This window comes from Protopterus annectens, chromosome 4.part0 (assembly GCF_019279795.1).
Source record: "Protopterus annectens isolate FY-2018-M chromosome 4.part0, PAN1.0, whole genome shotgun sequence".
Classification (NCBI taxonomy): Eukaryota; Metazoa; Chordata; order Ceratodontiformes; family Protopteridae; genus Protopterus; species Protopterus annectens.
In genome coordinates, this window is record NC_056733.1 from 1,396,414,118 (window position 1) to 1,396,486,206 (window position 72,089).

A 72,089-nucleotide genomic window follows, 5' to 3' on the forward strand; every position below is an offset into this window, starting at 1 on the left:
TACATTTATTTCACCAATTTTAAAACCTAATAAAGATCCAACTAGATGTTCTTCATATCGCCCATCTCATTACTTAATGTTGATTATAAAATGTTTATGAATATCTTTGCTGATAGATTGAAGACAATCATTCCCGGCATTATAGATATAGATCAGACAGGCTTCATTGTAAATAGAAATACTTTTGATAATATAAGAAGAACTTTAACATTAATAGATTTTGCAAATAGGAAAAAGAAAGATTTAACACTTATTAGTCTTGATATAAGTTCAGCATTTGATTCAGTAAGTTGGGACTATCTGTTTACCTTAATGAAGTGCACAAATTTCTCGGATGCATTTGTAAATCTAATTGAACATTTATACAAAGGAACGTTGGCTTATATTAAGGTTGTTTCACAAAAAATACCCATTCTTAAAGGTACAAAACAAGGATGTCCACTTTCTCCACTATTATTCACTTTAGTAATGGAGCCTTGGGCTAATTTGATCAGAAACAGTACTGACATAGAGGGTTTTGAAATAGATGAAAATACAACATCCAAAATTTAACTTTTTGCAGATGATGTTCTAATTACATCAGCAGGAACTAATTCTTCTATACAGTCTCTATTTGATAACATGATTAATTTTAAAAGTATTTCTGGTTTAATATTCAATGAAGAAAAAACTAAAATACTACCTATATATACACGAAAAAATATTCTCATTAGTGATTTTACTAAATATGTACCCAATTCAGGTCAGATAACTTATTTAGGTATAATACTATCTAAAGATATTAAATCTATTATATATAATAATTATAATACCTGTTTTCTTAATATACAAAATTCTTTAATATCTGGAATAATATGTTTTTTATTATGGAGGAGAGACTTACAATTATTAAAATGATAATATTCCCCAAGATTTTATACTTAATACAATCAATAATACTTCCACCTACAAAAATAATTATCAAGAAACTGAACACACTAATGTTAAATTTCTTATGGGCACCTAATAGACCTAGGATTGCATTAAAGAAACATACTAATAGCTGGTCTCAAGGGGTATTTCTTTTCCAGACTTTAATTTATATACTATCTCTTCTACTGTAAAAGTTATTACTTTATTAATAGATCAGTCATATGTCACAAAATGGAAAGATTATTGGGAGCTAATTAGTATACACTTCATGAAAATCTCCTTAACACATAAAAATATGATTGTAAATAACTCCATGTTATGGTTACTAAAGGAATTTTGTACTTCACCTATTACACCTAAACATATGGTTTGTTACCCATTAAATATTATTATTAGTTATCGTAACTTTATATTCATGCACCCTAAGTATAGGGAATGGAATTTTATTGTATTTCCTATAATGTATACTCAGGGTATGCTTTTGTCATCTACTTCTGAAGGAACTCATTTAGCTATAGATAATGATCTAAAGTACTGGTATCAGTTGATATCTGATAATAAAGTTAAAAATCTAGATTTCTTAAAACAAGAATTTGATCTAAGAGAAACTTGCTGGTGGTTCAGACCTTTAGACAACATCTCATTAATAAAATAAATTTAATGTCTATAACTGTTAAAGAATCTATTCCAACACGGATTGATTACTTGATATTAAATTTACAACATAAAGTTTCTTATAAAGGTAAACTTTCATACATACATAAAGTTATCAGACAAGAAACTTTTTACAGTGTAGATTCATACTGGAATTATTTCACTTCTATTAATGGGGACCCACCAAATCAACAAGATAAACAATATATATTGGAATCTGCTTATAGAACTACGTCTTCCATTGTCTGGAGACTTTATACATGGAAATTTTTATATAGATCTTTTTATACACCTTTGATGATGAATAAAATAAATAATAAAGATAATCTATGTAAGAGATGTAATGTAGAAATTAATGCTGACTGGGCTCATATGTTTTATGACTGTATAAAATTGAAAGAATACTGGAAGTCAATTAATGAATTTTTGCAGGCTCATTTTACAGATAATTTCATTATTTCTAAATCTCTTATATTATTCAACACACCTGTACCTCAAAGTGTTAAAAAGGTTAAGCTTCCCTTGTCATGGTCTATTCTAGCAGTGGCTAGGAAAATAATAACTAGAAATTGGATTTCAGATACACCTCCTTCGTTCAATGAATTTAAAAATGTTATGAATATAGTGTGCCATATGGAAATAAACACAATTAGGACTAGAACAAATAGAAAAACATCTTATTTTATTGTATGGGATAATTTACAAAATTTGTTAAAAAAATTTTAATTTCAATAGCATGGTATTTTAGTTTAATTAATTGATCTGATTGTAGTGGATGTCTTTGTAAATACTTTAGTTGTTTTGTTGAATATTATAATAATACCTATTTTTAATTACTCGTATAAAATTGTTATGATATTTCTCTTATATGTTAAAACAATAAACCTGTTTTGAAAAAAAAAAGAAAGTATTGACCTGGGAAAGGAATGCAATATAAAATAACCTGAACAAGAAAGTCTATAAATATCTGTGACTAGATGAAGGGTGAGGAATGAAGTATGAACAAATGAAAATAATATTTTGGAAAACTAAACTAATACTGAAAACTGTCTTGGCATTTATGAATAAATTCAAGCTATAAATCAGCTTGCTGTTCTTGTTCTGACTTACTGCTTTGGCATCGACTGTCCTCCGAAAGCAGTGGATTATTTCATATGATATTAGATTCATAGCTACTTACTAGGCTATTGATATGTGAAGATCTATGAGGCTATTGATCTTAATAAGTCTTGCCTTACATTCCCATGGTAGTTTTTAATTCCCTATATTTACATACTATTAACCCAGAAATGATTCAAACAAGGATATTTTGGGACGAAAAAATTGAACAAAAAAGCAAGAAAACTGTTTCACGCTTATGAAATGATGTATAAAACCGTGTGCTTGGCTCAGTTATACATCTCTCTCTGTCTGATGGAGGTGCTGGCCTCCTTGAAAATGACTATATCTGTAAGTCAACAATTGTGAGATTGCATGCATATTTGCTGACATCATCAGATTCAAACATAATGTTTTAAACCATTAAGGAAACAAGTCTAAAATGACATTTTCACTCAGATTAGCAGAAACATTTTTGAAAAGACCAGGCTTGGAAATCAAACCAGAAACAGTTGGCAACATGAAGTACCAAAAACAGAAGAAAGAATATAAAGAACATGATCAGAATAAAAGGAAAGCCAATTGGAAAGCTCATAATTTATAGTGCTATGTATAGAGAACTGCTGTAAATACATGGTGATTAAGATATGACACATGAATGGCTAAGGAAAGATTTATTTAAAAAGATGAAATGTTAATAATGGCAGCTTGAAATAGCGGACTATGTACATGCTGATTTACAAAGTCTGTAGAAAATACAGAAGTAGAAATAGTTGCATATGTTGTTGCTGGTTGTCGTATACTTATGGCTGAGGATCTTGTATACTGAAAGTCTCAATAAATTGGCAGATCTGTAACACTGAGGATTATGCTACAGCGTGCAGGTATCTGGAAACATGAACTACAAGGAATTATTAAAAATGAAGAAGTTCTGATCACATGGAATCATCCATTACCAACAGTCAAGAAAGCAGAAGAAAAACAAATATTGTAGTTGAAGAAAAAAGGTTAAAGCACCATTAATCACTGAAGTTGTTACACCTAGAGATTACTGTGCCCTGCATAATGCAAGACATGATGTTATTAAATGCCAGGATATGCAAGCTGTAATCAGAGCAAATGAAATAAGCACATGTAGATAGTTCTCACAGTAGTAGGAGCAACAGGACTAACAAAAAAATAATTTACAATTTTACTTTAATATGGTACCAATATATGTCGCTCCATATCAAGTACAGAAGAAGGACATTCTGGGTATACTCTGGGTACTGAGAAAAGCACTATTGGCGGACATCAAAGACTGAGGCAGTACTTATTTCAAGAACTTTAATCATACACTATGAATTTGGTCCATTCCTGTTAACAGTATCAGAAAACCAAAAGATTTGAAGAAATTAAAAATAAATTAAAAAGAAGGCAGCTATATCAGTGGCAGCCAGTGAAAGACCGTACAGGGATGCAGATATATAAGGATAAGCTTTATATGATAGTTATATCATTCATAGAGACTTATTCAACTGGAGCAAAATTGGATAAGCTGAATGAGCAAAAAAGGCCTGTTACTGTTATTGAACAATGTGTTCTCTCTCGGGCGATTGCTACTGGTTCTTTACATTTGTGACAGTATTCAATTTAGTTTTGTAAGAAGGGGTATATTGGGAGCATAAACATTTCAGCTTCCCACTGAAAAAAGTGTTTTTTTACAATGCTGTGACTTCAGTAGTCCAAAAAGGAATAGCAGTTCTGGGGTATTAGGTTCAATGCAGTACGACTCAGTGAGTTATACCTGGAGCATTCATTCTGTATGAATGCTAATGGAACACTGCTGGATGCAACGGCTGAGAATTTAAGAGAACACTTTGATGGAATTTTCAATGACAGATTGACTGTTAGGAACCATGTGTTGCCTATTCTCTAAATGTCATGCTTCCATCTTCATAACCTCTGTTTCATCAGGTACTTTCTTCCTTCTGTGGACCTATCAGTGGTAAAGTATATCCTGATGACATCCTATCCTGATTACTGTAATTCCCTTTACCAAGGGTTTCTTAAAACAGTGAGCTTTTTCATTTGAATTTGGACCAAAATTTTGCAGCACAGTTACGAACTGGTACTTCAGATTACCATTAGATTAGCTCTGTTATGTGTAATCTGTACTGGCTGCCTACCCAATCTCATGTAATCAAAAAGCTTTACTGTTTGGTTATTTAACCATATGCAGTTGGGTCCCCTTACCCTTAGGAACATTTGTTATTTTACTGCTTGATTTAGCTGCTATGCTTATTTTGATACTTACGTATTATCGCAATCAGATTGTTCAGTACAAAGGTGGCCGCTGTATGCTCGTTTCTCAGGTCAAGGAATGTGGTCAGACTGTCTACTGAAGAGTGCGTATGTGACAGAAGTGTGTGCTTTTACTTGTAGGTCACAACCGGGTTAATTTGGACCGGAGCAGATGCATCTGTGAGATTTCCCCTGCTCCGCAAAACATGCATTCTCCCAGGATCCCGCACTCTCATTTCCTATGTTTTCATATGCAGACTCAGGCAATGGTTAAGTTGGTAACACTTCCAAATTCCTTTACCTTTCCATTGAAACTTTTGTTTTGGTTCTTGTGTTTACCCCCCCGTTACAACCAAATATCTGTTTTTGGCTGAAACCCTCTGGATCTAACAGATTTTGTGTATATTCAAGCCCCACACTGACTTTCTTAAGTACATATTATTCTGTTACGTGACGCCAAGTAATATGACAACACTGATCTGCAAATTATAGATGGAATTGCTGTAAATATTTTAAAATGTAGGCAGACACAGTAAGAATACAACGATTTTGGAAATCAGTGTCACTGTCAACAGGTAGCGAAGCCTTAACAGAAAGTGTTGCCCGCATTTCAGAATGTTTCAAACTCTTTAGTGTGACTTGCCCTCACCAAGAATGATACCACAATACAAAGACAAGATGATCAGCGTTAACAATTGGCTCAAGTACTGGTGTCATTCTAAGGGGATCCAATGTCTGTCTGCCTGGGATGATATGTTGGACAAGCCATGCTGCTTCGCAAGGGATGGCTTACACCTGTCACCGGTGGGCTTCCGGATATTGGCTAAGGCTCTTGCCACCCCCATAGTGCCTTTTTTAGGCAAGGCTCAAAAGACAAACCCACCTCCTTAGAAAACAAAAATGGAAAAAAACTAAGGGTAATGCTGCTCAATGCCAGAAGTCTAAATCTCAAAATGCAGACACTTGATGCACTCCCCAGCATGGAGAACATCGACGTCTGTGCAGTAACTGAAACCTGGTTCAAGGCTCCTTAGAGCACCCCAGCGCTACCAGGCTATACCTCGTATCATGCTTTTCGGCCCCAAAACCTGGGCCGAACCACAAAGGGAGGGGGAGTGTCCATATTCATAAAGGACCCCCACACCTCCAGGTTAGTAGCAACACATGAAGCATCAGAGACCATACAGGTGCAACCAACCATAGGCAAAACTGCTATACAACTGGTAGCATGTTACAGACCACCCTCCCAATCTCAAGAACCCCACTCAGCCTTCCTGAAGACATTGGAGGATATGAATGTATCATAAAATACCATCATACTGGGAGACTTCAACTACCCAAACATAGATTGGGTACATTATTCTAGCCCTAATACCCTAGCCCAAAGGTTCCTGGAATTCATAAATTCAAATGCACTGGAACAACTAGTCACCTCTCCCACTAGGGGAGATAATATACTAGACCTGATCATCACAAACATGGGGACAAAATGCTCCACACCGGAAGTATACCCCTCACTAGTGAGATCTGGCCACAAACTAATCACCCTGGATATACATATCCCACCTCCACCCCCAGCACAAAAGACCACAGTGAAAAACCTCTCAAAAGCAGACTTCACTCTTCTTAAGACTGAGATGGTATCCTTTAAGCCCACTGTGCCAGTAGATACCACATCCCACAATGCCGAATCCTTCACAAATGCTTTCTATGGACATCTCCAAGAATGCATGGATCATGCAATCCCAAACAAATCCAAGTCCCTCTCCACCAAATGTAAGCGTCCTGTCTGGTGGACCTCAGCCATAAACAAATTGTATAACAAAAGAAGGAAGCTACTGCATGTCAGAGCGAAATCCCATGAAGGGAAGACATCTCTGATAAACATTAGCAGAAAACTACGTTCTCTCATAAAAACATCCAAGGCAAACTTTGAAAGAAAAATCGCTAAGGACACTAAAGATAACCACAAAGCCTTCTTCAGCTATGTTAGAAACCTGGGAAACCCTCAGATATGCTCAGAGTTGGTTCACAACAACAAAAATACACTGAACCCACAGATATTGCTAACATTCTGGCTGACAGGTTCAGTGCAAATTTCTCCCTCCTTCACCCCCAAAAGAAGAAATACTTATCCCAGCTGAATGTAATCTCCCTGTCATCTCAGATGTCCAAGTGAGAACCGCCCTAAACAAAGCAAAAACACAGCATCAATGGGACCTGACGGTATCCCGGGTGCGTGTTACGTGAACTCAAGAGGAACTAAACCCACACATAAAAAAGCTATTTAACCTTAGCCTTACTGGGATATGTACCTGAACACTGGCGTACAGCAACAGTGGTCCCACTCCACAAGGGGTGCCTCTACAGACCCTGAAAACTACCGCCCATAAGCTTAACTAGCCTGGTCTGCAAAGCTATGGAAAGAATCATTATGGAACTCATAAACAGAGACATAGGGGACCTACAGACACTTGACCCCACCCAGTTCGGCTTTGTAAAGGGCAGATCCTGCCTTTTAAACCTGGTTGACTTTCGAAACAGTCACTAGAGCCATTGATGAGGGCAAAGCAGTCCATACAGCATACCTGGACTTGGCTAAGGCCTTTGACACAATACCCCACTCAGGCATCATAGATAAGCTAAACAGCTTAAAAGTAAACCCTTATATCACTAGATGGGTTGCAAACTGGCTAAAGGACAGAACCCATAAAGTTAAAATCGCTGGAGCAATGTCAGACTCAAAGCCAGTCACAAGTGGTGTCCCACAGGGATCTGTCCTGGGACCCCTCTTGTTCGGCATTTATTTCTCAGATGTTAAAGCAAACAAGGGAGGGCTGTGGCTGACAAAGTTCACAGATGACTGCAAACTAGGCGCCATAGTCGATACACCAGCAGACACACACACATCCTACAAAAAGGCCTCACTGAAACGGACAACTGGTGCAGTAGTCACGGCCTTAAACTAAATGCCAAAAAATGTATAGTCATCCCTTTTGGAAAAAACAAAGTACCCACAAATTATCACATAGACAGCAACCCACTGAGTACGGAAAAAGTAATCAGAGACCTAGGGACCCAAGTAGACAGCGACCTCTCATTTGACACCCACGTTGCCAAAGTGGTTAGAAAAACATTCTACCTTGCACACCTCATCATGAAGGGATTCACATCCAGATCCAAGGATGTCATTGTACCCCTATATTCCTCCATTTGCAACAGCTGGAGAGACCACAAAAGTACCTCCCCTAAAGGATCAAGGGTCTCCAACATATGTCTTATTCTGCCAGACTAAAGAAACTTCAGCTCTATTCAGTAGCATACCGCCTGCTCAGAGGTGATCTCTGCCTGACGTACAAGGCCATGTCCAGTCAGGATCTGATGGACATGCTCCACCTCAAAAAATCCAAATCCATCAGGACCACGAGAGCTAAAGACTTAAACCTCGGCACAAGTATGAATAGGACATGCTGGAGGGATAGATTCATAACCCAGAGGCTTCCCATGCTTTGGAACAGGATCCCAGTTCGTATTAGGCAGAGACCCTCACTGACTGTCTTCAAGAGAAATCTTGATGAGTGGATGGGAGATCGTAAGTTTACCCCAGGGGTCACATCTGTGTCACTGCTAGACAGGGGCACAGTAAACTAATTCTATTATATAAGGGGACCTTCATTGTGTCACTACTAGACAGAGGCACAGTATTCTAGATTTATTCTGTACATTTTTGTACCATTTCATGGGGTGGCAAAAGCCACATCACTATGGCTAGGCTTACAAATGCCCCAGGGCAGATAGCCTAGTACTATACTATGAAACTATGAAACTATGAAACTATGTTGAAGTTGTTAAATGGACAGGAGTTGAGCCTAAACAGGAAGAGGAATTTGGAGGTTATTCCCATCCCTGCTGTTTAACCAGGGTGATCTGAAAGTAGTCCGGACTTGGAGCACTCATTTTCAGTATGACCTGCATTCGTACAATGAGAAGTGTGACAATCACGACTCCACCAAAATCTGGTTGCGATAATAAGTAAATACCCTTATTTTTCCCAGGTGCACATTTAGAGATATTAGGCATCATGTGCTTTGCTTTCACACTTCTCACTTCTGGAACTTCCTTCTCCAATGGCTTAGGACCTCCTTCATGCAATCTCTTTTAAAAAGTCCCTCAAAACACATCTGTTTTTAATTTTGATGATTTATTGTTTTCATTATTCATTTTACTTCCTTTGTTTTATAGGTGTTTTAGGTATCTGTCCCATCCATCCATCCATCCATCCATCCATCCATCCATCCATCCATCCATCCATCTTCAACCCCTTTTCCCATTTTTGCACAATGGGCCAGGGTATCACTTCAACAGTGGCAATCATCTCAAGCCAAGGTTTACACCGCTGGGTGGCTAGACCTGCCATGGTAGTTGATCCATATCACTCACTCGCATACACACTTGCTCCTAGGGCCAATTTAGATTGTCCAATCCACCTGCTGCATGTCTTTGGAGTGTGGGAGGAAACCGGAGCACCCAGAAGAAACCCATGTGACCACAGGAAGGACATGCAAATTCCACACAGAAGGCATCCCAGCCGAGAATCGAACCAGAGAACCTCTTGCTGTGAGGAGACAATGCTAGCTGCTGCACCTGTATCTGTCCCAGAAGAGCACTTATTAGTCTGTTATTTTATCAGGCATGTAATTTCATTTTAATGTCTTTTTTAGTGTTTTTGCTTATATTAATTTATTTTATGGAGCTTTTTATAGTGGTACATGGCAACAAGCACCTTAATAAACTTCAACTTGAATTTTATAACTACTTTGTGTAAATGCACTAATGACATATTGTTTTGTGCATGTGCCAACACATGAGATATGCACTGGATAGCTGTCCTGAATTAGTCAATACACTTCTCAATGCTACTTTCTTTATAAGGCAGCCTTGCATCATCTGCAGTTTAAGAATGTACTGGATCTTCCTGAGTTAAGTTTCAGACATGGCACACTGATATATTCACAGGTAAATTCTAGGCTAGCTGCCGTTGTGGGCCATTTTAAGCCTAACCAATTTCCCTTTTTGTGCTCAAAATAACCTACCCTACTTGGTTACAGACTGGTCTTATCCATCTCATGGTCAATAATTATATATTATCCCTAATGAGAAAAAATGGGATAATACCATACATAATTTGAGGGAGATCATGCATTGGATAAAGCTTTTAGGAGCTGCCTCTAACCACTAGTAGTACAGGGGGCAATCCTGGGGTAAATTTTCTGTTTCACATCCACAGATCTTATTTGCACTTGAAAATGGACAGGGATGAACTTTGTTTTATATGGATGGGGAGTCTGTTCCATAGCAGCTGTATCTTCTGCAAAATATACCTGCACAATTAAAACCATTTTATTGATGTTGCAGAAGAGGTTTAGATCCCTAGACTGAGTATTTCTGATACCATTTGGCTTGTTGATGTGCAGTAAATCCATCAGTAATGGGTCAGAGGATGCCTCGTATGGTAGACACAGGTCACCTCTTAGTAGTCTGTAGGATACAGAGTATAGTGACAGGGCTTTGAGTCATTCCATGCAGGACATATTGTTTAGGCTTTGTATCCTTTTAGTAAGGTAACTCTGTGGGCATTCCAGTTGCTGCATGTGTCTGGATAGATACATGACAAAGGAGGCATTATATTCAATGACTGGCCTAATGAGGGCTGACTAAAGGGGGGCAAAGATATCCCTAGATCTAGACACAATTCCTGTGAGAAACATAGTAAACTCAACAAACAAAACTGCCAGGCCTAACCCACTCAGGAATCATAGAAAAACTCACTAAGCTAGGCATCAACCCCAATATCATTAGGTGGGTTGCAAACTGGCTCACAGATAGAACCCACAGTGTGAAAGCAGCTGACTCCAAGTCAGACTGTCAGCTAGTCATGAGTGGAGTCTCACAGAGTTTGGTCCTGGGTCCTCTCCTGTATGGTATCTACTTTTCTGAAGTCCAGGCCAACATGAAGAGACTCTGGCTGACAAAGTTCACAGACGATTGCAAGTTGGGAGCTATTATTAACTCCTCAAGTGATGCTGACATCCTACAGAATGGCCTCTATGTGGCACATCTCATTACTAAGGGTTTTGCATTCAGGAAGAAAGAGGACATTTTCTCCCTCTACTCTTCTTTCATTAAGCCAATCATTGAGTACAATGCCCCATTTGGCAAGTACCTCACTAGACACCTGCAACAGCTGGAGAGGCCACAGAAGTACCTCATGAAGAGGATCCTAGGCCTTAAACACTTGTCCTATATGGACAGACTCAAGACTCTAATTATTCAATGTCTCATATTGCCTTCTTAGAAGTGATCTCTGCTTGACTTACAAAGCCACATCTGACCCAGCTCTGTTAGAAATGCTACATCTAAAGAAATCTCTGCTTGATTTACAAAGCCATATCTGACCCAGCTCTGTTAGAAATGCTACATCTAAAGAAATCCCAATCCCTCCACACCACACGCTCCAGAGACCTCATCCTCATTACCACAATCAACAAAACGTACTGGAGGGACAGGTTCATAACCCAGAGACTGCCCATGCTATGGAATAGCCTTCCCATACATGTCAAGCAGAGCACCTCGCTGACCCTCTTCAAGTGAAATCTTGATGAGTGGATAGGAAATAGAAAATTCACCCCGGGGATAACTCCAGTGGCTCTACTCGACAGAGGCCCTGGGAACTAAGGTCAGGTGGCATGATGCCAGGGTAATCCTATGGCTAGGCTTGTAAAAGTCCCAGGGTCATTAGCCTAGTACACAACTATGAAACTATGAACCTATAGGTTGTGCAATATAAAAGAACCTTCTTACAACAATAGATATATGTTGATCAAAAGTTAGGTCCCTGTCCACATAAGCTCCCAAATCCTAAACAAATGGGTCAACACGTAGGGAAGTATTGTCAATGTGGTAGTTCTCTGGGATTGATGACTTCCCAAAGGATACAGTACTTCATTTTCTGGCATTTAGTTTCAATCCATGATTTTGCTACCAGTTACTTATTTGCGACAAACCTTCCTGCAGGATGGCTAAGTAATTTGTGGATTCAGTGACTCCTCCTAGCTTACAGTCTTTTGCAAACTTATTCAGCCAGAGTCCTTTGGTACTGGCTTTTACTTCAGAAAAGCTGATGCCAAATTGGAGATGTCCCAGCACAGAACCCTGGAGGACTCCACTGGTGACTGGTCTCTTTGTGGAGGGGACGTCCCCTGTTTTGATTATCTGTGTCCTATTTGTGAGCCAGTTGGCAATCTAGTGGGTGATACAGGGGTTTATTCCCATTTTCGTTAGCTTTTCTACTATGCCTGTGCGGGGAATTGTGTCAAATGTTTTGGCCAGTTTGAGGTATGCAGTGTATACTGTTTTGCCTTCATCCATTGCTTTGGTGACCTTTTCAAAAAAAATCTACCAGGCTGAGTAGGCATGATCTGCCCTTGATGAATCCAGACTGAGATTGGTTTAGTGTTTGGAGATTCCCTATGTCCTGATTGATTAGTTCCATGATAAGTCTTTCCATGCTTTGCATATGATGCTGGTCAGACGTATTGGTCTGTAATTGCTGGGATATGTGGAAGGTTCAAACTTATACAGGGGAATGACTGTAGCACTTCTCCATTTACTTGTTACAAAACCTCTAGGGAAGCTGAGATTGAACAGTGTTGTTAAGGGTCTGTCTAAATCGTGCTTCATGCTAATTACGATGCATCCAGGGATATTGTCAGGCTACATCGATAAAGTATTTTTAGCTTTTGATAGCATTTTTAGGGCTTGGTCTTGTGTGATAGCTGGAGATGAGCCAGTTTCAGGTGTATCTTGAGGGACACATGGAGGGGAGAAAGGGGTAAAGTTAGAGCTAAATTTATCAGCCAGTAGGTTCGCTGTATCTTCAGCCTCAGTGTAGGTAACACCATTCACAATCAGCTCAGAGCATTGCTGCATTGTGTTTTTGAGATTATGAAAATTAACTAAAAATGCCTTGTGATTGTCTTTGGCTTGGGTAGCTGTTTTAACCTCAAGCTTGGCTTTTGTGGATTTTACTAAGCTCCTGCGTTGTTTGTTTATTTCAGTGACAAGAGCTCTAACACTGGGAATTACTCTTCTTACTTTTGCGAAACATAACTGAGTCTGCTGATTTCATTTCTGCAGACTAAAGGAGGATGCTATCATATAATACTGTTTAAAGCTAAACCAGTCAAATAATTTCATGAAGCTATCTGTACTTTGTCTTGAAAGGTATTAACTATACAGAAACCAAAGGTTTTAATAGCTCTACTAAAATGTTGCTTTCCAAGACAGATAAAGGAATAATGGTATTTTGCAAACGATGACTGCATATTTGTTGGACTATTTCTGAAAAATACAAATTAAGAGAGAGAATTTAATATTGCTTGAAGCATGGATTTTTTTTCTATCCAAATGGTTCAACAACTATGACATTAGATCTTAAATATCCTTCTCCTCTTGTACAAATAAACAGTAAATTGTGCTGCTCGTGAGAAGAGACAACGAAACAGCCAAGCCTAGAGTAAACTATGGTACAGCAGAGATGACATCACTGCTGTAAACTTAGGGCTAACCTCAGTATGTTAAAAACAGAATTAACTAATCTAAATACTGACAAAAGTTTCTGCTTTGTTACTTAGTTATAATGTCTCTACCTGACAGTCAAAAAAGTTATTTCCACCAATGCAGCAATTCAAAATGATCACGGCTGTATCATAAATAGTACTGAGTGGTTAGTCAAAAACTATTGTATATTTAAAGAGTGAACTTGGCTCTAATTACCCAGGTCTAAACTTATGAAATTATTAAATTTTAGTCTGGAAAACAAAGTATTACACTATAACAATGGAATTTTTGTAGATAGATTAAGTTACATTCAGTCTGAAATGCTAAAGCATTACTAAATGTGCTACAAACAGGGAGGGTAAAGTAAAAATTAATCCTAGCTACACAGACTGAAAGTATCAATTTAAGTCAGAAGTCAATTGTTAGTTTAAACTGTGGAAAACCAACTGCTGAAATCCTACATGGCAGTGAATATTCGAGGGGAAGTATCTGAATCTGAGGTCTACTTACGTAGTCAAAATATTAAATTCCTCTACATGTGCTCAGTAACTGTGCAGCACTAATACTCGAGATGGTAGCTGTGCAAGAGCTTATCAGGCATGTATGAGGCAGTAGATGGGGAGTGATGATGGATACAAAAAGGCAGGTATATCTGTAATAGAATCAGAAGCATTAGGATGCAGTGCAGCAAGAGGAGCACTATGTGCATAGCCAATGTGACAGGTGTCACAACTAAGATAAACTAGTGCAGTCAAATCAATGTGCACTTAGGCGTGCAATGAAGATATATACTGTTACATCTAGCATCCAGATGATGCACCAGTGAGGGTGTGCACAGCACAGTGGCAGCTATGCTCAGCATATAAATGGGGAGAAAGTGGGATAGACAAGGAAATACAAAAGAGATCAGTAAGATGAAGTAAACACAGAAGGTTAACTTTACTCTACAAAAGGTTAGATAAGAAGGAATGGTGATTTTTTATTTTTTATTTTTTTAGGGAAAGAGGCCCTTTGGCAAATTATGCAAAAGGCAGGTAGGTAGGAAAAGTAATGAGGGATGGCTGGGGATGGGACAAATGAAGAAGGCAGGTAGTGAGGGCAAGCAGACAAACATGACATGACAGACAGGGGATGTATAAACACAGAAATTTTGGAGTACAGAAGATAGACACACACACACACACACATATATATATATATATATATATATATATATATATATATATATATATATATATATATATATATATATATATATATATATATATATATATATAGACGCTGACCGGTTCGACTATCAGCTAGAGCATCTTCTGCGTGGAGACATGCGTGAATGGGTGTACCTTCGTTGAAGGTTGTGCGTTAGGGCTGGCAACTCAGCATGTAAAAAATCAACTGCCAATCATTAGCGGACCGGAGTTCCACTGTGGCGACCCCTAACCGGGAAAAGCCGAAAGACACAACAACAACAACAGGTAATGAACAAGCAGTGATGGGGAAGGTTGAACAAGGATCAAGGAATGGGGGTTTGCACATATAAGGATGGAGCACACCAGGATAGGAATGGGATAGCGTCTTGGTGTGGTTGGCTGAGAGGCTAGTCCAGAGGTTAACAACTTCAAACTTTATCACTCTCCCAGGCCTGCTAGATGCATGACTCAACCAGACACACCTGAAGGACATCAATGTTGCCTATGCAGGTGAGCAGGTGCAGACGCACCTTGGCAGTGACCAGCCTCCACACCTCAAGGGGGGGACCCTGTGTTCACTTGTGTGAGAGAAACCCCCCCTTATGAGAGGCAGACAAAATGACATCACTGACAACTCCAGATCACTTCTAGCAGGAACCCTTCATTGCTTTGTTGAGAAGTAGACCTAATGGTCAGTGGTGACGCAGTATCGAAAGCAGTGGCTGATGGAGATTGAAGTGGTCTTGGCTGCCCCTACCTCCCCCTCTATAAATGGGTGCAGGGAGAAATCAGAATGTGAAAAGATCATCAGACACATATATAAGAATAACACCAGTGTGAAGTGAATGAGAATACCAATGGTGTAGATGCAAAGTGGACTGCCAAATTATAGAAAAACACCCCACTTCTGAGGTAGCCAGACACATTTTGCTGCTGCACTTTTGCAGTGTAAGAGCTATTATTTATGTATTTCCAACAGTTGAAAATGTAGAAGGCAACAGTATTGAAAAATGGTTCCAGCGACTGCAAACCAGGAGCCATAATCGAAACTCCTAATTATGTGAACATACTACAAAAGAGCCTCACTGAGACAGATGCCTGGTGTCAAAGCCATGGCCTGAAGCTCAATGCCAAAAAGTGTATTGTCATCCCCTTTGGTAAAAATTCTGTACCCATGAACAACCACATAGCTGGTAGTCTACTTAATGCTGAAAACGTGATAAGAGACCTTGGGACACAGGTGAACAGTAGTCTCCCCTTTGATAATCACATCACCACAGTGGTCAGGAAATCCTTCTACGTGGCTCACCTCATCACAAAAGGTTTCTCATCCAGTAAAAAATAAGTCATTGTTCCCCTCTACTCTTCACTCATTAGACCCATTATAGAGTACAATGCTCCTTTTGGTATGTACCTCACAAGACATCTACAACAACTGGAAAGGCCACAGAAATACCTCACAAAGAGGATTACTGGCCTCAAACAGATGCCCTACGCAGACCGTCTAAAAAAACTCCAGCTTTACTCTGTCACATATCGCCTACTCAGAGGAGATCTCTGCCTAACATACAAAGCTATGTCAAACCCAGAGCTGCTGGACATGCTCCACTTAAAGAAATCCCAATCCCTCCAAGCTACACGCTCTAGGGACCTAAACCTAGTCACCACAATAAACAGAGCATGCTGAAGGGATAGATTCCTGTCCCAGAGACATCCAATACTCTGGAACAAACTACCTATCTATGTCAAACAGAGCTCCTCGTTAGCACTCTTCAAGAAAAATCTTGATGATTGGATGGGAGATAGGAAATTCACCCCGGGGATCACATCTGTGGCTCTGCTCGACAGGGGCACAGGAAAGGGTGGCGAAAGCCAGGGTACATTTTTGGCTTGGCTTATATAGGCCCTAGGGCCAATAGCCTAGTATCCTCCTATGAAACTATGAACCTATGAACCAGTGTGTTTCTGACAACACCTCCTGAATCTATTTCTCCCACTGGTGAAGTAGATCAGGGTGGCATCTCTTCCGGTCACTGTAGTGATGTTGGGCCTGCTCACCTAAAGGGTAATGTCAGTGTTATTGATTATTATTTGCTCCAGCTCATGCCAGTCAACCATTGTCCTCGACAGATCATCTTAATGGTGCTGGAGGCACTCCATGAAGTTCCTCTGCAAGAAAGAACAGGAAAATTCTGCTCTTCCTGGTATTCTGCTCTTCCTGCAGAGATCTAACTGTAGCTCTGCATTCCCCACTGCCTGAAGTAGCCATTGCCTCTCAATGCTTGCTCTCAAGGAACATAATGGTAGGCTTGTGTCTACAGGTGCACATTTCTGAATCATGTTCATAGGTTTATAGAAGGTTACTAGGCTAAGAGCCCTAGGGCCCTTACAAGCATAGCCATATTTATTCTAAGTTGCCCCAACTGTTGGTGGTTAAGTGAGTGAAGTTTGCAGAGGTAAGGGTCTATGGTAGTTAATACTGACTTCCTCTGCAGGAGGGACATGGGTGCCACCCCAGGAGTGAATTTGCAGTCACCCATCCATTGATCTAGGTTGTATTTGAAGAGGGTCAGGGAGGGGCTCTGTCTCACGTGAACTGGAAGCTTGTTGCAGAGAAGTAGCAGCCTCTGGGGGATGTATCTATCTCTCTAGCATGACCTGTTCATGCTAGTGGCTAGATTAATATCCTTGGAGCGAGTGACCCTTGTGCAGTTTGATTTACGAATGTGTAGCATTTCCATCAGGGCCAGGTCAGAGACTACCCTGTAAGCCAGGCACAGGTCACTTCTTAGCAACCTGTAGGAGACAGAACAAAGTTACAGGGCTTTCAGTCTTCCTGTGTAAGACTTGTTTTGTGTACCCTGTAATTTCTTGGTGAGAAACCTCTGTGGTCTCTGTGATGATATGGGAAAGTACCAGCATAGCCAGCTGGAGTTTGATAAAAAATATGTCCTTTGAATATCAAATTGATTTATACAAGATGCTTGTATTACAAATCTGTTAGAACTGTATGTCATTTGTGTATCAAACTGATTTTGTACAGATGTTTGTGCTAAAAATGTATTTGTGAGCTTTGCTTGTGTTGAAATGTATCAACAGTGCACCCTGCTGAAAGGCAGAGAAATGTACATGTATTATTGTAGCTGAATTTAATTTATGTTTTAATAGAGGATACTGGCATAGCAGAGGTTAACTTTAAGAAAACTAAGGGAAATGTAAATGAGCGGTTAAATCATTAAAAGATACCCCACAGTGCTGAATAGGACTGGAGACATTGGGTCTGGGAAAGAGCCTTTGTCCATTAGCTCAGTGAAAAGAGGGGAGGCCCCAGGCACTTCCATAAACATTTGGATGTGTGTTGTGGCCGTCCTGTCTCAGCTTCAGTGGGGAATACTGTGAGAACCTAGAGTCAGGTGACCGATGAGTTCATTCTACCAACACTCTTGGAAATTATATTTTAATATTACAAAGAGAAATCTCATAGTATTGAGTATTCTGTCTGGGAAGTGTGACTAGAAAGACCCTCACCCACAACATCTTGCCCTGCAGTAGTAAGTAACTTAACTAGGGAACAGTAATTTTCTTAGATTCAGTCAGGAATATAGTGAAGCTTAGTTTAGATATTGTTTTTCTTTATTTGTTTGAGTCTGTCCATCAATGTTCTTTTCAATATTTCCTGTGATCTGAACTCTGGTTTACTGTGAATATATATTCAGTATTTTCATGTACTTTTATTATTTATTATTAAATATATTTAAAACTTTTATTGTGTCTGGTCCTTGTAGAAAGTATCTAACCTTGAAGAGTACTTATATTTATTTGGTGATATTGTGTGGCCACTCCAGAAGGCCTAGCCATCTTGGTGAACTATTACCATTTGTATTAGTATTAATATTACACAGTATAATTGGACAACTTTTGTAAAGACCTTATAGTACTGACTGGTGGCAGTGAATCTACCCTATAGTCTGGACAAAGTTGGTAGAGTGAGTAAACTGTGCCAGCCTTTCTCAGGTGTGTGTGTGTGTGTGTGTGTGTGTGTGTGTGTGTGTGTGTGCAAATCAAGTCTTAAAGATTGTGTGTGATCTACTTGGGACAGGGACATGAATCACTGGGTTTACAGAGAAGGTGCTGGAGGACTTGGCTTGGACACTCGGCTGAAGACCTAACTCTACAGCTGTACCAGTGGGAGTCTTATTGGGGACCTGGAGGGAGACAGATAAAAAGAAATCCAGACCCTGGGCTGAGTGTGTTCCCTGTGTGCTCTAAAGGGAAATTGTGCCTGATGCATAGAGGTCTGCATTTGGAAATACTGAGTGTATCTATTTGTATTCCAAGTGCATGTCTTTCTCCAGTGTCAGTGGTGAGGATTCAGGCTCCTTGATTACTGGCCTAGCATGGGAATGTCACATACTGGTGGCCATCACATACTGGAAGCAGTGGTGGGCATTACAGTCTCTACAATTGTTGCAGGTGCCTAGTGAGGTACAAGCAAAAGGGAGCAGTGTACTCAATTATAGGTCTGATGAGGGCTGAGTATAATGGAATTATAACATCCTTAGATCTAGATGTAATGCCTTTAATTATAGGATGTGCCACATAGAAGGATTTCCTTACTACTTAGATATGTGGTGGTCAAAGTTCAGATTCCTATCAACTTGAGTACCCAGATCATGTACCACTGGGTCTACATTTAGGAGAGTGCCGTTTGTAATGTAATTAGCAGGGATGTCATCTTTCCCAAAGGGAATAATAATGCATGTTTTTTTTTGCATTTAGCTTTAATCTGTGGCTTCTTTTGCCACAGTATTCACTAGCCAACTTAATAAGGTTGTGTGCTTTAGGTTGAGCAGAACATCAGGAATTTAGTCTACGCAGCAGCTTGCATGAGGAATGATATTTCAGTGTTTAGTTTGCAATCACTAGTACTAGTAGATTTATTTATTTATTTATTTATTTAACATTTGTTAACTGGGAAAGTCCGACTTGGAATGAAGCCAATTTTCAGCATAGACCCTTGGGAGAAATGCTCCAAATGTATGTCTTTGTAATGTGAGAGGAAACCAGAGCACCCAGAGGAAACCCACACAAACACAGGTAGGACATGTAGATTCCGCAAAAAAGGCACTCCAGCCGAGAATCAAACCAGAGAACCTCTTGCTGTGAGGCAACAACGCTACCTCTGAAACACTGAATTTGATGTATGTTTTCAGTGTTGGGTTATGCTTTGCTGTGTTCACAGGTAATTCTGTATCTGGCATCACCACTGTGGAACTGTCACTGCCTGAGATTAGTGGTTATCAACCTCTCATGCTGATGGCAGAGATGAGCTGGCATGGTCAAGTAGTACAGTGTGTGTATGTTGGACACAGGGAATGTGACCACTGGATCCCTATACAGACCACAGACACAACATCTGTGCCTGTGGACACCCAGGAGACACACACTACACAAGGAAGACAAGTTACTGGTGACACTTGCAGTTAGAGAAGTGTGATAATATTTTCACAGACATGCCAGGGTCATACTACAAGACACTACTGAATGCATCCAGACAGTAAAAGCATGCTTTCATCAGCCCAAACACAATCTCCATAATGACAATTTTTTGTATCCCCGGTCTGTTTCATTATGTAAATTTCTGATAGATGTCATCAGCTAGGTCTACAGGGTATATATATATATATATATATATATATATATATATATATATATATATATATATATATATATATATATATATATATAAGCTATTATTGCCAGTACAAGCCATGGAGATGCATGCCATGCCCCTGGAGACACTCAGTTATCTAACTGTACTTACATGTCATGGCTTCCATGATGACAATATTGTGTAGATAAGACACAGCTATAGGACCCCCTCCATGAACCATGACACCCACTCAGCCTAAAGTGCCAAAAAGAGTAGAGCCAGCATACTTTGTTCCATAATTGTCTTTATTCAAATAAAACAACAAAAATCAAACCGGTTTCGGCCGGAAAATATCACAGCCTTCTTCAGTGCAAGTCAAATACAGCTTCTGTTGTAAGGTAAATATACCCATCTTAAAGCCTATTGGCCCATACTAGAATTGTTCATTCAAACCAGGTGGAAACAATCCACCCAGTTTAACAATCCACTTTTTTTCTTTATTATTTAAAATAGAGTGCCACCCAGTTTTATTGGATTTATTACCCTTGATGATGTCAATAACCATGAAAGAAAATCTAGCAGTGGGGTGTGTTAGATAGTGTTTATACAATGCATTGGTTACCTTTTTGTTTTTAATATTACTGATGTGTTCAGAAATTCTGATTCTGAATGGACGAGAAGTCTGGCCAGTGTAAACGCAACCACAAGTGCATGTAGCTTGATATATTAACCAGTCAGTACTGCAATTAGCAAAGAAATTTAAATCATAAACTATAGGGCTGTTACAGCTGGAAAAATGTTTGGATTTTGTAACCTTGTCACAATGGATGCAGTGTCCACATGGGTAGCAGCCAACTAAAGGATCCCCCGATAGTGTAGATTGTACATATGTAGAGGATTGATTCAGTGTCCCACGCTTGTAATGATTAAAACAGGAACCAAGATTTTTGCCTTTACGGAAAGAAAACTGACATCTTTCTGGTATGATGTGTGCTAGCTCCTGATCACATTGTAAAATATTCCAATGTTTATTCACACTTTGAATTAGGTTGTCAGAATTCCTGGCATAAGTTGTTAGGAATCTAATTGGTTGTGATGCCGAATTGTTATGGTCTTTGTAACTTAAAAATTCTTGTCTGTCAATGGAATTGACCAGATTACTGGCCTTCAGTACATAACCCATACCATAACCCCTAGATTTGAATCTGTTTGTGAGATCCTTCCTTTGTCTCTGAAAAGAGGAATCATCAGAGCAGATACGCTTTATTCTGATGAATTGCGATTTTGGGATGTTCTGGGCTATGTGTGGTGGATGGAAACTGGACGCATATAGGATGGTATTATATTGGGGATATTTCCTGAATACTTCAGTACTCAACATGTGATCTGGTAGTCTGTTGATAATCACATCCAAAAACGTAATGCTGTTCAGATCATAATGAACAGTAAATTGTAATCCCCATGGGTTGTTGTTCAGGTAAGATATGAATTCATCTAACATTTGTCTCACCCTTCCATACCATCCAACAGTCATCTAAAAACTGTCTCCAAATGTCAATGTATTCCAAACAGATGTTCACATGATCATAGATAAGATGTTTTTCAACAAAGGCCATAAACAGGTCGGCATATATTGGGGCAAATGAAGCACCCATCGCTGTGCCCTTTGTTAGTAAATAACAAGTATCCTGATAAAAGAATACATTGCTATTCAGAACATGTCTAGCTAACTGAACCAAAAAGGAGTTAAAGTCAGGTCTGTATAAATTGGCCACTTCCAGCCAGTATGTAAGGTCCTCTAAACCAGATTTGTGTGGAATATCCGTATATAAAGCACACACATCTAGTGTGCACATCAGCCAATCAGATTCCAATTGGCTATCTGAAATGATCTGCAGGAAATTTGTAGTGTCCTGTAACCGAGAATGTACAAGATGGAGCAAAGGCTTCAAATGTTTAGTCAAATATAGAGACAAAGGTTCTGTGATATAACCCTTTCCTGAGACAATTGGTCTGCCCGGTGGATTGGTGGGATTTTTGTGAATCTTCGGCAAAAAATAAATATATTGGTTGGCCGGATCCTGAATGGTAAGTTGATGCATGGTATCATTGGTAATGATAGCTTCATCCCTAGCCTGAATTAAAAAATCATCGATTAGTCTTTTAAAATGATGAATGGGATTGATATGCATCTCAAAATAATATCTACCATCAGACAACTGTCTTTTAGCCTCTTGATCATAATCACACCAATTCAAAAGAACCACAGCTCCCCCTTTGTCTGCAGAAATGATGACAATATTATTGTTGTTTTGAAGTTCCAGAATAGCTTGTTTTTCAGCAGCAGTTACATTATTTCGTTTGGAATATGTGTCCGACCTGGAAAAATGCAGATCTTTGAGAACGCTATTCTGGAACTGATGTACCAAAGGATGCATAGCGGGAGAAAAAGATGATTCATGATAAACAAACTTGTCATCAGTAAAATTGTTATCATTGTCACCAAAAAACATTCTCAAATTTAACATTCTACAAAAGGACATTAAATCCTGAGCAAAAATATCTTCAGACACCATGAAACCCGGAATGAAAGTTAAACCTTTATTGAGGACAGCCAAATGGGCTGGAGATAGCACAAAATCAGACAAATTTAAAACATTCCTGTTATAATCCAAATCTAATTCTGTATGACCATTTTCAACAGACTCTGAATGTTGTTTATGCCTCCTATGTTTGCGTCCCCCCCACTGATACTTGGGCCTAAAGGGACAGACAACGGTGTCCTCTTGGCTGACGGTGAACTTGATACTGACTGTAACTCATTATCTGTGCAAGAAGAGATTTCCTCAGTCGAGGAACCTGTATCATGACCTGATTTTCTCAAAATGGAGCATGGTCTCTTTCTTTTGGAAGATTTAGGTAATGAAGGTGTAAACCTCACATGCTTAGTACTATTTGAAAAAGGATTTCCATGCTGGTAATCAGCTTGATCTCTCTGGAAATTTTTTGATCTTCCTACTTCTAAGTTGTTGTTCTAAATTGTTCAGGTCCGTGGCTATTTTATTGAGATATTTATTATAAAAAGATTCACCTTCAAATGGTTTGACATTATCTACCAATTTGTTCACTGTGTCAATCTCTTTATCAATAACCCGATCATAATATTTAGATAAGGTTTCAACAAAAGAAATACTAGCCTGTTGTTGTATTGAAGACCATTGGCTGCTGAGCTCTGAGTCTATTTCCCCCACATGAGGTTGTATACATACTCTCAAACCTCGAGTGGTTATCCCTTTGGCAATGTATGCCTTGAACAATTTCGAATGCCAGATGTTAGATCATAAAGATCGAAGTTGTTTAAATAAATTATCAAAAACTATTGCACAGTTGGATTCAGAACCAAGAGAATCATTGGTGTCATTGTTATTTTGTAGTGAAAGACCCAAGCCAAATGCTCTGAGGTCTTCCCTATCAGCTGATAATCCTGTTACCAAACTTGAAAGATCCATAATGAACTTGAGGCTTGTCAGGAGATTCAAACCAAAAAATATATTGATTTATAATACTGACAATAATAGTAACAAAAACTATGTCAGTACAACATAATTTGTAGGTACAATAACAGCTCATAAACGAAGGTCCATACACCATTCAATGCTAATGCTGCGTCCCTACTTGATCCATACAAAGGACAATTGCCCAGTATCAATCACAAAAAATATTAAAAAGAAAAGAATGCAAATGACTCTGAACTGTGCAATATGGATAGAAAAGTTGACTATAGAGCATGAATTGTAGTAGCCCTTAGGTCAAATACAACAAAAAGGATCCAGAAAAATTATTAAATTGGACCAAATTGGTAGGTGAGTCAAAATACCATAAATAATACTTGCGTTAGCCTAAATGGACCTGTACAAGTAGTGAAAATATACAATCTGGACGGGATAATACTAAATAGTATCACAAATAACCCAAGATAAAGCTTGGTAAAACATGTACACATAAGCTGATCCTAAGGATGACCAATGGAACACTTATATGGAATGATACTGTAGATAATCAAATATTAAATACAGAACAAATATCAGCCTGCACCAGCAATTATGATGTCTAAATACTGAAACTGTAAAGTGAAGAACAAATAATGGTCAATATTGACCTCATATCATAAATTCAATAATACAAAAAAACATGTTGATGAGAGAAAGCAGAAAATGATATCAAACGCTCCTTGAACTATGTGAAAATATTGTACTCAACTTAAAAAACAAACCAGTTACAGAAAATGTTGTCCATTTAAGGATATGAATGTCCAAAATGAATCCCAGCCTTGATATGAGTAGCACCTAATATAATTATGTCCATCTGATGTAAACTAATGTCTCTCATAAACGAAATGCAGAATCCATTTGTGTAACAAAAAGAAACTTCTTCCTTATCAGAGTCACCCAATGGATAATAAAAGGCAGTACCTGTGTTCATCAAGCACAAAGTTTGGTCATTGATGATCTAACAAAAAAAGGCAAACCCACTGCTACAGTCTCATGTTGTTGCATTCATAAATCCACACAGTTAGGATATCCAAATTGTAATTTAAACACGAAATGCATTGAACTTGTATGGCATAACAAATCCCACAGCCTTGATATAAGCGACGTCTGGTAAAATTATATCCATCTGATGTAAAATGGTGTCTCACATAAGCAAAATACAGAATCCATTCATATAAACAAAAAGAAACTTCCTCCTTATCAAAGACGCCAAATGGATAATAAAAAACAGTACCTGTGTTGTTCGATCACAAAGTTGGCCATCAGATATTTACCAAAAAAGAAGGCAAACCCACTGCTTTGATCTCGTGTTATTGCATTCGTAAAATTTGCACAATTAGAATATCCAAATAACAGTTTAAACACAAAATGCGTTAAACTTTTCGGCAAAAAATAAATATATTGGTTGGCCGGATCCTGAATGGTAAGTTGATGCATGGTATCATTGGTAATGATAGCTTCATCCCTAGCCTGAATTAAAAAATCATCGATTAGTCTTTTAAAACGATGAATGGGATTGATATGCATCTCAAAATAATATCTACCATTAGACAACTGTCTTTTAGCCTCTTGATCATAATCACACCAATTCAAAAGAACCACAGCTCCCCCTTTGTCTGCAGAAATGATGACAATATTATTGTTGTTTTGAAGTTCCAGAATAGCTTGTTTTTCAGCAGCAGTTACATTATTCCGTTTGGAATATGTGTCCGACCTGGAAAAAAAAGTGGATTGTTAAACTGGGTGGATTGTTTCCACCTGGTTTGAATGAACAATTCTAGTATGGGCCAATAGGCTTTAAGATGGGAGTATTTAACTTACAACAGAAGCTGCATTTGATTTGCACTGAAGAAGGCTGTGATATTTTCTGGCTGAAACCGGTTTCATTTTTGTTGTTTTATTTGAATAAAGACAATTATGGAACACAGTATGCTGGCTCTACTTTTTTTGGCACTTTAGATTTGTTCCTGAGCCGTGCATTTGCCTTTCGTGCAGGAGTGCTTTTTTGACTGTTACATCCACTCAGCCTACCTTGACCTACTTGAGTCAATCAAGTTACAACCAAACACCGTAGTTTTGGGTGACTTTAATTACCCATCTATTGACTGGGTTAATTGTATGTGTATTAACACTCTCACCCAAAAGTTCCTAGACTTCATTAACTCCAGTGCCCTGGATCATCTAGCTGACCCTCCCATAAGGGGCTCAAACATTCTGGATCTGGTGCTCACTAACATGGGGGATCGTTATACCACCCCAAGTGTGCTGCCCTCCCTGGTGTGGTCTGAAAACAAATCAGTCTCAGTGGAGGCAAAAATAACACCAGTCCGCCCCCTACCAGCAACTAGACCAAAAATCTTCTCCAAGGCCAATTATGACCTCTTATGCTCATAGATTCATAGGTTCACAGGTGTGTACTCAGCTAATGGCCCTGAAGCCTTTACAAGCCTAGCCCAAAAGAATTGCCCAGGCACCGTGCCACCCGACGTTAATTCAAAGTGCCCCTATCCAGTAGGGCAACTGGAGTGATCCCTGGGGTGAACTTTCTGTTACCCATTCACTAGTCAAGCTTTCTCTTGAAGAGGGCAGAGAGGTGCTCTGCTTGACATGAATGGGAAGCTTATTCCAGAGTATGGGCCATCTTTGGAACATGAACCTGCTCCTCCAGCATGTTCTGTTAATTGTGGTAATGAGGTTGTGATCTGTAGAGCGTGTGGTGTGGGGGCATTGGGATTTCTCTAGGTGTAGCATTTCAAGTAGGGCTGGGTCGGACATGGCTTTGTAAGTCAAGCAGAGATCACCTCTAAGTAGATGATAAGGGAGTGAGAACAGCTGAAGTATCTTGAGTGTGTCCATGTAGGACATGCATTTAAGGCCTAGGATCCTTTTTGTGAGGTACTTTTGTGGCCTCTCCAGCTGTTGTAGGTATCTGGTCAGGTACATGCCAAATGGGGCATTATATTAGATGCTTGGTCTAATGAGGGATGATGACCTTTTTCTTCCTGGATGCAAAACCTTTGGTTATAAGATGTGCCACATAGAAGGACTTTCTGACCACAGTGGCAATGTGGTGGTCGAACGTGAGGTGGCTATCAACCTGGGTGCCCAGATCTCTTATGGCCCCATCAGTGTTCAGTGGGCTCCCATAAGTGTGGTAATTCATGAGAACTGAGTCTTTCCCAAAGGAGATGATAATGCATTTTTTGGCATTAAGCTTCAAGCCATGGTTCTGACACCAGTCATTGGTCTCAGAGAGACCCTTTTGTAGGATGTCTGCATCACTTGGGGAGTTGATAATGACTCCTAGCTTGCAGTCACCAGCAAACCTGGTCAGCCAGTGTCCTTTTGTGCTGGCCTGAACATCTGAGAAGTAGATGTCAAACAGGAGAGGGCACAGGACCGAGCTCTGTGGTACTCCACTTCTGACCTGTTGACATTCTGACTTGGAATCTGCAACTTTCCCTCTGTGGGTCCTGTCTGTGAGCCAATTTGCAACCCACCTAGTAAGAATTGATGCCTAGTTTGGTGAGTTTTCAATGATACCTAAGTGGGGAATGGTATCAAAGGCCTTGGCCAGGTCAAGGTAGGCTGTATGCACTGCCTTACCCTCATCCACACCCTTGGTGACTGCCTCGAAGAAGTCAACCAGGTTCAGCAGGCAGGATCTCCCCTTGACAAAGCCAAACTGTGTGGGGTCAAGAGATTGGAGATTGCCTATATCTTTGTTAAGCAGGTCTATGATGATGCGCTCCATAGCTCTGCATATCAGACTCGTCAGGATAATGGGGCGATAGTTCCCAGGGTCTGTAGTTACTCCCCTTTATGAAGCAGGATGACTGTAGCAGTGCGCCATTCGTTAGGGACATAGCCTGAGGTAAGGCTGTAATTGAACAGGGCACACAGATGTGGTGCCAGTTCATTTTGTAGCTCATGTAGGACACAGCCAGGGATATTATCAGGTCCCGTGGATGCTGTATTTGTGGCTTTGGGCAATACAGGTTATACCTGTGCCGAGGAAATGGTCGGTACCAGGCTTTCTTCTGGTATTGTGATAGGGCCCTTGTGGGGGGGAAGAGAGGGGGGTAAAGTTGGTACTGAATCTGTCAGCCAGTATGTTGGCTATATCTGTTGGCTCAGAATAGGAGGTGCCATTGTGCAATAACTCAGAGAAAATCTGGGTTTTGCCTTGGAGGTTTTTGATATAGCTATAGAAGGCTTTGTGGTTGTTTTTGGTGTCAGCTGCAATTCTGCCTTCATAGCTGGCTTTAGAGGACTTGATAAGGGATCTCAGCTTTTTGTTAAGACTGATAAGGGAGGTTTTCCAGTCTTGTGACTTCATTTTTTTCTGCAACAGTTTCTTCCTTCTGTTGTAGAGTTTATTGAAGGCTGAGGACCACCAGATTGGCTTCCTTTTTTTTGTTAGAGAGTGTCTTAGCTCTATTTGGTATGGCAAGGTCCATACATTTGTACATGCTCATACAGTGCATTGGTGTATGATTCAGCAGTCATGCAGCTATTTTCCATTGGCATGGGTGCCGAGAAGTTAGCCAGTTCTGTTTTTAGGAGCCCAAAGTTGGCTTTAGAGAAGTTTTCAGGGTGGTCACCTTAGCGGGGGTTGTAGGTAAGATAGAGATTTCTATGGTGATTAGTTTGTGGTTGGATTTAACCAGGGAGGAATTGACATGAAGGCATAAATAGCTTCATACCCCCTCCCCCCACTGATGGAGAGGTTACCTATGTTGGGATATACACTAATGCTTTATACCAGCATCTATACAACTGTATTAACTCTGCTGTACCTGATAGGATCAAAGCAAGATCCTCGAGGAAGAAAAAAAAAACACCTGGTAGAAATCAGCCATTAATAGGCTATATGATAAGAGGATGAAATTGCTGTCTGAGAGTCTCAAACCTGGAAGCAGTCCCTCCTCAATTTACATAGGCAAATAAGACATTTTGTGAAGTCCTCTAAAGCTACTTATGAATCCAAAGCATCTCTAGCTAATAAAAACCATAAGGCATTATTTTAGCAACATCCAAAACCTCAATGGAAAAGCCCAGATTTGCACAGAACTTGTAGTTAATGGTACTACATATACAGAACCAGTGGATATAGCCAACCTGCTGGTTGCCAGGTTCAGTGCAAACTTCACTCCCCTATCCCCACCACATATACCACAAAACATCCCTACTACCTGTCCCCCACCTTGTACCTCCAAGGAGCAAGTTTTAAAAGCCCTCTCCAAGGCTAAAAACATAGCTTCAATGGGACCAGACAACATCCCAGGCTGTGTTCTTAATGGATTAAAATGCGAATTAGCAACACTGCTGGGTACCCTGTTCAACCACAGCCTTAGTATGGGTTTTGTCCCTGCTGAATGGAGAACAGCTACGGTCATCCCTTTGCATAAAGGATGTGCATCTATGGACTCCAGGAACTATAGACCCATAACCCTAACCAGCCTTATCTGCAAAGCCATGGAGCATTTCATCATAGACCTTATCAACAAAGATGTAGGTAATCTACAAAAATTTGACCCTACCTAGTTTAGCTTCATCAAAGGGAAATTGTGCCTGTTAAACTTGGTGGACCTTTTTGAGACAGTCACTAAACCCCTTGACAAGGGTAAAACTGTGCAAACAGCATACCTGGACTTAGCCAAGGCCTTTGACACCACCCCCCACTCAGGCATTATTAATAAACTCACCCAGCTATCAACCCATATAGTGTCAGGTGGGTTGCAAAGTGGCTCACCAATAGAACTCATACAGTCAAAATAGGAGACGCCACCTACTCCGGCAGAACAGTAACCAGTGGTGTTCTACAGGGGTCTGTAATGGGGCCCCTACTGTTCGGAATTTACTTCTCCAAAGTACAGGCAAAAACAAAAGGTCTGTGGCTGACAAAGTTTGCCAATGACTGCAAACTAGGAGCATCATTCAGTCCCCTAATGATGTCAATATCCTGCAAGAAGAACTTAAACAGACCAATGATTGGTACCAAAGTCATAGATGTAAACTCAATGAAAAAAATGCATTCATCCCCTTTGGCATGGGTGATGTTCCTGCAAACCACTACAAAAATAGCAATACCTTAAGCACAGAATCACTGGGTGAGAGACCTGGGCACCTAGGTTGATAGCAACATTACCTGATCATCATGTCTCCACAGTAGTTAGAAGGGCATTCTATATTGCTCACCTCATAAGTAAGGGAATTGTCTCCAGTAAAAAAGATGTTATAATTCCCCTGTACTCATCCCTCACCAGACCAATAGAGTATAATGCTCCCTTTGGTATGTACCTCTCTAAGCACCTGCAGCAATTGGAGAGACCACAAAGGTTTCTTACAAAGAAAATTCAGGGTCTCCAGCACATGTCATATGTGGACAGACTGAAATCACTGTTTCTTTACTCTCTGTTGCAAAGACTGCTCAGAGGGAACCTGTGCCTTGCATATAAGGCAATCTCTAACCCTGCCTTAATGGAAATGCTACACATTTGCAAGTTAAATGTTACACGTGTCACATGCTCAAGGAACTTTAAACTGGTATGTGACATCAATAGGACTTGCTGGAGGGACAAATTTGTCTCGAAGGGCTTACCTCATCTCTGGAAAACATTTCCAATCTGTGTTAAGCAGAGTCCTTCATTGACCCTACTTAACTGTAATATGGATGATTGGATGGGAAACTGTAAATTCACCCCAGGGGTTCCAGCTGTATCCCTCTTAGGTAGGGGTAATAGGTGCTGATTCAGTGTCTACTCATAAAAGACACTCTTGGGAATAAGGGTTAACTTGGGTAGGCTTGTAAGGGCCCTACAGCCATTAGCCTAGTAACTGGCTATGATACTAAGACACCATGCAGATATGTGTTGGCATCATGTTGCAGGCACATGACAGTCATGGCTTACCTATCCCAGTGGATATGAATGTATGTGTGGCCTTATGTCAAAGACATAGCTCTCTCTCTCTCTCTCTCTCTCTGTATATATATATATATATATATATATATATATATATATGTAGAACTTTACTTTGTATGGGCATATGGAGCAATATAAAGAGCTTTTTAGCAAGAAACATTTAAGTGTTATGTTGTCAATTTTAATATGTCTCATTTGTTTAAGAGAACCAGCTTGGTAGAGATCCCCTACTCTTCACTGAGACTAACGCAAATAATTAACTTAATCTAATAGCATCTTACTGGCATTACTGGCATATGTTCATAGGTAGGTACTAGGCTATTGGTCCAAGGGCCTAAGTAAGCCTAGCCAACAAGGTTCCCTGGCTTACGCCACCCAAGAAAGTTAATTTCCTGTGCCCCTGTCGAGCAGAGCCACAGAAGTGATCCCGGGGTGTATTTCCTATTTCCCATCCACTCATCATAATTTTTCTTGAAGAGTGCTAATGAGGAACTTTGCTTGACATAGATGGGTAGCTTGTTCCAGAGTATAGGAAGTCTCTGGGACAGGAATCTATCCCTACAGCATGTCCTGTTTATTGTGGTGACAAGGTTTAGGTCCCTAGAGCATGTAGCTCGGAGGGATGGGGATTTTTTTAGGTGTAGCATGTCCAACAGCTCTGGTTTTAACATAGCTTTATATGTTAGGCAGAGATCTCCTCGGAGTAGGCGATATGCTACAGGGTAAAGCTGGAGTTTTTTGAGATGGTCAGCATAGGGCATCTGTTTGAGGCCAGTAATCCTCTTTGTAAGGTACTTCTGTGGCCTTTCCAGCTGCTGCAGATGTCTTGTGAGGTACATTCCAAAAGGGGCGTTGTACTCTATAATGGGTCTAATGAGTGCTGAGTAGAGGGGAACAATGACCTCTTTTTTCCTAGATAAGAACCCTTTTGTGATGAGGTGTGCCACATAGAAGGATTTCCTGACTACTGTGGTGATGTGATTATCAAAGGAGAGACTACTGTCCACCTGGGTCCCAAGGTCTCTTATCACACATTCGGCATTAAGTCGACTGTCGTTTATGTGGTAGTTCATGGGTACAGAGTTTTTACCAAAGGGGATGACAATGCACTTTTTGGCATTGAGCTTGAGGCCATGCCTCTGACACCAGGCATCTGTCTCAGTGAGGCCCTTCTGTAGGATGTCCACATCATTTGGGGACTCGACTATGGCTCCTAGTTTTCAGTCATCTGTGAACTTCATTAGCCAGAGGCCTTCTGTGTTAGCCTGTACTTCAGAGAAGTAGATAACAAACAGGAGAGGTCCCAGGACTGAACCCTGAGTTACTCCACTTGTCACTGGTTTGAAGTCAGATCTGGAGTCTGCAACTTTTACAGTGTGAGTTCTGTCAGTGAGCCAGTTGGTAACCCATCTTGTGACGTAGGGATTTTACCTAGTTTAGTGAGTTTAGCTGAATTCCAGAATGGGGGATGGTGTTGAAAGCCTTGGCGAGGTCAAGATAGGCTGTGTAAACCACCTTACCCTCATCTACGGCTTTGGTAACTGCCTCAAAGAAGTTGATCGGGTTCAGAAGGCATGATCTGCCTTTCACAAACCCGAACTGGGTGGGGTCCAGAGTTTGGAGGTTACCAATGTCTTTGTTTATGAGTTCCATGATGATATGTTCCATGGCCTTGCAGACCAGGCTCGTCAGGCTAATAGGGTGATAGTTCCCAGGATCAGTGGTGGCTCCCCCTTTGTGGATTGGGATAACTGTTGCTGTGCGCCATTCAGTGGGCACAAAGCCTGACGTGAGACTATGATTGAACATGGTGCTTAGGTGTGGAGCCAGTTCATTCTGAAGTTCATGTAAAACGCATCCTGGGATGCTGTCGTGTCCCATGGATGCTGTGTTTTTGGTTTTAGAGAGTGCAGCTTTTTCCTGCATAGATGTGATTACAGGGACTATGCATTCTTCCTTTATAGAGATGGGCCCTTTAGGGAGTGAGAGCGGGGTAAAGTTAGCACTGAACCTACCTGCCAGGATGTTGGCAATATCAGTTGGTTCTGTAATTTTCATGCCATTGTGCTGTAACTCAGAGCAGATCTGGGTGTTGCCATTGGGATTCTTGACATAGCTATAGAATGTTTTGTGGTTGCCCTTAGAATCAGTGGCAATTTTGTTTTTGTAGCTAGCTTTGGAGTATCTTATAAGGGATCTCAGCTTCTTACTGAGGCTCCTCCACTCATGGGATTTTACTCTCTTTTGCAACAATTTCTTCCTTCTGTTGTAGAGTTTGTTTATGGCAGGGGACCACCAGATTGGCTTCCTTTTTTTGGAGGATAGCGTCTTGGTTCTGTTAGGGATAGCATGATCCATGCACTCATGTAAGTGCTTATAGAGTGCATTTGTGTAGGATTCAGCAGTCGTAACTGTATTGTCCATCTGCATGGGTGCCATGAAGGAATTTGTATTAATCATAATTTTCTAGAGGATACTTACTTGATGAAGATGTTAGCGTATAGCAGAGATGATGTCTGATTCATGGGCTGTTAATGCCACTGACAGATAGATATTGATCTAACAGCTGAGAACTTGTGACAAATCTTTTTAATCCAACAGGAAATTATGCTAACTTGCGTCCACCATTTCCCCAACCCCATCCTGCCATCTTGCCACAGAATTTCTTAAATTTATTCGCTACCTAAATGGAAGCAGTTTACTTTTACTCCAAAAAGCAAGGATTTCCCATAACTTGAAATTATTTTTCATTTAAACTGTTTCTAACTGAATCTAGTTACTGGTTTCAAAACACTATGCATTTCTGTAAAAATGATCTGCTGATGAAAATCAGCTGGAATAAGTACCCAATCTAGGTTTCCATTTCTGCAAATGAACTGTTGTGATGATGCCTCTGCTTTACCAACCCTGACAATTTACATTGCAAAAAAACAGAAACATGAAGTTTAATGTCAGACAGGAATTGCCTGACACTCCCGATCTATCAATTTCTCATGTACTAAAAAAAGACTCTACTTAACCAAAAGTTTATTTTCTTACCCCTCATACAAATGGACTTAAAAGAAGCCTTTGAATGAAATAAAGAGGAATAAAGGGCAAAGAAGTTTCCATTCCCATCATCTTGTTCACGAATATTGTCTTTTTGAAAAAAAATTGGAAGTTGTGTACTTGCCTCTGAAGCAAACCAATCAAACTCTGTAAGATGTCACATAGATAAGAGAAGTAGGGGTATAGCCAGAAATGTTTATTTTGTATTTAAACCTTATATACCTGTCTATAACTATTACCTAAAAAATTTAAATGTACCTGTAGATCAGTGTGTGATATACCTTTAAGAAGCTTTCCATTGAGTCAGCATGTGCATATAAGTACTGAACACATGCAAGCAAGAGTGCCATTTTAAGTGAGCAACCAGAGTGTGAGAATGCAAGTGTGTAGTCAGTCAGTCAGTTAAAGTTTAATGTTCCTGCCATTCATCCTGATATATTTGTATACAGTAAACTACTTAAATGAACACCCACAATTCAACGTCTTCTTAATGCACATAAGAAGAATGACAGTGTCAGAATGGGATCCAGAGTTATAGCTGTGAGGCAACTGGTTAAAGTTGGAGGAATATATGGGAGTGAATCATCCCTACTGCTCAAATGACTCACAAAACAGGTCAGAAACAGATTCCAATTACTTCTTCTTCTTTCAGCTTTTCCCAGTTAGGGGGCATCACAGCGAATCACCTGTCCTCTCTTGATTGGCAGTAGAATTTTTACGGTGTTGAGTTGCCAGCCCGGCACTCAACCTTCCACGGAAGGCGCACACACACGCACTCACGCCAAGGGCCAATTCAGAGTGTCCAATCCACCTACAGCATGTCTTTGGGATGTGGGAGGAAACTGGAGCAAACCCACGCGATCATGGGGAGGACATGCAGACTCCGCACAGAAGGCACCCCAGCCAAGGATCGAACTGGATAACCTCTTGCTGTGAGGCGACAATGGTAACCGCTGCACCACCAACTTGCTTAAATAATTTCTTTCTCTACAAATATAAAGCAAAGCACTCAGAATGCTCAAAACTATTTTTTTATTAAATGAAATGTTGGAAACTGCAACATATTTATAAAAATATTCAAAATAATTAAGAAAATGTTTGAAACAATATCTGAATCTCATAAAATGTACAAAAACGGGACAAACGACCATATTTTTTCACAGTGTACTACTTTTTATTAACTAAAGCTATTCAAAGTGTCTGAAGTGTACAAAGTGTTTGCAAGTGTGTGCAGCATTACAGTGCAGTTATTTTGCAAAGTTAAGTTGTTTCAAAGAATATTTTGCAAAGTATAGTTATTTCAAGGCATATTTCGCAGAGTACAGTATTTCGAAGAATTTACTATGCATTTGAATATTATTACAAGTACCTGGTGTGTGTGTGCATGCTCGTACATAATTACAAGGGCCATTTTGCTTTGTGTTTTACTATAATTTGTGGGCATGGCAGAAGGGTTTCGCAGACCCACACCACTTGTATTTGATAACAATATTGCAGAAAACTGGAGAGTGTTTGAGCAGGAATATGATATGTTCATACAGGCTGCTTTTTCTGACAAAGACATATGTACAAAAGCATTTATTCTGCTTAATTTTCCTGATATAGAGGCCATTGAAAGAGAGTATTCATTTGTGTATGCACCTGCTGTGTTTGCAGGGGAGGGGGAAGACCGCCATGTATCAATAGTGGTACCTGCCAAAACAAGGGAAGATCCACAGTGCTTAAAACATAAATTTAGAGAAATGTGTGACCCCTAAATGAATATTTCAATGGAAAGGCACTTATTTTACACAAGGGATCAAAAGCCTGGTGAAACTTTTGCAGCATATATAAGTGCCTTGAGAAATAATGCTAAGACATGCAGATTTGGTGATTTGAGAGATGAGTTGATAAAGGACAGGCTTGTGTGTGGTATTAATAATGACACAGTGAGAAAGATTTTGCTTCAAGACAGTAATTTAACATTAAATAAAGCCATTGAGATTTGTCAGATATACGAGCTTACAGAAAAGATCACAAGTATGCTTACAAATAAGAATAGTTGCGGAAGGCACAGTGACAAAGCTCATGTTGATAGTATGCAGCACATGGTTAAAAGAAACAGGCCCAAGCACATAGCAGCTACTGCAGGTCCAGTAACAGTCCCTAGGAAACCCCAAGTCTTTCCAGCAAATTCCAGAGCATGCTCAGAGAAGCATAAGAGTGAGTCAACAAAGTCAAAACATGTGCCCTCACCCATCTTTATTGTCAACTGTCATAATTGTGGTGGAAATCACAAACCCAAAAGAGAAAAGTGCTTAGCTTTTGGTCAGGAGTGTCATTCTTGCAATAAGTGGAATCATTTCAAAAGGTTTTGTAAATCAAATAAGGCACATTCTTTTATTAAAATAAGGCATTCCCAGAGGCAATTTAATCAATTACAAAGTTGCAACCCCACTTTTTATGTTGCTGGTGTGTCTGTGCTTGATGAAACAGTCAATGCAGCAGATTTGTGGGCAAAGAATGATATCTTTTGTACTGTTTGGATTAATGGGAGTTCTTTAGAGCTCAAGGTAGATACTGGCTGAAAGTGCAATGTTATGTCAGCAGAAATATTTGCTAGGGTAAAATCTGCAGAAAAACTTGATTTAACAAAGTGTGTGAAGCTTGTTGCTTATGGTGGTGAAGAGATTCAAACCAAGGGCTCAGTAGTGCTTTGGGAACAGCTATGACTTGTAATTTTTCATCGTCAAGAAACACATGCAGTCATTATTAGGCCTGAAAGACAGTTTGAAAATGGGGCTGCTTTCATTTAATAAAGGAGTTCACCATGTAAGCCTGAAAGACAAAAGTTCAATTTTTGCCCAAACATTTTTTTCTAAGTATGCTGATATTTTTGCAGACAAACTAGGCAAACTACCAGTTATGTACTCCATGAAGTTAGACTCAGAGGTCAGCCCTATTATCAGACTGGCACAGAAAGTTCCAATAGCTATGCAGAACAGAGTCAAAATCAAGCTAGACAAAATGGTGCAGCTAGGAGTAATTTGTCCAGTAGAAGATGCTACTGAACTGGGTATCCTCCATGGTGATAGCTCATAAAAAAGCTCAAATTATATCAGAATATGTATTGATCCAAGAGATCTGAATAAAGCATTAAAAAGGCCTCATCATCCAATGTGCGCATTCAAAGAGGTTGATGACCTCATGCCAAATGCCACTGTTTTTTCTGTCATTGATGCAAAGAGTTCATTTTGGCAAATTTTGCTTGACCGAAAATCTTGATTACTAATCACATTCAGTACACCATTTGGAAGATACAGATTTCTGAGAATGCCATTTGGAATAAATAATGCCAGTGGAGTCTTTCAGCGTATGACAGAGAAAAAATTTCTGGCTATCCGTGTTCTATTATAATAGATGATATTCTAGTAGGAGGCAACAGTGAAGCCGAACATGGCAGAAACCTCAAGAAAGTTCTGGAAAGAGCATGTCAAGTGACTCTTAAGCTGAATCCTCAGAAGTGCAAGTTCAGGCTAGGCGAAGTTATTTATGTTGGGCACTTGTTTACCAGTTCAGGCTTACATCCAGATCCTTCTAAGCAAACAGCAATTCTCGAGATGCCAGCTCCAGACAATGTCCAAGCCCTACAACGTTTTTTGGCATGGTCAACTATCTAGGCAAGTTCATTCCACATTTAAACTAACTTACAGCACCGCTCAGAGAGCTGACATGCAAAGATGCAATTTAGTCATGGTCAGAATGGCACCAAAGAGTATTTGATGTCCTTAAACAGAAAATTGCTAACTCACCAACTCTGAGCTACTAAGATGTTCACAAATCAGTTACTCTTTCCTGTGATGCTTCTAAGTTTAGTCTAGGCACAGTCATTCTTCAAGATGGTAGACCAGTAGCTTATGCTTCAAGAACCCTTACCCAGACTGAGATGCAATATGCCCATTGAAAAAGAGCTCTTAGCAGTTGTGTTTGCAATTGAGAAATAGCTCTTAGCAATTGTGTTTGCATGTTCAAAGTTCCATGATTATATTTATGGTTGACCTATCCAGATCAAAACTGACCAGCAAACTCTAGTCACTATTTTGAGAAAGCCTATGCATACAGCTCCTGCCAAATTGCAATGTATGATGCTCAGATTGCAAAAGTACAATTTCAATCTTGTTTACACAAAAGGCAAACTTCTTTATCTTGCTGATAGTTATCCAGATTGCACAGAAAACACGCAGAACAGCATAATAATGAGCAACTTGATTTTGAGGTAATAGAAGTGAGAAATTTTTCTTCAACACATCTTGATGAGCTCAGAAATCACACAGCTTCAGATCCAATTCTCCAGAAGTTAAACTGCTTAATCAGTCAAGGATGGCCTTCAAAGCAATCTTGTTTACCAGTAGAAGTGCAACCTTATTTTCCATACAGAGATGAGATTTTGTCAAACAATGGCATCATCATGAAAGTTTCTAAAATGATTGTCCCAAAATCCTTACCACAAGAGTATATTAAGATCTTGCATCATGGCCACCTAGGAACTGATTCTACCAAAAGAAGGACAAGAGGTCCAGTATTTTGGCCTTCTATGTCAAGAGATACTTATAAAGTACTTTCATCTTGTTGAGTATGTTATAGTACAAAGCTGTATCAACAAAAAGAACCACTTCAGTTAAGCCAGATTCCTGAACTACCTTGGTCGACATTAGCCACAGATATCTTTGAGTGGAATGGTCAACATTATTTGGTGTTAGTAGACTCTTATTCAAATTGGTTTGAGATTGACCTGCTTCCCAACCTAACTTCCAGTACTGACATTAAGTTGAAGCGACATTTTTCTGTTCATGGTACTCCACACAAAGTTATTTCTGATGATGGTGTACAGTTTTCTAGTCAGCAGTTCAAGAGATTTGCAGAAGAGTGCAACTTTGTTCATATTACAAGTCCTGAATACCCCCAGTCAAACAGCTTGGCTGAACATACAGTTCAAATTACAAAATAGCTGTTAGAGAAATCCAGACATGACAATACCAATATTTTTCTCAACTTGTTAAATCTCAGAAACATTCCTTGTGATAAACATCTTGTTTCACCTGCCCAGAGACTTAAAACCAGAACCACACAACCAATCAGCAGCAATTCATTGGTTCCTCCAAGTGCTAAGAACCACAAAGCAGTAAAAGCCCAACTGTCAAAAAAAGTGTTTGTCCCAGACGTCTTACTATGATTAAGCCAGCAAACCATTCAGTTCATTGAAAGAAAGGGGAGATAGTGAGGATGTAGATGTCAAAAAGTTTTGATTGCATCGGATTTGTGAAGAGTTTGTGTCAAGAGCTGAGATCATACATTGTGTAATCACAAGGAATGGAATTCAGATGAAATCAGAAGCATTTGTTACCAGTGTCCAAATCAGTGTTACAGCATCTTGCCGGTTGCACTCTAGTCTTAAGGGTGACTTGTCAAATGTTCCTGTTCCAGAGGACATTCTGTCAGCAATCCCCGTTCCTGAGAAAATCCCTGAGACTCCTCAAGCCGAACATTCCCCAGTGACCATCCCCATTGCTAAACCCAGTCCTAACTATTACATCGCAAGAGCAGGTCACATCTCAAAACCCACTTCCAGATACACGGCAACCTGGACATGACTGTTGTTTTTTTCTTTATTAGTGTCTGTATAACAGCATGCCTATTGAAATGGCATTGTTTATATGAGCCAGCTCAGTAAATAGGAAGGATGTAGATCAGAGTGTGTGATATACCTTTAAGAAGCTTCCCAGTGACTCAGCATGTGCAAGCAAGAGTGCGTTTTGTCTGAGCAGCCAGAGTGTGAGCGTGCAAGTATGTAGTTAGTCAGTTGGTTAGATAGTCTAAGTTTATTGTTCCTGCCATCCATCCTGACGTATTTGTATACAATAAACTACTTAAACGAACACCTAAGCCTCAATGTCTTCTTAATGCACATTTCCCAAATGGTACCCCATTACACTTAAATGTACATTTTATTTTCAGATGTCATACTTAAGATCATAAAAAGGCAACATGATCATGATGGTCTCACGTGATCTGAAAATAATACAACTTTTTTATATGAAGCCTGGCATTTCCTATCATCAAGCTAGCTAACATCTAACAACTAGGATGCACTAAGTGCCACTCATCTGAAACAAGGGTATCAAACAACATATTCCTTTAACTAAAAGGAAGGTCTTTTGTTGAAATGTATCCAGAAGGGCACCAGTAAACACCATTTGTGGAGAGGGAACCAGATTTTTACTGTAAACCCAAAGGATCCAGGAACAGAGACATAACTCTTAAATGGTCCACCAAATGATGATTGAGGAAGTCTGAAGGAAACAGCCACCTAGGTAAGGATATATGTGAATACTGCTTTGCCTAAGTGTCAAAGTTGCTGAAGGAAGCAAAAGATTTGGAAAACAACATGGAAGCCATGACTAGAGTAGAATAGCAAAATAAACTGAAAACACATGCATATATCAACATTTCTACAGAGGACGCAAGAACTTGTCTACTTTATGTGTATGACTCATATAAGACATACATTAATAATTCTCAAATTTTATCAGTCCCCCCATTCCACCCCCGACATACACAAGAAAGCTCATGCAGTTCATTTTTTAATGATATACTGAGTTAACATTTCTTGGCTGAATTTGCAGACTGTTCCAAAGAGAAACTGTTCTCTCTGTAAACCATTTCAATCTTCCATCTGAAAGAGAATAAACCATACTCATATCTCACATCAAGTCATGAAGGTTAACCCAGTGCTATTTTGTTTAGACATAAAATATCAAAAACAAAGTTGTCTCAAAAAGCATTAGATACCAATGAGAATTAAGTGCTTTTTTGGACTTCCAAAATGGCTTCACAATGATCAACAGCACAACTTCAGCTGTGCCAGTGTGAAAACAGAAACAGAAAAACAAGGAGTGCCATTGAAAATGTAGTAAATACATTGTCTGAATGTTAAAAAAAAAGAAATTTGGAAAACCTGAAAGAAAATCAACCAGAAAAGGTAAAGAGAAAACACTGTCTATGAAGGATTCTGCAGTTGTTTAGCAAAAAAGCAGTTCAAGTTTCAGTTTTGGTTCCAGAGATGGCTTCCAGTAATTTAGAAGAAAAATAAATCAAATGTACTCAGAGGTCATTTAAATAAATGAAATACTAAAGGAATATATCAACTCAAACAACAAAAGGCTGGAAAAAAATAGAAGAAGCTTTAACTAGCCATTCAGATGAACTGCTAAAACTGCAAAAATCAGGGGCTGACATAGAGAAAAAGCTTGCTGAATACGACATTCCTCGAGAAGAACTGTTTTAAAAAATAGAGTTAGAATTCACAACAGAGTATGCACAGAAAACCTGCAATTTTCTGCTGTACCAGACAAACTGCGAGGAACAGACTATTCATTTTATGAAAGCACAAATAAGCAATTAAACTGGGGATAAATAGAATTTGTTAATTGAAAGGGCACGCCGAATGTATGCTCAAAACCTGGCCATGAGAAAGCAGCCAAGACCTATTTGTAAAACTGAACCATACCAGCAGAAAGAGTTGATCCTCACAAAATTCTGGCAGAAGGGCAAAGTATTAAAAACTGGAGACAACAGAGAGTTTGTAGAAAATGATAATTTACTGTACATCAGGTAGAACAGAAGCAGATTTATCCCAGCAATTGAAAAGAGGCAGGTATGAATCAGCTGTCTTCACGGTGTGTTTTTCCTGGAGGATCAAAGTAATTTTTTTGCACAGAGCAAGCTAATAAATAAAAGAATATAATAAATATAGAAATAAAAAAGTTTATCCAACAAAAAGTGAGTCAGCATGCAGAAGGGGACAATATATCTCATTCTTTTGATTGTAAAGTGCATAGAGAGACTTTGCCAGTGAAACCTTTTCCAATGCTCCAAAGGAAAATGCTTGACAGAATAAAATACAGGAGTTGACTAGAAGAATCAGCAATACCTTGGACTTGCACCAGAGTCTGGTGTTGGGAGAAGGGGATGAACAGGAATAAGACCAGCAACTCCAAAAATAGTGAATAAATGGAAGACTATAAACCATCTTATCACATTTGTGAAATATTGTTTTGCAAGAAAAAGTGATTGAAAAATACTGGACTTTTGTTGACTTTGCTAAACTTGTGGGTGGACTGTAATGCATATACCCCACTTTATATAACTGATGTTTAGAAGGACACTAAAAAGGGGAACTAACTGTAAGTAAAACAATTTTTGTTCTTAGTGTTTGTATAAAACATTTCATGATATAAACTGCATGTTATATACAGTAAAACTGTTTTGTGAAGTGTGTAGCCAGGGGTATTTTAAATGTGGGGGACTCTTGTCAATAACTGTCATATGTGTTAAAGATATTAAAGTAAACAAGTATGTTTTTAATTGTAAGAAATATAGGTTTTATAGTACAACAAGAGTAAAAATGCTGGAGAAAAGCAAGTTTAATGTTCATATGCTGTGATCTTGGGCTGCTGGGTGAGGTGTAAAAGTGAGCGGACTATATTATATGTAGAATTAGTATATTTTCTCTTTTTATTTTACATACTGTAGATGAATGTCTAAATTACTACCTTTGGCTTAATCTGTAAATAGGCATTTCTGTAAACATGTAGCCTTTAAAAATAAGGCAAAATTCTGAAAGCCATGAAAATGCTAAGCTATTAAAACAACTGCAAAGCTATTAGCTTGCTTGTTTTCCACTGGCAAATGTTTAGAAGACTCGAGATGTCTGCAGCTGAGGGCAGCTGTACATTCTTTTTCTGAGTGAAATTTACAAAGACTCACTGCTGAGTATATTCCATGGGGACAAGCTGTCTGCGGGTGCAAGCAGTTAATCTTGAGAATTCTGAGTATTCTTTGCTGAGTGAAATGCAGAATTTAAAGGTACAATGGCAAGCAATTCAATGAAAAAATTATCTTTGAAATTATGGGAAGTGGATGACAGGTAACAACCTCCCCAGCAGCCTTAATACTTTAATGCAGTGAACAGAACAGTGTACAATTTAGTTTCAGTTAAAGATAGCCAGTGCATTTTTTTCTTAGGGATAAAAGTTAATGTTTTCTGAAAGCATACAATCTGTTTTTCATATCTGGGAGGGAAAGAGCGATAAGAAAAGAACAGACAGCAATTACTATAAATGGGAGCGCAGGCTGTAGCATGTGCTTTAGCATGGGTAACATAAATTTTAGGTTAGATGATGCCTGTAGGGCAGCCATCAATTTGTTCCCTTCTGAAGGGTTCAACTTCATGTTTTGAAGATTACATAGTTTTGTGTGGTTGTTCCACGTTAATAGGGAATGGGGGTATTTTGTATTTAGTGTTTTGTTTCAGGGGTTTCATTAAAGCAAAAAGTCTTGAAAATGAGACATAGGTTCACATGGAGATGAGAAGAAACAACTGTACAAAAGATTAGCCTACCAAACATTAGTATATATACCTGTAACACAAAAGCTGGAAATACAAATTAAAAAAAAAAAACTGTCGTGCATAACAGGTAGGAAATAGCTTTTTATCAAAATGGCTATGCTGTCCATATTATCCTGGAACATGAAAGGCCTTACAGGTATAGATAAAAGTGGAAGACTATTGAGTTATAATAAAAAATCCAGAGTGCAAATAGCAATGCTGCAGGAAATACAGTTGGAAAGAAATGAAAATGGGAATTTGACATTGAGAGGATTTCAGAATGGATATTTAGTAAAATATCAGGGACAGAGAAAAGGGGGAATAATTACACTAATTGCTAGAGGAGTTCAAATAGTGATAGATAAGGACAAAAAGAGAAAATGGTAGATTGGTGGTAGCAAGGAGCTATTGGCCAGGTAGGAGGATTTCAAGACATGTATTTATATTCCACCAAAAACTGCTATTATGGACCTTAAGAACATTTTGGGAGAAATAATCAGCTTTCAGCAGGGACTATTATTGATAGGTTAGGACTGGAATTTGATTTGCAATAGTGAGGCTGTATCGGTGGGACCTAGATAGGACAATATAACAAAACAGGGTAGATTTCTGAAGATATGAATGAAAATATTTGGTATGGAAGATGTGAAATCAGTAGTAGGAACTTGAACAGCATTCCCCAAGGTACAATAACTGGACCAGATGAAATAGAAATTATATTTCACAGGAACATGTGCATTTAATTAAACCTTTGACACACATCCAATAATTATTTCTGAACATGCACCAATAAAACCTAAGATAAAAATGCAGGGTAATGAAGTAAAAATAAGACACTGGCATTTTCTCACCTAACTGTTAAAAAGAGAGGAATTTAAGGAAGTGTAGTGGAAATTATTTGAAAGTTATTAGGAAGATAGAAATATCTTCAAACATTATAGCTAGTAAGCGAGATAAAATGAAACTGGAGTTTAAAAATAGGGTTGAAATAGCAGAGAAAGTGATATGGTTAAGAAGTAATAGGAATTACTTACAGGGGCTGAAAAGGTTAAAGCATTGCAGAATAAGGGGAATCACAAAGAACAAGAGGAGGAGTAAATGCAAAGTGCTAAAGAGAAAATAAAGGAGTATCTGGATAATATGCATGAGTTCAGAAAGATTGCAGTTAAGCAATTATTTTTTGATAAGAACTCCACAGCACAAAAAAGTTTTAGCGTAATGATTTAGGCAACAGAATGTTGAAAGGGTTGTCGCCAGACTTAGGGAATCTATAACAAGAAAAATAACCAGAGGTCCTGTAGAGGTTTTAGAGATATTCCAGAAATTTTATGAAAATTTGTATAAAGCAGAAAAATGCGGAAATCAAAAAAGAATACAAATGGAAATATTTATGAAGACTTAATTTAGCCAAGCATAGATGTAGACAAGGCTCAACAACTTATAGATAAGATAGGAGGTGATGAGATAAAAACAGTGTTGCATAATCAATCATCAGGAAAGTCTTCAGGAACAGATGGTATTCCTGTGAAAGTTTGAAAATTAGGAGGGAAGAAAAGAAGGATCTGGAAGATTTTGTTTAACAGTATTTTAAAAGGAGGGAAGCACCAACATCTTAGAAGAAAGCTGTGGTGGCTGTTTTACCTAAAGATGGTAAAGACCCTTCAGACAAAGCTTCTTATAGAACCATTTCAATTTTAAACCACGATTATAAAGTGTTTATGTCTATACTAGCTAAAAGAATGGCAAATGTATTACCAAAATTGATAGATGTGGATCAGTGTAGTTTTGTAGAAGGAAGGGAAACATTTGACAACTTAATAGAACAATGATGATCGTGCACCAATAATAACTAAATTAAAAATACAGGGCAATGAAATAAAAATGAGACACTGGTGCTTTCCTACCTATATGTTGAAAAGGGAGGAATTTATGGAATGGGCAGTGGAACTTATTCAAGAGCTATTAGAGAAGATAGAAATTTTGTCTGAAAATATAGCTAGGAAGTGGGATAAAATTAAAGTGGAATTTAAAAATAGGGTGGAAATAAAAGAAAGGGAGATATGGTTAAGAAGTAACAAGAATTACTTAGAGGGAATGACAAGTGTTAACGTATTGCAAAATAGGGAGACTATCACAAAACAAGAAGAGGAGGAGCAACTGCAGAATGCTAAACAGAAAATAAGGGATTACCTCAATAATATGCATGAATTTTAAAAGACTACTGTTAAGCAACTGTTTTTGATAATAACCCTAGAGCACTAAAACTTTTAGCACAACAACTCCGGCAACAGAAAATAGAAAGGGCTGTCACCAAGCTTAGAAAGCCTATAACAAGGAAGATAACAAGGGATCCTGTAGAAGTACTGGAAATACTTCAAAAATTTTATGAAAGTCTGTATAAAGCAGAGAAATATGGCAATCAAGAAAAAGGTACAAATGGAAATATTTATGGAAGAATTAAATATGCCCAGGCTAGAGGTAGAGGAGGCTCAATTACTAACAGGATAGTAGGAAATGAGATAAAGGTGGTGATGTATAACCAATCCACAGGAAAGTCCCCAGGAATAGATGGTATTCCTGTACAGGGTTGGAAGCTAGGAGGGAAAACACATAAAGATCAATAAGGTTTTGTTTAGCAGTATTTTAAATGGAGAAGTATCAACTTCCTGGAAGAAAGTAGTAGTAGCCATAATACCTAAAGAGGGTAAAGATCCATCAGATCTAGCTTCATACAGGCCCATTTCAATACCAAATCAAGATTACAAAGCGTTTATGTCTATAATGTTAAAAAGAATGGCAAAAGTGATGCCAAAATTGAAAGATATGGATCAATGTGGTTTTGTGCAGGGAGGCAAACTTTTGACAACATTAATAGAACAGTGATGATCCAAATGGAAGCAAAATGTAGGAAAATACCACTATTAACCAAAAATGCAGAGAAACTCAAGAATTAGGCCCAATTCCAAGGATACCACAAACATGAACAGAGTCCCAAAGGCAGTTTTATTGAGCTTTTTCATCAGTTTATATCTTATGATTTCTTCAGAATAAATGAGAAAGATGTAACAAACATATTTAAAAGACAAATTACAATCATATGACATCAAAACAACCAATAAAAAATAAATTAAAACATTAATCAAGTAATTACCCTCCTAGCAACAAAGCAAAGTCCTTAAACACAATAAGAACGTAGCCTTAAATAACTAGTAATACTAAAAGTATAATTAAGTCCAGGTGGGGCCTGGGCATTCAACTTTATCTGCCAAAGGAGTTCTCTAAACTCCACCATATCTGCCCATGGTCCCCCATGAAGGTCTTTTTTAACCCTTTCTATAACAGCAAATTTAAAATTATGTGTAGGAAAAACTTCTACATGCTTGTATAGAGCATTGTTAGTGTTTTTGTTTTTCATATCTCTAACATGCTCATAAATTCTTTCGTTTAATTTACGTGTAGTTTTTCCTATGTAATATCCATAACACTGAGAAACAATTGCAGCATAAATCACCCCTACTGAATTGCAATTAAAAAGACCATTAGGCCTAATATTATGCTGATTAATCTTGACATTTCCTGTAGTTAAAATATAGCTGCATTGTGTACAAAATCCACATTTTTGGTACCCACTCTCTTAGTGCTAGATGAACTTTGATCTTTCCATTCTAGCATGTTTTTAATTGTGCATCCCCTCCTATACACTATGTCAGACTTATGTCCTAGTTTTTCTACTAGCCCATCTTGTCCTAAAAAATTTTGCCAGTTTTTATTTAATATATGCTGAATAAGATGGTGATCCACAGAAAATCTGTTAACAAAAGAACAGTGGTAATCTTTTGTAACTTCAGTAGCTGGTAATTCTAAATTATTTGGATATCTATTCCCTTTTGCTTTCAATAATGGCAGGAATACACCATTATCCCTTTTTCTTACAATCTCATTTTTCACCTTTTGTATTAAAGAACTAGGATAATCTCTAGAAAGAAACATGCTACTTAATGTATCACACTGAATGGTGAATTCAACATCACAAGTAATCATACTTGCCATCCTGTTAAACTGGCCCTTCACTATACCTCTTTTAACATGGTCAGGAACCACTGTTGTTGGTTGTTGGTAGGTCTTGATGAAGAGAAAGCATTTGGCAGAATGAGCAGGGACTTTATGAGCAGAGCAATGGAAGCATTTGCATTCCCTGAAAAAAATATAAGGTTGATTATGGTGATGTATGAGGGATTGGAGGCGAAAATTAAAGTTGGTGGACTTCTCTCTAGTAATCTCGGCTTGAGCAGAGGAACTAGGCAGGGGTGCCCTCTCTCCTTTTTGTTGTTTGCATTATATTTAGAACCATTGGCAAAGAAAATAAGGGACTCTGAAATTCAAGGATATAACTGGTATGGTAGTCAAGAAAAGCTGGCTCTATTTGCAGATGACATTATTTTATACCTGACAAAACCAGAAAGGGACATTACACTGCTGTAGAACATACTGTGACAATTTCAAACCTTTTTGGGATAGAAAATTAATGAAGCTAAAACAAAAGCAATAGTGGTAAATTATGTACCCACATATGAATTGGTTCAGCAATATCCATACTTACGGCGACATGATGATAAAATGAAGTAATTAGGAGTATGGATTAAAAATAATACCAATGTGGCAACTAAAGATATGTGGGAAGAGACCAAACAAAAGGTAATACAAAAATTGAGAAAATGGAAGCTCTGTTATATGGATATTGATAGTAAGATACAATCAGTTAAAATGTGTAATCCCTTTAGTCTTATATACAGGTCAGGCATATTTTTATCAACCAGAGGAGAAGTTGTGGATAGCAATTAATAAAGAGTTGAATGATTTTAACTGGAAGTGGAAGACAGTAAGATTCAAGTGAGATAAGTTTATTCTTCCAATAGAACAGGGTGGATTGAGATTCCCCATTTTGAAGGGGTATTTCAGAGCAACACAGATAAGGCTCCTATACATAGCACAAACAGAAACCTATGAGTTAAAATGGAAAGAGATGATGAAAAAACAGGGGGAAGTTTAAGTAACAGGGAAAGACTGGAATTTTGGATGCAAACCTTTAAGGAGAACAACAATAACCATACAGAATATTACATTTATAAAGTAGTAGAAGGTATTCTAAGAGTTAAGTCAATACAGGAATGGAGAAAGGAGATTCTGCCAATAGAGGTGACTATAATTAGGGATATAGACAATAGGCAAGAGGGGGCAGGAGTATATTGTAGAAAACTGGCAAAGGAACCAAGGTATTGGGAGCAAATAACCAGAGAGGGAAAGGTATTAGAATGGGAAGATGCCAAGAACTTGTTTGGACTGCAGGTTAGAGGTTGCCTTCCATATCAAGGATCAATATCAGAGTATAGGCAAAGAGAAAGAAATGGGGGATCCTACATGAAAGACCAGCACTGGTAGAATTCTTAGTAGAATCTAGAATATAATTGGCTATTAAGAAAGGAATAATTAGTAGAGCATATAAAACATTACATGATAATCAATCAGAAGAGGTTAGGAAGAATTGGGAAGAGAGACTGGATAAGCATTTCCAAGAAACAATGAGGGGATATATGTATGTCTCCCAATCTGCAATAAAATCTAGATGACTTAGGATCTTTACATGGCGTGTTTACAGAGATATTTTTATACCCTAAGCAGGCTCCAAACAATCTTTCCTCAGGTAGACAGCAAATGTTGGAGATGTGATAGAGAAGAAAGTGGTAACTGGGAACATATTTTCTGAGAGTGTAATGAGTTGGCTGACTTCAACGATTCACTGCAGACTGCTCTGTTGGAGATGCTGGGTGAGCAAATTGGAGTGACTAGGGAAATGATTTTTTGAGCTATGATGCAGAGTTGGAATTGCCTAGACATAGCAAGGCCTTGCTGAGTCTAATTATGATGGCTTCCAAAAAGTAATAACTCGGAAATGGAACTCAAAGTCTAAACTAACTTTACTAGAGGTAACAAAGATAGTAACAGAGATAAAACATGTGGAACTGGGATCTTTAGAAAAGGGTAGGAGTAAATTACACAGGAAAAAAATGGGAAATGTGGTATCACTACATGCAGAATAGGAACAATTTTTAAAAAGAAGGCAGGATCTGAATGAGCTATGTAATGCTTGACTGACAATGACTGGATATATTAAAAGTGGTGTATGTTTGCAGCTACAGTTGTGTTGGCACGGTGTGCAAGGTATAATGTTCGCAACTGAGATTGTGCCATAATGATTTATTTTCATTTATATAAATGTAAGATTGCCTGTGTCACACATGATAACAAAATTAGAACAATGATGATCCAGATGGAAAGAGAATGTAAGAAAATAGTTCAGTTGTTAGTGGGTCTTGATGCAGAGAAAGCATTTGACAGAGTAAGTTGAGATTTTATGAGTAGGGCGTTGGAAGCATTTGCATTCACTGATACAATAATAAGGTTAATTAGAAGGATATATGAAGGATGAGAGACAAGAATTAAAGCTGGAAGGTTCCTCTCAGATAACCTGTGTTTGAACAGGGGAACTAGGCAGTGGTGTCCTCTTTCCCCTTTTGTTATTTGCTTTATATTTAGAGCCACTGGCAAAGAAAATAAGGGACTCAGAAATACAATAATAAAATTTGTATGGTAATTGAGAAAAGAAATACAGTAACAAAATTGGTATGTTAATCAAGAAAAGTTGTCTATATTTGCAGATGATATTATTTTGTACTCAATAAAATCCAAAAAAAATGAAATCACACTTTTGTGGAATATTTTGAGACAGTTTTAAGTCTTTTCGGGATATAAAATTAATGAAAGTAAAAACAAAGGCTATAGCCATAAATTATGTACCCACAAATGAATTGGTTAAGCAATACCCATATTTATGGGGACATGATAAGATGAAGTATTTAGGATTATGGATTAAAAAAGTTTCTGTTATGGCAGCTAAGGATATGTGGGAAGAGACTAAACAAAAGATAATACAAAAAGTGAGAAACTGGAAACACTTACTTATGGATATTGATAGTAAGATACAAGCAGTAAATACGTTTTTAGTCCCTTTAGTCTTGTATATGGTTCTGGCATACTTTTATCAACTCAAGGAGAAGTTGTGGGCAATCATTCATAAAGAATTGAAAGGATCTATCTGGGAGGGAAAGAGGTCCAGAGTTAAGTAGGATAAGTTGATCCTTCCAGCAGAACAAAGTGGTTTAGGTTTACCTGATTTGAAGGGATATTTTAGAGCTACAGAGTAAATGCTCATATATACACAACATAGCAGAAGGTTATAATTTAAAGTGGAAATTGATGATGATGAAGCAAGTGAGAAGTTCAAGAAATAGTGAGAGAGAGAGAGAGCAGGATTGTGGATGCAAATCCTTAAGGAGAATAACAACAACCATACAGAATATTATATTCATAAAGTAGCAGAAAGTATTCTAAGAACTAAACTAATAAGAGAATTGAGAAAGGAGATTTTGTCAATAGGAATGACTCCAAGTAAGGATACAGAAAAAAGGCAAGAGGGGCTGGAATTTACTGGAGAAAACTGGCAAAGGAACCAAGATACTGGGAACAAGTAACTCAAGCAGGAAAGGTAGTAGAGTGGGATAAGGCCAAGAAGACATTTGGATTGCGGGCTAGAGACTGCATTCCCTACCAGGGCTTGATCTCAGAGTACAGACAATCAAAAAGGGATATGTAAATTTTAAGTGAAAGACCTGCTTTAGTAGAGTTTTTAGTTGGATCTAGAACAGAAGCTGCTATTAAAAATGTATAATTCGTAGGGCATATAAAATATTGCATGATGACTAAAAGAACCAATCAGAGGAGGTAAGAAAAGACTGGGAAGAGAGACTGGAAACGCAGTTTACAAGAAATCAATGGGAATACATATGTATGGCTCCCAGTTATGCAACCAAGTCCAGGAGGTTTAGTATCTTTGCTTGGAACTGTTTACATAGGTATTTTTATACCCTAAGCAGACTTCAAATAATTTTTCCTCTGGTAGACAGCAATGTTGGAATTGTGTTGGAGAAGAAAGAGGTAACTGGGAACATATGTTCTGGGAGTGTGATGAGTTGGCAGGTTTTTAAAATTCCCTACAGAGTACTCTATCAAAAATATTGGGTGAGTAAATGGCTGTAAGGGAATGATTCTTAGGTTTGAGATACAGGGTCTGAATTGCCTAGTGATAGTAAGGCCTTAATAAGTTTAATTCTGTTGGCTGCCAACAAAGCAATTACTAGAAAGTGGAAATCAAAGTCTACACCAACTGTATTTGAGGTATTGAATATTATAAAACAGATAAAAGAACAGGAAGAGGGATCTTTAGAAAAGGGAAGGAGCAAACTACATAGAAGTAAATGGAAATTGTGGGGACAATACATGCATAGTAATGTTCAGGAGGAGGATTGAGGTTTAAGGGACAGTAGGAATTCATTATTTTTTGTAATGTTGGACTGATTATAGTATCAAAGAAAATATATGTGATGTATATTATATTTAAATGGAAATATTTAAAAATGTTTCTTTTCAGTTAATGTATGTTTGCCTATGTCTTAAGTGATAATTTAATAAAAGTGTTTTAAAAAAGTTCAACTTTTTAACATAGATTTTTAATCAAAATGTGACAGCCCTAATATTACTGTGATTCTTTTTTTTTCTGTAATCTTTTGATCTGCTCTCTTAAGGATATCTTACATGTCAGTCAAAAGGATTCACACACTAATCTAATAACACAAGTTGTAGAATATTAAATTGCAGCAGAGACACGTGTTTTACAAAAAATATAATTTATTATACAAAAAACATGAAGATACAGGTTCTTCTCAAAATAAGTTTTATTGTTTAACAAAAGTCCATAACAAGTGCCATCAATGCTGTCACATACAGCTAGTACACAGTCTCTTTCAGTAGGTGTCTCTCTATCTCTGACTCTATTTCTGAGCCTCTCGGAAGCTCTCTTTTCTGGATTAATAAAAACAGGAACAATCTATAACTCTGTCTCCCATGATAAATTCCATGTTTTCATTCACTCTGCTGTCCCCCAGAAGGACAAACAATCCTCTCTGAATTAGCTTACTTTAGCCTTTGTTTTATACAACATCGTTATATTAAACAAACCTGCTCTAGGCAATACAGTAACATTTTTCTCTGCTCTTAAAGCAATATTTTCAAAGTGGCAGAAACATTTCTCTGATGTTCAGCTCTGCTTTTAAAGAAACATGTTTATTTACCATGTATACTTAAAGGAAACACTTATTATCTACAGTAGCAGTTATACTTGCACACTTTACACCTAAAATACTACAGTATTTACAATATTTACTTTTATTTGTACACTTTATTTGGCAAGATCTACCACACCCACCTTACAACATGGTATACAAGAGAACCAAAACAGAAATTATGGATACCTACTTGAAATCTTAGAAACCTTCTCTGGGGCATGAACAATGTAATGTGTCAATAAGTAGCTTTCAAATCAAGAGCGACTATCCTATATTCTTGTGACAGAAATGAAAGAAGGGATTGCATAGTGACTTTTCTGAACTTCCTCATCCTGAGGTACTTGTAGAAGCACACATTCTGGATTTAGTGTGCTTCAACAAACACAATAACTCTAGAATTAGCCTCTATCAGTCCTGTTTATTTGAGATGAAGGAAGTACTTGGTACAGTGACATAAGTACTTATAAGGGGAGGACTGTCACTTTAATACTTATTTCTCAACATTTGCTTCAAAAGAGCACATGCTTAGAAATGACAGACATGTATACCCTTGATGATGTTTGAGATAGATCTTTTGACAAATAGTATTTTATAACTACCATATGCAATATCTATCATAAAGATCATTTGAAATTGTTAGTCAGCTGTTGAAGCCAACTGAAATCTGCCCGGCACTGTGGTGCAAATGATAAAAGCCAGCCCTGGCTATGACCCAGATGGCCTGAAAATGAACAACAGCTCAGGCAATGGAAGAACTGTGAAAGGGGAATGAGAGTGAGAATGCAGTGATGTCTTGCCCAGGAGTAAAGAGAGGCAGCTCTGGCTGATTAGTCACCAACATGCATCCATGGAATTGCAATGTGCTGACTGCAGCCAGACTGAGAACATCATCTTGGTGTTGTCTTCAGCAGCACATGTGGTAGAACATATACATGAGGGGAAGGCGCAGCATGCTTCTAAAGTGATGTGGATACACGTCTGTCACCTGGTTTGACATTAGGGCCTGTTAGAAATTTTCAGCTGTCTGTATTCAGTGGGGATTTCCTGTGGACCCTTTGACAGATTGAGTGATTAGCAGTAGCAGAAGAGTGGTGAGACACTAGGTTAGCAACAGACCGTAGGGGAGGGTACAGTGGTGATATTGATGATACTTGCTCTCTTTTGTGGGCCCTTATGGTACTAGTCAAGATGGCCTGTGGTAAGGCACTGATGAGCCACCTGGTGGGCAGTAAGTTGCAAGGAGAGCTGGTTATCTTATTAATGGCCTTCATGCCTGTCTAAGTGATAGCCTCCTCCAGCTGAATCTCACCCAATTCACTAAGCAAATTACTGCCAATAGAGACACACTTAGCTGAGGCTCATTGGGGCAGTGTTGGTCAGCTGGAGGGGAGACAAAAACATACAGAAAAAAAGCTAAAATCTTGCAGCCCACTTTAAGGATCTCTAGAACTGCAGCCCTTAATCAAATGACACAGGAAGAAAGGAGAAGGATTTTGCAGTGGAAAGAGTTCAGTGAAATCCAGGAAGACATGTAGCAACACTGGATTTTTCAAAAGAAGACAGTATGTTTTGAAAAAGTGAAAGAGCTACTAGACCTAGTGTGACCCCCCCCCCCCCAAAAAAAAAAAAAAACATGACCAATAGCATATCCTCTACCACATGGCCTGGCTATTACTGCTTAAGGTATACATCAACATATGTCATGCAGTAATGCAGAAACTTTCCACCTCTGCTGAAAGAAAGATATCCTTGTTATCACAAAAATAAAAACAAATTTTCTTTAGTTTCCACCATGGACTCTAAATTATGAGAAAGAGTTACTGATTTAAGACCAAAAAGAATACTAGAAAACAAAAGAATATATCTGATCTTAGAATTGCATTTTCAGGATAATTCTCTCCTATCAGCCAAGCCTATTCCATAATCATTATGCCAATAACCAATGACATGGAAGAAAAATACACTTCGGTATATGTATACTTATATAAATGCTAGGCTAGGAGCAGTATTTAATAATTTCAGTGTTTTCACATAATTGGATTCTGTATTAAACTTGCATATCATAGATATAAACAAAGTAAATGCATCTTATTCATAAATTAATAAAGAACATAAACAGATTTAAAGCCTTTATAAATGCAGGCTCAGATGAATGCATTGTTACATGTAAATCGTATATGTTAGCCACTAGATATGATCATGTGAAGAAATTCACAAGTCTTGTTGTTCCTTCGGCTTTTCCCGGTTAGGGATTGCCACAGCAGAACTTCGGTCTGCTAATGATTGGCAGTAGATTTTCACGGTGCCGAGGTGCCAGCTCGACGCCCAACCTTCAACAAAGGCACACCCATTCACGCATGTCTTTCGAACACCACTCGACCGTGGGGAGGACATGCAGACTCCACACAGAAGGTGCTCCAGCCGAGAATCAAGCAGGAGAACCTTTTGCTGTGAGGCGACAATGCTACCGCTGCACCACCACAGCTGTAATGTCTAAAAAGTATTATTACCATACTTAGCGGAAACAAAAAATTATCTAGACCAGATAGAGAAAAAAGAGAGTAAAACTACTATCTAAATTTTGTTGACAAAAATCATTTATAAATGTTTAAAATCAGCAGACAACCTGTTTTTTTTTTTAAAAAAAACTTTCTCTCTCAAAGCTTCAATGTTTTAATGTAAAGGAAGTGGAGCTGACCAAGAAACACTCTCTGAAGAAGATAAGCCTGTCAACTTACAAAGCATCTGTCTTTCTTCAGACAAAGCGATAGAAGTCAACTTAAAATGCTCAGAAATAGCTGTACAAAAGTCCAAAAATGAAACTACCTGGTGGTGTAGAACCACCCTGAACAGACTGAACCTACACATATTTAAACTTGATGATGACTGGTGGAAATGGGATCTGAAAATAAAATAGGAAGGAGAGTTTTCTGACTGATGCCCAAGGTATAAAAAAACAAGAAAAAAATGGACTTTATTTTAAAACAGTCATATTGTCAAATTCAATCTAAAAGGTTTAATGTGGCTAGAAACAGCCTCAGAATCATTGTTGTCAAAAGTATTTGTTTAAAAAATATCTGGGGGCAGATTAAAAAAGATCTGCTCTTGGTGTAAGTGACTTATAACAAGAGCAAGACTTTTGGAATATGGTCCCTCAGTGTAAGCCTATTTTATAGATAGGCCTGAAGTAAACAACTGGCCTCCACTGAAAATGGGCTTTAAACAAATGTTAAACAAATAAAATAAATAAGTAAACTTAAACTTCAAACAAGTCTTTTGGAATCTGGGCAGGCTTACACTGAAGAAGTCACTTATACTGAAAGCAACTCTTTTGGAATCTGGTCCCTGGTGTAAGCCTGTTTTATAGATAAAACTTCGAACAAGTCTTGGAATCTGGGCAGGCTTACACTGGAGAAAGTTACTTACACTGACAGCAAGTCTTTTGGACTCAGGGCAGGCTTACACTGGAGAAAGTCACACCAGAAGCAAGTCTTCTGGAATCTGGTCCCTGGTGTAAGCCTGTTGTATAGGTAGGCCTAATACTGGAGTAAACAATTTAAACTTAGAGTAAGTCTTTTGGAATCTGGGCAGACTTACACCAGAGAAAGTGACTTACACTGAAATCTAGTCTTTTGGACTCTGGCTCAAAACAGGCAGACAGAATGTCAAGTTGAATGAAAAAAGAACTGCTGGTTGCCTAAGTGCATGCCTCTGAACTTTTGTATGTTCAGCAACCACCGAGAGCCATTGGTGACTGATTTTTTTTCAGTACATATTTTTTTTTTCAACTTAATTTTTTTCATGCTTGTAAGGCTTCAAATGTACTGAGAACTCATAAAACAGAAAATTACTTATTAAATCTCTCAAAAGTTAGTTAAACTATTTCAGAGAAGGCAGAAAGTTTGCACGCACTGTGACTTTACATTAAACACTTGAGAAATATGAACAAATGGTGAACACAATAAAATACATTCAAAAGGAAAGGAGTCTACACAGAAAGGAGTCTACACAGAAACAATGTTATGGGCTGCTGTTACTTTAATTCATGTGTATGTGCAACAGATTGAAGTCTATGCTGCTGCTGCTGCTGCTGCTGCTAATAGACCAAGGCCAAAAAGGAGAAGAGTTTTCAGACCCCAGGAAACTTATCACAATCTACATGAGTTGGAAACTGCACAGTTAAGTTTAAAAAGCTCCAGTATCTAAATAACAGGCTACCAACAGCTGTCTTTTGGAGAGTATGACAAAACTGACAGCTTCAAACAGAACACTGTTAACATAATTTTTACTTCATCAGGTCAACATCATAGCATACAAATTGAACATTATGATATATAACAGAAATACATGTTGTTTAAGTGCTAAAACACCCGCTGAGGCTTCACACTAAGCATCTAATGTTAAAAATATGGCAGCTCCCCCCCTTAAATTCTCTCATTAAGGAAGCATAAAACTTTTTTTTAACTACACAAACAGATAAATGCACTTATCCACTGCTTTACAAATGCTAAACAGACTTCTCTTCAAAAAAAAAAAAAAAATAGATAGGAATTCATCCAAGAATCATGCAACCTAAATGTCAGTCCAGTGAAATTGCAGTTGTTAGAGCTGACAGTCTGGCACATTCTATAACTCATTGAGTGATAGTGCTGTCATCCTGTCATCCAATCAGGATGCAGAAGATGAGAACCACCCTCTACAAAAGAATGAATACCTAAATGATAAGGATTCTACTGAAGATATAAAAAGATGAAATTCTATCCACTGGACCAGCTGGACAAACAAGGACATAACTCACATGTGTACCTCATTATGATGAGCGTTCCTCCTTCTGGGTCTTAGAAAGTTTGTGCTCCTCAAAGTTCCACATTGAAGGGATCTAGCACATATTCAATGTTAAAAACTATTTTAACTGATATCCATTATAAATAGAAATAATTATTTTAATCCATCAAAATAAAATTCTATAAGTAAAAAGTAACACATTTTTGCCATCCAGTGAGGTGTTATTCCACATTTTGTCCATTTGCTCCACATTATGAGAGGTAGTGTTCTTCATTTTGGAGGTGAAAGATTGACAGCTAAGAATAAGGAGCCTGGAAGAATGTCCGAGGAGAATGAAACTATTTTTATAAAATGAATATAATATATGCTACATGTAAAATTACTGTATTTAACTTTGCTTTATTAAATATAATTAAAACAGGTGAGTTAATAAATATTTCTTTACTTTAAAATGAACAGGATGCCTTTTCAGGAAAAAAAAAAGATTAATATTATTACAAATGCAATAGCGCTAACAGCCATGACAAGAAAACTACAAATTCTTTTAATGTACTAAAATGAGTAAATATTGGCCATCTTCACTAATTTACATCTGGTAATATATGGCCAGGTTCAATAAAGCCTACACGGCCTGTTTACACTATCTATGCATCATGGAGTGACACGCACATGGTAGCTCACAGTTCTGGATTCAATAAGCATCTCTACAAGGTGTGTAGAGCCACACACAGCTGCACAAACAAGCAATGCACCATGGCATGCAAATTACAGCATAAGCAGCTGAATTGTATGCTAATAAACTAATCCAAGATGGAGGAGCTATTCAACAAGCTGTAAAGCAACTGTGTAGACTCAGTGCTGGTTTTCCCTGCAAATTCCAAGCCTGGAATACAGCCACAGAAAGGAGTCTACACAGAAACAATGTTATGGCTGCTGTTACTTTAATTCATGTGTATGTGCAACAGATTGAAGTCTATGCTGCTGCTGCTGCTGCTGCTAATAGACCAAGGCCAAAAAGGAGAAGAGTTTTCAGACCCCAGGAAACTTATCACAATCTACATGAGGTGGAAACTGTAAAGCGCTACAGGGTGGATAGAGATGCACCACAGGAACTCTGCAACCTCTGTTGTCCTCAACTCAGAGCCAGGGCAAACCAAGGGGAACCCATCCCAGTAGAGACAAAGCTATGTGTAGCACTTAGAATTTTAGCTACAGTTACCTTTCAGAGACAAACAGGGGACATGTTGGGGTGTCACAGGCATCAGCATCCAGGGTGCTCCAACATGCTAACGACCATACATATTGTCCCCCGTACTCCTGCGATAGGGCCAGAAATGTGCAGGAGTTCTACCCTGTAGTACCCTATCCTGAAGTGCTGGGTGCCATAGATTGCACACATGTAGAAATTAAGGCACCAGCATGGAACAGGGAAGACTCTACATTAACAGAAGGGGCTTCCACTCTGTTAATTGCCAAGTTGTGTGTAATGCCAAGGGAATCATCATGAACATGTGTGCTGACAACAAAGGCAGTTACCATGACTCAAATATCTGGCACACCTCCTCACTGTATCAGATGTTCACTAGGGGGGATATCCCACAGGGTCATTTACTGGGGGATGCAGGTTATGCACTTAAACTGTGGCTGATGACACCCGTCAGAAATGCACACACAGCTGCTGAAGAGTGCCATAATGAAGCATACACTCAAACCAGAAATATCACAGAGCACGTGTCTGGGCTGCTGAAGTCAAGGTTCCAGTGCCTAGATACATCTGGAGGAGCCCTGCAGTACAAAACACATACATATACAGAAATATTCACAGTATGTGCCATGCTACACAACATCAGCCTGAGAAAACAGCTTCAGCAGGATCAACAAGGGGAAAGAGCACACGTGCCACAACCAATGGCAGGGTCACCACAGCCACATGCAGGTGAGGAGTCAAAGGGGAAAGCAGCAGCTGCTGTGGATGTAGACAGATGAAGGCATGCTCAATATGCCCTTGCATGGCTTAAGAGACAATGCATAGCACACTCACTCACCATCTGAGGGCCTAACACCTTCCTTCTACACACATAGATATAGTAACATTGATGCCAGGCAACTCTCACAACCTTTACCCACCCATGTAATGGTTGTGTACTGCTTGCATCACACAGAATTAGCCCTGAACTAAAACTGTTGCAACTGCTGTATTTACTAGGTAAGTGTTGAAACTGGAGTGTCTTGTGTAATAATATGAATGACTGACATATCCTTGCATGGTGTTACTTGCTAGTGTAAGCAAGTAAAAGGTGGGAAATTTGTACAGACATGAACTTAACATGTGACAGCAGAGACTTATTTGACTTATATGTGTCCATTACTAAGTAGTAGGCCTCAGGCATCAACGATTCACACAGTCATACCTCTCAAAAGTAGGGATGGTCACTGCATGCCTTCAGTTTAGCATCATAGGTTTGCCCTGTAAAATCATTAAAGAGAGAAGTTAGAAAGTAATGATACACATTTCAGTTTTAGACTTCACAACCCACACAAGATCATTAACAATAAAGATGGAAAACTTTTGATGCTATCAATTTTCTAACTTTCTAAGACCAATATAAGTCAAAGGTACAATTACCAATTTAACATCACAAATGCAGATATACTAAGCACTAAGTCAGCTATGCACCCTGACCATCAGACTCAAAGCTTATGTAGCCCTGAATCTAAAAGATAGAAAACAGGTATATGGCACAGTTATCATCACTTACACAGGGGTGTTGCCTGGTGGGGCAGGAAGCCTAGCCTGACACAAAAGGTCAGTGTGTGTGTGTGTGTGTGTGTGTGTGTGTGTGTGTGTGTGTGTGTGTGTGTGTGTGTGTGTCTGTGTGTCTGTGTGTGTGTGTGTGAGTAAGAAAGAAAGGTAGGCAGACATTCAGATAAAGTAACAAATGGCCCGTGAGACAAAATGAGTTTTAGGCTTGACGGCTGAACCATGTAAATGTTGTGTGTGTCTGTATGGGTCCTCCAGGTGAAATTGGTGACTGAGTGTCTGCATGAATGTACTCAAGCTCTGTGCTAGCTTGATGTCTTGGTATGTCGGACAGGTGTGAACCATGCATAGTAGAGGTGGTAGTTCATCATTGTCATACCCAACCATGAGAACTGGCACTGGCATGTCCACACCCATGGTCAGATGCACTGTTGCTACCTGAACATGACTGATTTCTGCTGTACAAGCTCCCCTAATGAGGATGCCCAGGACCATGACTCCATGGCCTGCCATGTCTGGGTGTGGACAGCTCAACCACTGACAGAGCAATGTAAGTACTGCCATTATGGAAGCGTGATCAGGCATGGCCATGTTAGCTAACAGCAGATGATGTGGCTGACCTACACCCATGAGGATGCCATCCCCCTCCCAGAAAACGTTCCATTATAGACACAACCTGTTCCAATGTGTTGTTCATCTGATCCATTGAATACAGGGGCTGAGATTCATAATGGTGTCCAGTGCTTCTGTACAGCACAAAAAATTGAGAGGGTGCACTTTGTGAAGCATACAGAACTTTTTATGGATGCACCAGTGCCAGCAAACTGAGTGTAAAGATACATAATAAAGTAGACACACATAATTAACACTCAGTGTGGTGCTATAGCTGACTACCAGAGAAGCAGTGCTGCTACAACACACAGGGATGATGTGCATGATTACAGCACCTAAAAACTGTCATCCTGCACCCAGGTCAGTATGTGCGGCAGCTGCTAGCAGCAAGCTGTGGCACACAACAAAAGGTAGGGAAACAAAGCACAGCATGGTGCACTATAGGAACAGCACTGTGGGTGTAGATAGCAAATTTCCAACCTGTTCATGATATAAACATGGAGGAACAGGGATACATAGGAAAGTAGGAAAGGGGAGTACAGCAAACAGGGAGAAAACACAAGGGTGAGCAATAAGAAACAGAAGGTGGGGGAGGGTATTTAAGGGATAGATCACATTTTTATAATAAAAGGGAAGCAGAGAAGAAAAAGCTAATGGAGGACAGCTTTGGATGAGATATGGAGAAAATGGTAGGTAGTGGGTGTGGACAGACAAACACTGAACAGAGACACAGACACAGAGGGGTGAGGTTCCTATCAAAGATGAGGCAGTCAGTAGCTGGACATATTGAACCTCTGTATGCATATTTATAAGTGTTGATGGGGAAAGATAAGCAGGCAACAACAAGATATGAACAATGACATAGAAGGGAAGGGTAACACCAGGATGGGGACAGGGTGGGCTGCTGGCATGGCTGCCAGACTGGCCCAGAAGGCGACAAAACCAGGCATCTCACACCTGCGTGACCAATGTCATGGGCTTGTTGCTCCTGTGGTGGCCCAGTGGCTGGGGCCTACCTGCTGAGTGACTCATAATGTTACTCCAAAATGTACTCCATGTTGCCAGCGAACACATCCAGGTACTGGTGCACCTCAACAGCCACCAGCCTCTGCACCTGTCACTGTGTCACCACAGGTGACATTCTCTATCCAACCTTAGAAGAGGATTCTCCTCCCTCAACAGACACACACATTGGGCAACACCTACCCTGCCTCAAATGGACCTGCATAATATAGACTCAATGGGAAGAATATAAGACATACATATGCTGTGAACAACACTACAATTGTACACTGGAAGGCTATATAACACATACACCTCTCACTGCTGGAAGAGGTACCCCTGCTTTCTGCAGCAGCCACAATACTCCTTAGCAGCTGTAGAACAAATGGAGTACTGTTAAACATAGGTAGACAACACATAACACAGTAGAGTGAAATGGCCAAAGGGAAAAATACTTAACAGTACTTCTCAAGTCGCATCTCCTAAACCTCCTCTTCCTACTGTCAGAGCAAGTAGCTCTGACTCAGGTCATCATATTGATTTCTACACTGTTCTCCTGTATGGGTGATGCCACTGGCATGAGACTAAATCCATACCACGTCAAACCAGACATCAACCTTTTTAAAGGAGTCATATTGCCTGGAGCCTGATGGCTCTATGAAAGCTTTTCAACAAGTGTGATTTGTATGAATTAAAATGACTGAAAATACCTTTAGGCACTAATGAACTTTGCACTTATCCCCACTGTTTTGCAACTATGGAATTGATATATACAACGTTGGGAGGTGAGAGTATGCCCCCACCTAAGGATTGTGAGGGAGGGGGGCTTTCTCCCTGCAAAAAGATTAGATTCATTGGAAGTGGTCTTCAGCTATTCTACTTCACACACATGGCATTCATTGAAATTACCTTTGGTGAGCCATCATGACTCTTTACCCTCCCAGCAGGCACTCCTTAATGTCCTTGTACAGGAAAAAATGTGAAATCCAAATTCCTTGGCATGCCATGAAGAAGCCCTGTGATTCTCAATGGAGGAAGTAAACATGGCCAATAAGTAGGTCTGCTCAAGGAGCAATCTGCTAACCTGTGCACAAGGATGTACACTGCTGAAACATAGTCATGCAGCCTAGCATTGCACCAGTAGAATGGCCCTACACATGTTCCCTGTCCAGGTGGATGCACACAGATATTAAGTGTATCATGCTATATAGTACATGCACTCCTCACATTTCAAGATATGCCTGGCACAGTGCATGGACAAAGCAAATTACAGACATCAAATCTACCTGGTCTCATTAGTATACTCTCTGTGCTGAGTGGCCTGTGTTAGCACAATATAAAGTCCCAAAACAACTCTGAAACATACCAACATAATTTGTTAAAATTAGTATTAAAATGATATGGATATGGAGCACTGCAGGAAAAAGGAAAGAAAAGTGGGTTGGTAATGTGGTACATGTCAGGGGAAGGGGAAGTCAGCATGTAGTTTGTGCAACTGACACATAGCTTAGTACTAGGCAAGCTGACCTTTTGGGCCATTTGAAGCCTAGCCAATTTCCCTTCCAAAGGTGAGAATCAAACCCTGTACCATGGGTGTGTGAGATAAATGGTTTACTATCAAATGACAGAAATGAATTCCCTCAAATGAACTTAACGCAGAACTAAAATGTCAAAATTTAAAGTATTTTTCCTCTCAAATGTCGAACAGGGTAAAGCTGGTTTTTGACATTCGATATTTCCGGGAGATGAACATGAAAACCCATTTGCCATCCGGGACGTAGAACAGATAGACATTACAAAACTTTGAAACTATACATTCGATCAAGTGTAAGTCAAAGGAATTTGTTTCTGTCATTTGACAGCAAACCAAGATAAACACCTTAACCATTCTGCCAACCCCTAACCCCAATGCAACATATGCAGTGGTGGGTCACATATAGAAATTCTACCTCAGATATAGCACAAACAGTGGTTGCTAACATATCATTCAGTCACATGAAGGTATAAATCCATACATCACAAGATGTGTTGCCAACTGGCTCACTGACAGAACCCACACTGTAAAAGTTGTAGACTCCAAGTCTGACTTCAAACCAGTGACAAGTGGAGTACCACAGGATTCAGTCTTTAGTGCTCACCTGTTTTGTAGCTACTTCTCTGAAGTATGGGCTAACACAGAGGGTCTCTGGCTGATGAATTTCGCAGATGACTGCAAATTAGGTGTCATAGTCGAGTCCCCAAATGACATAGACATTCTACATAAGGGCCTCACTGAGACAGATGCCTGCTGTCAGAGCCATGGCCTCAAGCTCAATGCCAAAAAATGCATTGTCATCCCCTTTGGTAAAAACTATGCACCCATGAACTACCACATAGGCGGTAGTCCACTTAATGCCGAAGGTGTGATAAGAGACTTTGGGACTCAGGTGGACAGTAGTTCTCCTTTGATAATCACATTGCCACAGTAGTCAGGAAATCCTTCTACATGGCACACCTCATCACGAAAGGGTTCTCATCCAGAAAAAAAGAGGTCATTGTTCCCCTCTACTCGGCTCACATTAGATTCATTATGGAGTACAATGCCCTTTTTGGAATATACCTCACAAGACATCTGCAACAGCTGGAAAGGCCACAGAAGTACCTCACAAAGAGGATTATGGGAATCAAACAGATGCCCTACACTGACCGTCTCAAAAAATTCCAGCTTTACTCTGTAGCATATCGCCTACTCTGAGGTGATCTCTGCCTAACATAAAAAGCTATGTCAAACCCAGAGCTGTTGGATGCGGCACCTAAAGAAATCCCAATCCCGCCGAGATACACACTCTAGGGACCTAAACCTTGTCACCACAATAAACAGAACATGCTGGAGGGATAGATTCCAGTCCCAGAGACTTGCCATACTCTAGAACAAGCTACCTATCTACGTCAAGCAGAGTTCTTCATTAGCACTCTTCAAGAAGAATCTTGATGAGTGAATGGGAAATAGCAAATTCACCCCAGGGATAACTTCTGTAGCTCTGCTCGACTGGGGCCCAGGAAAATAACTTTCTTGGGTGGTGAAAGCCTGGGAACGTTGTTGGCTAGGCTTACATAGGCCCTTGGGCTGATAGCCTAGTACCTACCTATGAACATAAGCACCCAGATACCCACACACATTACATGCTTTGTCACCACACAATCATGACAAAGTTGTGTATAGTGGTGATAAGACAATGCGTTGGATACCATAGCATATATAGGGTGGAAGACTGACATGGCCCGACATATTTTTAGAGTACAATACCATACTTAGGGGCTATATCTGTAAAAACAGATTATATTTGGGTGAATACAGGAGAAGGCCATGGACAGAAACACATGCATGGTGTAGATAAGCTCATACACACAGTAAATGATATATTTTGTCTTTAGATGTAAAGGTATGGGTATCACGACCAGGGGAGGTAATACCTGGAGAAGTTCACAAGCCAGAAGAATGATATGCACCTGCAGGCTCTCCAAAAATATGGCATGCATTTACTGGACATTCATGTTGGCTACCTGCAGGTCAGGGATTAGATCTGGCAGAACATAGCGTAGGATGTGAATGCCATGGGAGGCCATAATAAAGCCCTGCAAACAGTTACAAATGAGAGCTACAGATATGTTCTCTCATGCAAAATAGATGGCTTAAAACATTGCAGTGTACAGGACCACAACATTTTTGGTGTCATTTGCCGGGCAGGAGGACCAGTTTCTCATACTAGGGGGTGGTTTTGATGTAGGTGCAGGCTTGCCAATGTCTGCAACATTCCAAGGAGAGGGGACACCCACAACCATGGGTACAGAGGCTCCTGTGGAGGTGGCTACTGAGCAGAAGACCTCACCAGTGTTTGACATACCACCTCCTATAAGGGCTTCTCCAGTGTCTCCATCAGATACAACATCTATTAAGTGCATTGTCTCTGATGTGGGCATGCCCATGACAGGAGAGAAATGGAGGTGAGTCCAATGCCACCATGACTTATATACTGTCCCTGACAGGCATGCAGCAGTTGGACTCAACTGGCAAATGTGCAAGTCAGTCATTCGGGTACAAACGACTGCTATGTACACCACTGTCAAGATGGTAACTGTACTCCATACAGTGATCTGAAGTACTGGTACAATGAGACATTACTACTACTAAAGTCACGAGTGGTGAATGTTACCTCCATAGGCACTTCTATGTAACATGTTACAACTGCCCTCCAGTGGGCCTGGACTGATCATGATGTCTGTGACTCTGGGAGGATCCAGACATGAAGCAGATGTGCATGGAGTATTCCACATCAGAGAACACAGCTTTCAGATGCATCTTCAGTGTCACAAGCTGGCATATGACCTGTCACTCCTATTCATGTTTGAAAGCACTTCTCAGGCTCTGCCTATGGGATGCCTCCTCGGGATGATCTCACAAAGTCCTGTAGTTCAACCCCAACTCCCACCACAGGATGGAACCAATCCCAAAATGGTTAGCCAGTACAGGGCACAATCCTAAAGGTCCCATAATGACACTCCAAACCCATCCCAAATGTTATCCCTGACACTCAACAATCTCCTAGAGTATACAGTTACAGCACTATCCTGTCATGACATTACTCCACATAGTAGTGCTGCAATCAACTGTCACAATGTCCTCTCATCAACTTGTGCAAGTAATAATGATGGTGCCTTAACCACCCCTGTCCTGTTTGAGTTTATTTATATCTGATGCAGAGTGAAGCCAGACTATGCACTAACTTTCATAGCTTGAATGTTACAGCATGTATCATATCAGTTTGTGTTGTGTATGTTATGGTGCAGAGTTGTGAACCAGACACAACTGCACTGCATTGTACCCACCACTGCCTTGGCTGCTCCATTGTCCTCCTCATAACTTTGGATGCTTTTAACAGTTATGATTTAAACTGCCATTTCTGTTTTATGACCATTTATTAGGAAATAAGATCATGGTTCCAAGGTTCATACTTGGCTGGTGGTACAGTAGACTATTTGTAAACTTAGCCATTGATCCCACCAATTTACCAAGATATGAATTAATACTAGACCCTAACTTAGTTTTGGCCCCTTTCCATAATGGCTAGCGGGGCCAGACTGGGGTGTATTTAAGATTGCCCATCCAGTCATCCAGGTTACACTTAAAAAGGGACATGAAGCTACTAGACTTTATCTATAAGGGGAATCTGTTTTATAAAAAGAGCTATTCTCTGCAAAGATATATATCCCACCAGCAAGTCCTATTTTTGTTTCAATGGTACTTTAGGTCTTTTAAGTGGGTATTTAAGGCGGTATTAGATTTGTGGATGTTTTGGAGGCTTCTTAGGACTGGATCTTTCAAGGCTGTGTGCCAGGGTAACTCAAGGAGAGCTTGACCTTGATTCTTTTTGGTAAAAATGCTTCAGTCTCTTGAGCTCTGTCATATACTTAGACAAGAACATACCAAATAGGCACTATATTCTATTACTGTCTAAGGGATTAGTAGATGCAGGCGATGACTTCCTTAGATCTGGTCATTAGTCTGGCTGTATAAAAGGATTTCTTAACAATAGTGGTTATCTAGTAGTCATACATCATTATTAATGAAAGTGCCCAAGACCCTAATGATCAATTACATTTTTAGGAAGAGAAGTGTCCAGGTTTACCAAAGGACAAAGTGCTGCATTTTTTGGCATTTAGTTTGAGGAAATGGTCCATGCACCACTTGTTAGCATAAGATAGACCCTCCTAGAGAATAGGGTCTATATCAGAACATCGAAGTATTAAAACTTCGAATGTTCTGATATCGAACACTATTCAGCGAATTCTAAGAATAGCAAAGCTGCAGAACAGTGAATTCTTTCCTCGGGAAAGAATTTGGTTGGCCAGTTCTGTGGCTTTGCTGTTCTTAGCGCTGTGGTGGAAAGTTACGGGTTGGGTTCAGGTAAGTGTGCGATTGTTTGTACGTTAGGATTAGGGACGGGTTAAGTGAGTTAGGGTTAGGGCGCAGGTTAGGCATGTGTGCGATAGTGACAGACTTTAGGGTTAGGGGCGGTTTAAGTGAGTTAGGGTTAGGGCGCGGGTTAGGTGAGTGTGTGATAGTGACGGACCTTAGGGTTAGGGTTAGGGTTTGGGTTAAGGTAAGTGGGTAGATAGTAGAGTATGTTTAGTTTAGTGTAGCATTAGATGTAGGAATTTAAGTGTATGTGTGTGGTTGCTGTTTGTTTGATGTGCTTGTGTTGTGTGTATGTGTTTCGGAGCAGCGAATTTTTTCCATGGGAAAAAATTTGCTGTTCTGAATTTTTGATATTTTCATGTTTAGATGTTTTGGGGCTGATGAAATAGAGTTCGCTATTTTCATCTTTCGATAATGTGATATAAATGCAGAGAATATATAGGTCATCTGGCATATTTATGATAGCCCCAAGTTTGCAGTCATTGGCAAACTTCATCAGTCACAGGTCTTTCATGTCTGCTTTAATATCAGAGAAGTAAATATCAAAAAGGAGTGGTCCCAGGACTGATCCTGAGGGACACCACTGGTAAAAAGAAGTTATGTTCTTACCATAATGTTCCATATTTGTTGTCCTGTATCTCGCCTTCCTTCTTTCTGGTTGTGTTCAGTGTTGATCTCAGCACCAACTCGGCCACTTCTAAAGCTCGAAGAGTCCTTACTGGCTCGAGGCTAACCCCTTATCCCATGCTTAGTGGTAGCTACCCAGATCTCATTTGTAAGAACTTACCACTAGCTAGGAGAATTATAATTTACCAAATAAAGGTGGTAACTAACCAATACTGCTTCCTTGTACTGGAACAGCAGAACAACAAAGGTGACAAGGAGTATACCAAAAGTTGACAGGCAAAGGAAACTCAGCCAAAACAGCCAAAAAGGAAATTCCTCTCAGTAATCCAGGATGGGGGAAGGAGGGAGGGATGCAAGAAGGAAGGCAAGATACAGGACAACAAACATGGAACGTTATGGTAAGAACATAACTTCTTTATGTTATGTTGTCCATCTTGCCTTCCTTCTTTCTGGTTGGGACAGCGTCCCCAGCACTGATATCCTGGGTGGCTCACTGGAAAAGAGATTTCAGAACTGTGGAACCAAAAGATTCCCTGTTCTGAGAGGCCATGTCTACTTTGTAATGATTAATGAAGGTATGGGGAGTAGCCCATGTTGCTGCCACACAAATAGTATCTAATGGAAGCTTGACTTGAAAAGCTATGGAGGTAGCCAAAGACCCGGTAGAGTGTCCCCTTACCTTTCCCGGGACAGACACATTCAGAGACTCATAAGCATAAGTAATAGTATCAGACAGCCATTTTGACAAGGTCACTTTAGAAACTGGTGAGCCTTGCTTACTCTGTGAGAAGGATGCAAACAGCTGATCTGATTTTCTGATGTCCTTGCTTCTTTGAAGATAAAATCGTAACTGCCTGTGGACATCCAATTGATGTAGTTTATACTCTGCCTTGTTGCCATAATTTGGAAAGAATACAGGGAGTTCAATGGACTGATTAGTAGGGAGGGTGGCCTAATGGTTAAGGTGTTTGCCTTACAAACACAAAGTGCAGGGTTTGAGTCTCACAAGGGATAATTGGATAGGCTTAAAATGGCTTGCAAGGGCATTTAGCTTAGTACTAACCTATGAACCTATGATTCAAATTATCTCTGAACAGATTTTTGGTAAGAAGGAAGGATTTGTTCTCAGAGATCCTCTATCCTTGTGAAAAATCATATAAGGATGGTGGATGGAAAGTGCCTGTAACTCGGAAACCCATCTAGCTGATGTAATTACAATCATGAAAAGAGTTTTCCATGATAAGAATTTAAGAGGACAAGAAGCAGCTGGTTCAAAGGGAGGGAGAATTAGAGCCGCTAGCACTAAATTTAAATCCCAAGGATGGAGAGGTCCTCGGATGGGAGGCCTTAATAGAGTAGCACCTTTTAAAAACGCCCTACATAGCTTGTGGGACATGACGTTAGAACCCATAAGACCCACATGAAAATCGGAAATAGCAGTCAGTTGAACTCAAATCATAGCAGTCGCTGCTCCTTTAGGTTTCGGCCAGAAAGTCCAACATTTTTGAAATTGGTGCTGTAAAGGTATCAATTTCATTTTGTTCTGCCCAGAAAGAGAACTTCTTCCATTCACTAGCGTAAAGTTTTCTAGTAGTTGGTTTGTGAGAAGAGACTAGAATATGGTGAACCATAGGTGAGATATCCAGAAGCCTGGCTAGGACTGGAAGTGGAGAAACCAAGCTGTCAGCTTGAGAGTTTGAATGGAGGGATGAAGAGCACCCGACTGATGTGTCAGGAGATCTGGAAATGGGTCCAGAATCCAAAGATCCTCTTGCAGGTAATGCCAAAGGAATGGGAACCAGATCTGAGTAGGCCAGTAAGGAGCAATGAGGATCAGCTTGTGACTCAATGACTTTGCTTTCTGAAGAACATTTGGAATTAGAGGAAAGGGAGGAAAGGTATAAAGAATCCCGGGGTGCCAATCGTGGATAAGTGTATCTCTGGGTGACTGTCCCGGTGGGGGATCGAGGGCAAAGTAGCTGCTGTGTTTGTTGCTTAGATGTGAGGCGAAACAATCACATCATGGCTGGCTCCATCTGCAGAAGATCATATCCACCACATCTTGTTTCAGAGACCACTCATGGGGCATGAGAATTGCCCTGCTGAGCTTATAAATTTCACGTTGGACTTCCCCGGGATGTGCACTGCTACCAGAAAACACTGAGAGGAAATCGTCCATTGCCATACTCGAAGGGCCTCCTGACACAAGGGGTAAGATTTTGTTCTGCCCTGTTTGTTGATGTACCACACTACTGACATGTTGTCAGTTTGAATTGCTATATAGCTCAAGGGAAGAGAGTCTTGAAGTGCTTGCAACGCTAATAACACTGCTCTCATCTCCAGGACATTGATGTGCAAATGGTATTCATGAGGTTGCCAAGTTCCTTGGACTGTCTGTCCCAGATAATGCCCCCCCACCCTATCTGGGAAGCATCCGTGGTCACTGTGGCTACCAGATGAGGGGCTGCAAAGGGTATGCCTAGAATGACTAGGGGAGAGTGGAGCCACCACTGTAGATCTTTCTTGCAAGCATCCGTGATTAAGATCATGTGTGACATTGGTAGATTCTGATACAACCACTGAGTGAAGAGGAGCCATTGCAAAATCCTCATATGGTAATGAGCTAAAGGGACTAGAGTAATGGCAGCCACCATCAACCCCAAGACCTTTAGGACTGACCATGCCTGAACCTTTGACTTTGACAAGAGAAAAGAGACCTGACAATAAATCGTAAGCACCCTTTCTTGTGGGAGCTTGGCTATCATGTCTCTTGTATTTAGTTGAGCGCCTATGAAAGTAATACACTGAGAGGGCAACAAGGCAGATTTTTTGTAATTTATTGTGATTCCTAGACATGCACAAGTGTGAATCATGTGGTTACCGGCCCTTAAGAGATGATGCTCAGTGGTGGCAGTGAGGAGGCAGTCATCTAGATAAGGAAACACCTGGAATCCAATATCTCAGGGGAGCCGTCACTACTGCCATGCATTTGGTGAACACCCTGGGGGCTGTGGTGAGACCAAAGGGCAGAGCTCTGAACTGGTAATGACTGGCTCCCAGCCGGAAGTGTAAATGTCTCCTGGACTGCCTGTCCATTTTTATATGGTAGTACGCATCCCGGAGATCGATAGAGCACATCCAATTATCCTGACCCAAAAAGGGTAGAATGGACTGCAGTGTCACCATCCTGAACTTGGTCTTCTTTACTGACCTGTTTAACTTGCTGAGATCCAGGATAGACCTCCAGTTTCCTGTCTTTTTCAGAAGTAAAAAGAACCTTGAGTAAGTTCTGGCTTCGATCTGGTCTGCAGGGACTTCCTGAATGGCTCTTTTTTGCAGCAAACATTTTACTTCTAAGGCTGCATTATCCTGAAGATTGGGTGGAACATCTGGGATTGATGGTTTTTGACTTCTTGGGGGTGTTTGGGAGAAGGGAATTTTATAACCCTTGGATATTATGCACCGTACCCATGATCTTCTATTATATCTTGCTAGGCTCTTCGGTACAGTAATATTCTGCCCCTGACTGCTTCTGGAGGTGGACAGCTGGGCAATCTTTCAGGGATTCTAAAAGGGCCTGGCAGAGAATGTATCTCTGTCACCCTGTTGCAGACCCCCCCCCCGCTGCGAGGTTGGCATCTCCCATTATTATTTCACCCTCTGCCCCTGGGGGAATTATCTCCATGAGTGTCCGGCGAAGCTCCCTGGGATTTACAGAACCATATTTTTCCACTCTTTTGGCCTTT